General features: G+C 43.4%; 2 protein-coding genes across 2 annotated transcripts; one reads left to right on the forward strand and one right to left on the reverse strand.

Moving 5' to 3' along the window:
* Positions 1-17,857: 17,857 nt before the first annotated feature.
* Positions 17,858-39,073, forward strand: MRPS18A (mitochondrial ribosomal protein S18A). Its single transcript, XM_059468265.1, has 6 exons — positions 17,858-18,036; positions 18,209-18,240; positions 20,745-20,849; positions 28,730-28,853; positions 29,619-29,685; positions 38,322-39,073. Exons 1-6 carry the CDS (start codon positions 17,937-17,939, stop codon positions 38,464-38,466), a joined length of 573 nt encoding a protein of 190 aa, XP_059324248.1. The 5' UTR covers positions 17,858-17,936; the 3' UTR covers positions 38,467-39,073.
* A 1,322-nt stretch (positions 39,074-40,395) lies between these two features.
* On the reverse strand, positions 40,396-58,896 carry RSPH9 (radial spoke head component 9). The gene is made up of 5 exons (XM_059468264.1): positions 58,670-58,896; positions 58,337-58,499; positions 57,481-57,610; positions 56,791-56,937; positions 40,396-40,652 (listed from the first exon to the last, which is right to left on the reverse strand). Exons 1-5 carry the CDS (start codon positions 58,894-58,896, stop codon positions 40,492-40,494), a joined length of 828 nt encoding a protein of 275 aa, XP_059324247.1. The 3' UTR covers positions 40,396-40,491.
* Between the last annotated feature and the right edge of the window lie 2,052 nt (positions 58,897-60,948).

Genomic DNA, 60,948 nt, shown 5'->3' on the forward strand with positions numbered 1-60,948 from the left:
CAGCAGGGCCCATGTCCCTCTCCAGCCAAGCTGCCACTTGGCTGAACAGCTGAATACCGTGCTCAGGGAGCAGGCAGGGATGGAGGCACATGGTTATGGTTGACCAAAGCCACAAGTTATTTTTCAAGAAGAGGCCCAGGTTGAACTGTGGTGGCAGTTGCAGTTCCATATTCTGGAGGCAGACTGCAGTGAGAAGGAAGACAAAAAAGTTCTACACAAGCACTGACAAAATCTTCATTCCTCCTTCCATCAGATTGTCTCCTTAGCTAGCTGCTCAGCTCCTCACCTCCAAATCCTCACCAGCTCCTGGACCTGCGCAAATCTGCAAGTTATCAACCCTCACCTGCCTTTTTGCTCAGATCACCCCGCCCACCCATTGCCCTCACCACAGGTACTTGGAAAGGTTTCTCCTCTCCAAGGAGCCCACACACGGTGTGACTGCTGAATTCCACACGTGGCTGGCAAGTCATGAGGGGATGTTTGTGCTCCAAATCCAATTTGCAGAACCGACCAACATACCGTGAATTACAAGTGTCAGATATCACAGGCACATCTCCAGCTGGATTTTCCATTCACAGGGGAGGTATTGGTCCCAGAATTGGCAGCAAGTGCCTCCCAAGTGTAAGAAAGAAAGGTGACTGTCAGAGAAGGGCCACAGATTGATCCCCTGCCTCTTTGCCCATTTGAATATTCAGTCTGCGTCACATCTCTGAGCCTTTGACCCTATTTGCATACAAATCTCCTCTGAGATAAAGGGCAAAGGAGAGAGACCAGAGGCAGGGTAGTTTCTAGAGAGAATTGCATGCCCTCTGTTTTCCCAAGAAGAATCAGCAGCATCATGCATCCCTTCCAAGACACTGGCCTCCTTGTACTCCAGGGATGAGCTCCACCACCAAGCCTGGACACCAGGTCACAAAGAAGGAGCTTGCACATTAACCCTGTGAACTGCAGGGCAGGGTTTATTTAGGTGTGAGTTGTTCCTAATTGCTGTGTGCACTGCAGCAGAACAGAGGGGCTCCAGTGGAAATCATGGTTTGCAGGCAGAGACACATACACCAAAACTTATCCCTGCCTCAGAGCTTACAGACCAAGGAGGACCAGATACTAATGAAAAGGTCCCAGCAGGAAACATCAGAGGCTGTCTCAGTCCAACCTGAGCGCTCAGCTATAGGGTAACACAAGTAGGGAGAGAAAAACACTGAGGGGAAGCAGAGTCTGTAAAAGAAAGCAGGTAAAATACATGGCAGACTTGAGCAAAGAGATTCGCTGGCACAAATCCCCAGCATCATTTATTCTTGCAACCAGAAGGCATTCTGATGAAAGTATACAAAATACTCACAAGAGAAAGGCAATTGGCGTTGCTGCTGTCCCTGGACACACAAGGGCAAACAGATACTCAATTAGATAAGGAAGTGACCAGTCCAAACTTCATTAAAGTAACTGATTTCCTTCACTCATCTGGACTAACCAGCCATGCTGAACACAAGAAGATGCAGAAGACAAGAATTTAGCAAATTTTACAAAAAGATTGGACAATGATGTGAATGAGAAGAAACATAAAAGCATACTAATGATAGCTAACAACAGTTTTGTAAAATATGCTAAAATTTACCCTCCTGGTCCCAACGCCATCTCAACAGAGAGCAACCAGAAAGTGATGTTAAGTGTTGAACAGATTATGTTACATCTGCCTACTGCAATGTTCTTGCACTTTCCCCTGAAGCATCTGGCAAAGGCATCAGAGAAAGCATCAGATAATCAGTGACAGGATCTGGAAATAAATGGATTTTGGGGCTCACCCAGTTTGACCATTTCAAGGTTCCAGTGTTTCCAGGGTCAAGTTTGCAATCTCCATATTTGTGTGTACAAAATCCTTGCAGACACCAAGGAAGTGAAGCCATTTAAAGTAGCATTGCCAGTGTTTGTGATGGATTGTGGATCTCATTATACTGCTTCTATTTTTCCTTAAAACTCCAGAACCTGATGACAGATGATTAGGTGAGAAACCATTATCTGCATAAAACAAGTTTCTAGTCTGTTTGTGAGTGAAGAAAATTGAAAATTGTGATACTAATGCAACATGTTTTCTACACAAGAAAATTTCTCATAGTCTTCACTGTAAGTAAAAACTAAAAAATGCTGTTTAAAGGCAACTCTAGGGCTCAGAAACCAAGGCAAAGAGACAATATGTTGCATTTATTCTTTTATCAAAGCTCATGACTTTACACTTATCACAAATTTTTGTCATCCCAGCTTAAAACATCTGAGCCCTTGGGGCTTAGAATACTGAATTTAAGGCAATGCAACCTGCTGTAAGCTCCCTCATATCTCAGTTCTTTCTAGCTTTCAGTTTGCAGGGCAGCTCAGCAGCTTTTCAGAAGCCCTCCTCTGCAGTGTCTGCCTCCCCCCATGCTGCTGACTTCCTAGATTTCATCAGACATCTTGCTGAAGTCACTGTTTTTCTTAAAGCTCCAGCTCTCAGACTCACTCAATTATGTGAAAACTTACATCATATAAGGAAAAGTTCCTACTCCTTATAGCTGCCAGGAAAAGCTGGCAACAGGGCCCTACTGTAACACAAAAGCCCGATACTGAAGGTCTGAGGAAAACACCAGTATCTTCTTAGACTACTGAGACATTTATGATTTGAGAGATTCGGGTCTTGGATCATGTGAATCTGAACTCCTTCTGCTGGCAGCATTGCTCTGCCCAGCCCTCGATTTTGAATGGGTCTCTCTTGCCTCCAGCCTGATGCTATGCCATTTGCCTTTCTAAATTTACACTGCTGCTTCCTTAAAAGGCTAAACTGCTCCACAGAAGTATAGATTCTGGATAAAAGAAAGACATTGATGTTCCCTTGAACACCAAAACTCAGTCCAGCTCAGGCACTAGTAGTATGTCCTCAGTACAGCCCTGAGCTTTGTCCCAGCAAATGTCACTGCTGTGTCTGCCTCCAGCTGAACTCTGGTCTCTCTCCCTTGTCTCAGGGCACAGCATCCCCTGGCCAGGCAGCAAAAGCAGCTCTCCTCTTCCTCCTCCCCTCCATTCCTGGCTTTTGGAACCCCAAAGGCTTTCTGACTGGAGCTGGACCTGGGGTTAGGGCATTCATAATTTGCATGGGAAACAATTTAATGCTCAAGCTCAGGCTCTGACCCAGTGTGAACATGCCCACATACTACAGTCTTGTCCTGGGGCCAATATCTTACAGCAGCATCTTGAAGGTGAATATACACATCTCCTAAATTCGTGTAACCTGCTTAGCAAGGGGTTTCCAGTGCCTCCCTCACCCCAGTACCAGGTGTGTGAGATTTGCATCTGTGGTTGCTGCACACAGACACAGCTTTCCAGGAAAGGTGTGTTTTCCAGCTCTTTTCTGTGCCAGTATTGCCGCCACCTGGAGATGAGAGGAATGAAGGGCTCCCAGCCATTTCCTTACCTTCATCCCTCTCCCTTTTCTCAGCCACAAAGCATCCTCCTCTATTTCAGCTGGAGGAAGAGCTGGCAGCATCCCAGCTTCTGTGGTTACGATATCCCATGAGCAAGCCTAGCTCTGTGAAGGACGGGGCTGTACACTCTTGGTAAAAACACAGCTCCTGGGCATGGGGGAGGCTTTGGCAAAAGGAAGCAAACCCCACTCAGCTTACTTGCAGTCCTTCACCTTTTGGGAGGAGGCAACTTGCCCTGGGCTTTCCTGTCCTTGTTAGTTTAGAAGTCAAGTTGCAGAACTGCATGAATGAATGCAGGCTTGTGTGTTCGGCAGAGCTGTGCATATAAAGGAGAAGGGGCTTTGCCCATGTTTTTTATGGCACTGCCCAGTGCAGGGAGGTGGGAGGGAGGTTCTACAGTGCATGTGCACGTGCACATTTTCATGTTGTCTGCACGTGTGTGCATGTGTATGTGCATTTCCATATTATGTCTAATAGGCTCTTTGTTTCTCCAGAGAAGAAGGAAAAGGAAATCCGCATGTAATGAATCCATTTATTTTATGGAGCTCCCCTGGAGAGGGGCCGGGGAGCATGATTTATGCAAAAAAACAGGCAGCTGCTGTTGGGAGGGGGGCATCAATCTGGTTTTGATTTTATTTCCTAAGTGGAGGTGGCCACACAAGCCAAGACCTCATAAACTCCCCATAGAAGAGAGTGGCTCGTTGGTGTGAGGTTGTCAGAGCCTATTTGGCCATTAGTATCGAGCCGCTCTCCACTGCATCTGACTAATTCCTGCCCTGTTGTTCTGCTTTCTTAAGATGTGTTTCCCCGTGTTGAGGCCTCCCACTAAAAGAGAGAGGCAGAGCTGTACTGGGGCACAGACTGAAATCTTTGTATTGAAGGGCAAAAAAGCCCTTTACAGAACATTTGCAGTTTATGTCACAATTCAATGTACAACATATACTAACAGAAAAAGCAACAGAAAGTAACATGACTTGTATGCTACAGTCCAGTTCTTCTCTGTCATTTATAAAAACATAGGAAGTGAGGTGTGATGGAAAGACTTCTGGGTTGGGATAAATGGCCTGGAAACTACATATCACTCATCAGTCTTTTTTCCATCCCTGCCATTCTGCATAACTCAATGCATATTGTCAAGACTCTGAGTGTAAAGGGACAGTGAAGAGATGCTTTAACAGGGCAGAAGTCTTCCCAGATTCTGTTTTATTACATGATTCTTCATCAGAATAAGAATCCATGGACTTTAACCATCAATACTATAAGAGAGAACTGCCCATAGCATACTCACACTGTGATTGTCCCATATGACAAGAAAGTTGCATTTGGCTCCCTGATCTCCCCCAGCTTTCTGTGCATGGCATAGCTGATATGAAAAGAATCTAACTCAGAATCTAACTGAGGTCTGTATTCTTCACCATAATCTCATGCATGCCCAGTAGAGGTAGGCAGGGAAGTAGACAGACAGTTCCATTATATCAGTTCAGGAAACCAAGAATGAAAACTGGTCTTTCCTGAAATGCTGTCCTCAAATGCTACCAGCAATTAATTATTGAACCAAATTAATAATTTTTGTATTTCATTTACTCTGTGTAACTTGGGTGCCTATAAAGAACACAGATTTTCTTGTTCTCAATGCTGAATGATATTTTTAGATCACTCAGATACATGTTGTCCCTACAGAGAACAGACAACACTTGTCTGTTGACATTGAACTTTAAAAGACTTTTGCTTGGCAGAATTAAGGCCTAGTGGTGGGTCAGTGAGAAGAATTTGGAAGAAGAGGTGTGGTTCACTTACCACTCCCCAAAATGCCAAAACCACCTTGCAGAAGAAGGATTTGTTTTGAGAGCTACAAAAAAGAATGTGGATAATTTGCATGTTACACCTTTGTTGATTTTCCAGATAGTCTTTCCGTGGCTTTCTATGAACTTCATTTGGCAGCAGCTTATACATCAAGGGTGTTTATGCTGCCAGCCATACAGCCCCTGGCATCACCCTGCTCTTGCATCACCAAACATTCTGAACCTCCTGTTCCCAAGTATCTGGAAGGAGAAAAAAAAAAAAAACTTTGAAAATATAAAGGCCAAGTATGCACTGATGTGAAATGCTGAGTTTAGGAAGCAGCCACAAGGAATGGTGGATTTTTCTTGGAATCAGTGGGATCAGGGCCTTTCCCTGAAGACAAAAGTGGTAGGTCAATTGGGCAATCAGTTTTTAGCCTAATGAGAAAGAGCTGCTTTCACAGACCACGCTGGAAAAAGCTTCTATAACAGAGTCTGGTTTGTGGGGAAATGGATCAGGTCACAGAACTTCCTCCAGCAGTAGCTTTCAAGGATAAAGCTTGATCCATTTCACAATTTTATTTTGGAAGAAACCTAATTCCTTACTAAGGCTCAGAACTACTAGCCGTGTAGCAGAGACTAAAAAAGATTGGCTGAAAGGCCTCAAATTTGCAGTAAAGTAGCATTTTCCACACTTGCTCCTTGATAATCCCCAATTCAACGATTTTACTGGTTGAGAGACAAGACTGAGCACCAACAACCAAAGCAATGTTAAAGCCAGGTGAGTAGCTAGACGTAAACACATCACCTTCATGCTCTTCTGTTTTACATTTTCCTTCCTCATATACAAACACAAGTGACTTAGTAGCATTGCAAAGTATATTTATAATTAGGGAAATGTTTGAACTGATCTACCTTTACACCTTTTGCTTGTTTTTGCTTCCACTTATCAAGTGCACGTGTTTCAAGTCATCTTATGAATTGTACATTTTACGAAGTCTTGGTTAAATGATACTGCACCTATCCAAGTTTTTCAACGGTCCTTCCAGGCTACAGTTTGTGCAACTCTTAATTTTAATGTGCTCGTCTTCATACAGACCTACAGGAGAGAGAGGCACACTCATGTCCCAGTTATGGTCAAGTCCCTGACAAACTCAAAAGACTAAGGCTTGTCCCACACTGCAAAGGTCATTCAGCCAAAGAGGGCTGCTGATGTGTGTGCCAGCAAAATGTCTCATGTAGATATCTTCAAACTGATGCAACCCTATACTGTCCCCATTTTTGTCACTGGACAAACAAGGAAAAGGCCCAAGGCTGGGAAAAGAAGGCAATAAATAATGGCCAGTCCAGCTTCTAGACATGCAGACCATATTCCCCCTAGGTGGCTCAGCCAATGTTTTTATGCAGATCACAGAGTAATTAACTTATTATTCCTCCACTAAAGCCACACTTTTGTAGGTGCTCTCTTCTTCATGAATGCAAAAGTTTATTCTTGCTATTCTTTTGCAGTTTGACTTTGGCTTCTAAAATTGTGTCCCTTAATTGCTCACAAGAAAAACATGTTGGAAAAATCACCTCATGACTTTTCAAAGTCATCCAGAAAGTCTGTAGCAAGCAGAGAATTGAGGCCAGGTGGTCTGTGTCCCCATATTGTCACCTAAGAACATGGATCAGATAAGGCATGAGAAGCAGGACAACCTAGAAGAACCCCAGGAAAATTTGTGCCATCATCAGAATGTAACCCAGAAAACAGAACACAAAATAATCCTGGGAGAAAGGATCAGCTACCTCAACCAACAGACTCCAGGGCATGCTTACACATGGTGCTGCAAAGCTAGAGACATGGCTTGCTGAATATTCCACAGGATAACACTCCCTACATTGGTGTGTTATGCCAGGCTATGATACATCCTCTCCAAATGGACAGCTCTGAGGACAGTGAGAGCAAAGAGTTTCCTGCAGTATCCCTGAAGATCAAGAGAAGCCTCCACACAGCCAGAGTGAGGACCACACACTGGGGTTGAGACAGCAGCTGGGAGCAGAGAAGGTTCCAGCCTGGCCTCTGGGCACCCACAAAGGGCACAGTAATTTCTGATGCTCCTTACACAACAGTTGTAGGGCCATTGCTGCCTGTTTGGAAAGGGTCTTGGTATGCAATGAGGAAAGTTGAAAAAAAAATCCTGAAGAGACTAGTCTAGCTCAGCTGGTTGAGAACAAAGACCCTCCTAGCCGTAATAAATGGGCACGGCCCTGACTCCATCTAGGAGGTGATTTTCATCCAAGAGCTCCTCAGAAATTACACCTTTTCAGCCAGCTCTCTGCAGTTCCTACTGATTTGGTCTAATGAAAGTGACTCCTACCCAATACTGGTTTAGTAAAATTCCCACCAGATCAAAACTGACCTCAGTTGGCTCCTGTCATTTCCAAAAAGCTCCTGCTGATTTGGCTGACTGACTGAGCTCCAGGAAAATTGTGTGTAAGCCTTGCATTTGCAGAGGGTAAATTCTCCCTTTCTGGAACACAGAGGAGACAGTAACAAAGCCAACAGGAACAAACCGAGTCAATTTGTCTGGATGACAATGTTTGCAGGAACCCCTCCTCTAAAGCTACTGCATCTGAGCCGAACACCAAGACATCCTGGGCAGACCAGCATCCCATGCCACAGAGACACAAAACTTCCCAGCCCCTGGCCACTTTCCTTCTAGCTTTATTTGATTGCCCCAGGCCTGGACACTAGCACAACTGCATGCTGCAGCCACTTGCAGTGAGAGCTATCAGTTCTCACAAAGAGTTCCTTCATCTAGCAAGGGGCCAAAAAATTAGGCTCGAAACAGACACCCAAAAGCATGCTGTACTTTGGAGATGAGGCCAACAGGACTTTCAGGCACTTTCCTCACCCCTCTCAAACTCTTGGCAGAACTGTGATTCAAAATTATTGCTTTAATTAGAGGCTTACAGCTACTTAAGCATCTGACTTCCATGCATGGCCCACCTGGCAAAGCAGGCACACCTCCCCCAAGCCCACGTCGGGCCCATAACATTTGCAGGCTGTGTGGGCTGCTCTGTTTCAGGCTGTGGAGCCGTCGCGTTCCCCTCCAGCTGCAGCGTCGGCAGCCTCACGCTGACAGCTTCAAGCCATGCAGAGATGGTTGTTTTTGTAACCCACTCTCTTTTAACAAAACTTTCCCAAGCTTATTCCTCTATATTATAGTTTAGATCACCTGCTGCTCAAGGAGATTCCAATTATTAAAGGAAAATTGCAAAAAAACTCCAAAAACCTGGGAAACCTGACACATAATGGCATCCAAAGAAGAAGAAAGCACCTCAGGATTAACCAGTTAGTCCAAATACTGAGCTCGGCTAACATCTATAATTTTTGACTGGCACCTCCCCTCCTCTCCTCCTCTCTCTGTTGTTCCCTGATGTCACCACAAAATCTCTGCTGACCGGCAGCTCTCCCTACTGTTCCAGCCCTGGGACTACAATATTGTCCCCAGTAGTTGTCTTTGAGCCTTGATCAACAGCCAGTGTGACAGTGATATGCTGGTCTACTCAAAAATTAATCACAGCTCAGCTCTGGCATCCCTCAACCCATCTCTGCTGCACACCTGGGCCTTTGCTCATGATATCCCAACTGTTCTTCCCTCATGTCTCTCTTCCCTCTTCCCTCTCTTCCCTCAAATGTCATTCACAGCACAGCTCCCTCCATGCACTTCAGTCCCAATTCACCACCTTCTTTAGCCCATACAGACAGAAACCAGCAGATGTGGAACATGTGAGTCCCTCTGCTATATCAGTCTCAAGGTGCACATAGTTCAGTATTTTTCCTCCTGAAAAAGCTACCAGACTAGAGAGGGGAGGATTTAAAATCCACTTAGTAGCCTGTCTGCCATTTGAATTTGAACTGACCTTAGCTTAGAAGCCTGAATCGTCATCATGTTTATTCTGGCTTTCAATTATGTTGTTAATAACTACAGTGATTCTCCACATACTTGCCATTCACACACTGCCCAACCAAGTAAACAGTAATACTATAAGTGCTCTGAGTAGCACTACTCAGGTCTTTTCCTAAACTAATAGAATTAAATTAGAACAATTCAAGACGTCTGAAAAAATGAATTTTCTCTCAAACCATGCACTGTCTCCTGGCATTCTACAGGGAAATTCTTTGCCATGGAGCCTCCTCTTCAGTAAGTTTAGCCGGGTCTCTCTGAACTCCTCTCTAGTTTTGATCAACCTAAATTTGGCTAGTGCGTACATAGTAATATTTAAAGCTCATGCAGTGCAAATGAAAAAAACATGCTATAAAAGGATTCAAAACAATACTATTTGTTTTTTGGTTTAAAATTTTGGTATTGAATTTCATGCTATTGAATCCACAGCCCTGGAGACCAAAGTTCCCTTCTTAACTCAAAAGAAGCTGCACAGATTCTTCACAGTGTGGTGGAGAATCGACTTCTACGCTCCCTAGTGAGTTTAGACTCCGAGTAACATTTAGTCCACAACTTTTTTGATTAAACAGTCAATGACAAGGCCTTTTAGAGAAAGGGATATTCTCTCTCAATAAGAACTGGACTACAAAAAACACAACTTATTTCACACATGTACTGCCAAAAAGCTGTCAAATGGAAATAGCTTATTGTGAAATGTTTTTGTCATGAGAATGAATATTCAGTCAAGAACAAAACAAAACCTACCAACCTCTCCGACTTTAAAAACAAAAAGCCCTCTGGCCAAGAGTTTCAAAGCTATTCATCACCCTCCACTGGCGCGAGATCCAGGATCCAGCGAAGTTCAAGAGCTGCTGTCCAGTAGAACAGAGAATGAGATCCCAAACAGGTGTGGACCAGGTGTGAAAAAGTAGAAGGTTAACACACCCCATCCATCACTGGACAGCACATCTGTAAAAACGGAAATAAATATTAAACTCAAGTCACCATCTTGTCTGGAGATGAGCAGAATTCCCCCCAGTGGCAACTACAGAATATCATGTGGTAAGGACTGCAGCTGAACTGATTTACTGCTAAATTGTGCTTGTATGTTTGCTGGAGGCTCTCATTCCCTCGCTGCTGAATTGCTTCTTCTTAATACAAGAGACCAAGAGTCCTAGTGCTCTTCTGAATATCTCTCTAGCTCATTTTTTCAGTTGCAAAGCAAATGGTTTGAAGTTTGATTGTCTTGCCAGACTCATAAAAATAAACTATCAAGTGCTAGCCAAATTGTGAAGAACAGCATGTTTTATGAAAACCCAGTTAAACTATGGCCATCAGCGTCTCACTTTCATCTTTGCCGAGCACTGCCTCAGCTTTCTTGCTGCACACCAAACTCGTATTCTTCTCTGATGCACTCAGTGAGATTACAGTTAATCGTTTTGTTTTGTTGTTTGGAGAAAAACACACACAAACACATACACACACACACACAAACAAAATTCCTAGTTTATATACTAGATCTGCAGCGTACCAGAAACAAGTATCTTTGAGGCCAGGAAGGGATTTTATTTCCATGTATTGGATGTCAACATGGGAATTGTTTGTCATTATCACTCACACAAACAGGCACAGAATATCTTTCCCAAAAACAAACTGACAGACATTAAATGAAAAGCATAACACTGTAATACACTTTGGTAATCCTCAGTAGTGGAATAGCTTTTTGAGCTGCACAACATGACCCATGTAGATCCTACAGTCCAATGTACCAGGAGATTTGAAAAGTGTCATGAAAGTACTCTTTTGGAAATTCTCTTTTCCCTTATCTGTCTCTAAACAGGTCAGGCATCCAGCCATCCACCCTAGAAGACAAAGGGAAATGCAAGATCATATTGTGTTTTCACCTGATGGCAAGGAGGACATCAGTACAGTTTTCCAGCAGCCACCAGGTCTCTTCCAAGTTGATGACTAATAAAAGTACAGAATTGACTAAAAATGCAATGCACCAGATTGCCAAGCAGAAAGTACATACAGTTAGGGATGAAGTAAAACTTATTTTAATGGACCATTAATAATCACTTCAGCTCATATAACTTTTTTTCCAACATGCCAGTTCAGGAAGCAAGTTTGATGATGACTGAAACAAAACAAAACAGAGATGTCCTACTGTCTTGCACTGTTATCACTCTTCTATTGTTGTCTCTTTATACAACTGTCTAATAAGACTGTCCCCTATTGTTTACTACTCAGTGCAATTCTGATGCGAAGTGATAAAATTGCATTGAGAAGAGCATTCCCTGCTTTTATTTGTTGTGATATTTGAGACTTTTCATGCTGAACAATACTGGAAGATTTTAAAAAAATAAAATAATAATAATAAAAAAAAACAAACAAAAAAACTCCAAACAAACCCAAAAACCTAGAAAGCAAATGCATTCTTTCCAGATTTACAGAATGCAAAGATAAATCAAGATTCAGATAACAGTTCTCTGTGGATTAGACAAATCTGCTGAGACTCGGAGTGGTAGCACATATAGGTGTGTACAAGAACTGCCATGTTTTAAAATTTCTATCCAGCTGGAAAACAGCAGCATCACAAAGAAATACCACTCTGAGAACTACATCAACAGCACAGTTGGCTAAGTGACCACTCTTCTCAGAAATACTTGGAGGAGTTAGATGACTGAAAATCTCCAAAAGTAAAGGACTTTGAGGTGAATCCAGCTGATATATCTGCAGTATGGTGCCAGCATAATTTCCCCGAATGGCTAAAGAAAAAGGGAAGCATGAAAGGGGTCAGTTGGGAATATATGTGCATGTGGGGGAGGGGGACAAGGAAAAGGCAAAACTAGCTGAGAACAGGCTCCATTTAAATTGCATACAGACCTCACACAAAGCACAGAGAATTGGTCAGTAGATTGAAGCCATCTGGCTGGAGGAGCCATAAGAGTAAAACCCTGCTGGAGATCTCCCCATCACGTCCCATCATGGTCCAACATCAGAGCACAGCACGGGCTTCCCCCACTCCAATCTCATGGAGTGAAATATGGGAAGATGAGCAAAAAGAGGATTGAAAAGTTCATCCTTATGACATAGCCCCTACTCTTTTCACAAAGTATGTTGTCCCAAGGCCTCTCCAATAAATCTCAAGCTTTGGTGGCAACAAGAGAGAAACTGAGTCAAGGCTCTACGTGCTGCAGCCAACAGCAGAGAACACTGACACCAACAGCTGCCTTCAGGCTTCCATGACTCCCCAGTGAAAGACCACCCCAGGGCTCTCCTAATGTGAACGAACCAGAGGATTCCGGTCTCCTCCTGCTCACCCTGGCCATTTACAAGCATGTTTGTTGTAGAAGGCAGATGCAGCATTTGTTACAGTGCAGCCTGGAAACATCTGAAGAAGCAATATTTTTATTAGAAAAACATACAAATGTATTTTAAGACTTATAAAACATATCTTGATTTATGTCTCAGATAAAGCCTCTGATTTCATTTAATGCAAATTAAGACTGCTTGTGTTTCAGAACATTGGTATCTAAACACTCAGCAATAGAGTTGTCTTTATGCCAGCCAACCACTACAAATTGAATGTTTTTTTATTGCCTGTTTTTCTGAAGTCCCTCCTTTACCTGGGTTGGAAAATCAAGGCCCTTAACATCTGGAAAAATTAAAGCTTTTGGAAGTTTGCCGGTCTGATTGCCATGGTGTTGTTACAGAGTTTTTGTTCCTTATGATTCTTTCATGCAGCCCAAATATGAATTGCCAGAGATCAAATCCAGTGCAAGTGGTTCAGTTGTTTTCTATCATTTTAACTTGCCCATATGGAACATTCCCAAAGCATCAAAAGTCATCAATATTTTTAAGGACTGAGTGGCTCAGAACTTATCATTTTTATATCAGAAGTAATTTTGAGTGATTCTAAAGTCTTCTCACTCTAATAAATGCCATCACTGAGGTATTTTAGCTGGTGTCAGCAATGCCACAGATATTGGGTATAACAGTAGCAGCAAAAATATATAAGGAGTGTGGTGGGGGGAGAAACAGAACTGAAATGCTCTCGCAAAAGGAAGTTAGATTAATTTTCCCACTGGATTTTTCTTGTTTACACTTAGCTTGAAATCTTGGAAGGAAACGTAATGAAATTATTCCTTGGTTATTTTACTTTGAAAAATAGCCATATCCACTGGGAAAACAAGAAAACCTTAAAAATATAAACAAGTTGTATTCAAGTGAGTCACTCGTTCTTCTATCTCAGTGCCATCTCTCTCTACTCCCTTTGCAGCATTTCCTTCTTACCATCTCCAGCCACCTTTTCACTCCCTTCACACTTCCAACTATTAATTTTTCTCCCAATGACATTCTTCTCCACCATCTAAAGTCAGTTTGAGAAGCTAGCTGTCACTTCTTCATGGACACAGGCATTTGGGGTACACTACAGTGGTGTGCAATAGGCCAGCCTTTCCTGCTGATGATCTCTGGCCACTCTGGACCAGAGAGCTGATTCACATGTGATGAACCCTGCAGGAGCCTCCATGCCCTAAATGACACTGGACAACCTTCAAGGACATTACTGTATCTCAGTGCTTGAGTAGGACAACACAACCGTATTGTGGTGCAGGATGATTGTTATTCTCTTCCCTTATTTCGACTCATGAGAGTTTTTGTCACATTTGTCTTTTATGATCAGAATTTTGAATTATCCAGGCTTTTGTGTAACTATAAAATATTATAGTAATATGTGCTTTCTAAGTATGGACAACTCACCAGGATAAACCTGTGAATCTGTGTCCCTCTCATTTCAGCTGAGCATCCCCAGAACAGTTCTCAGGATCTGTATCATTTAATGTAAGTACATATCTAACAAGTAATTTTGAAGAGTTTACTAATTTCCCTCATTTAAAATCTTGGATTATCAGTTGTTGGATTTGAGCACATTTCTTTGGCTTTTGATAGCCCAACATCAAACTACAGACTTTAGCATAAATTCTAGATGTTCTGCAACCTACTTGTAAGCAGATTCAGGTTTCCTAATTTTTCAAGAAGGGGGAAGGGCTGTTGGATGCAAAGTGAGCACTGACCTGCACTGACCCCTTCTGGAAAACACCAAGAATGTACCATTGGAAACAAACCTGCACTGGTCCTGGGGGTGCGTGTGGGAACGATTTGACCTAACAGCTTTTTCCATCTTGATTCCTATGACTTTTAATCATGTTTGGTTGGAACAGCCTCAGCCTTCAGACGCTATTTGCATGGGTAAGGCTCTGGAGCAAATATACATGTCATCCATTAACATCCAGCGGACCAGAAAAGGCTCACAGGACCAGAAAAGTTTCTTTGTAGATGGAAGCAGATACACTAATACATTATAAGAAACAAGAAAAATAACAAAACATAGTCCATTTTCAGACAAGAACATAACACAGATTAGTATGAAAAGAAAAATGGAGCCTTACAGAACATCGACAATGTGTAATCCCAAAGCAGCTCAAACAAGAGAATACAATTTCTTTGAGAACAGTCCCATAAAATCTCTGGAGGCTGTAAGCAGTTAGGGCATAAGTTTCTCAAGTAAAATATGGTACTTCCTTGCTCCTGACCAGATCCACATTTTGGAGCATAGGTTCAATTTTTATTCAAAAGGAAAATGACTAATTCTTCAAGTGCCAGTGACATTGCATTCTGCTCCTTGGAAACATCCAGTTCTATCTAAACTGGATGACCCACCACAGTGCTGACAAATCACAGACTACAGCTAAGCCAGCTTACAGCAAGAAAATCACTTTATTTTCTCTCATGTACAGGGACATCGTATTCAGGGCTATATTTCTTCTTCCCTGAACACAAGGGCTTGATGAAATAAACACATTCAAAAATTATCTGCAAGAAATCAGAAATATGTCAAATTTCCAAATTTGGAAAGAGATTATGGGCTTCAACTCAAATTGGCACATGCTTTGTTTTTCTCCTTGGGACTCGATGGTCTGCACTGCTAAAAGTTGTAGAAATATGCACAAGACAAAAAAAATTCTCAGGAGAAGAGACAAATAGCTCAACCCAAGCATGCAGGTTTTTAAGAATGCAACAATCTTCCTTCTTTGCATTAAATTATTTGTCACTTAAACTCCTTTAGAGACAGCATTTGTTTGAAGGTGAGGCAAGCAAGTACAGTACTTACTGCATTTGAACTACCACCATGTTGCTGGTCTCCTTCTGTCTGACCAAAAGCCACACCACTGCTTAAGTATCTACTTCAAAAGTCCCATGACATGGAGAAATTTTTGAACAGCCACTAATCCTCTGTCTACATAACTTTACAATGGTGAGACAGCACTGTGCTTATCAACTGTTGATTTCCATCCCATAAATTAAGTTTTCCCACTCACAAGAGGCAACAAAGCCAGCAGAAGAAACTGCATTTATTTTAAGCCATTGAATAAACTCTTCTGTTAGGGTGTTTCTTCCCCTAGGACAAAACTCACTTTATAAAGAAAAGAAAACAACAACCAACCCATAAAATTGTGACTTCACTACACCACTGTGCCCAGCGATGTTCCTTCTCCTCATAAGGAAATAATTCCCAGACTGGATGGCAGTAAATATTTTGTTTGGCTCTTATATTTAAGCTTTTGGACAAGTTGAAAATCACCCTGATTCTAGAAATCATTATATAGCATAAAGCGGTGAGAGAGGAAGAGTTCTCTTCCGGCAAGAATTCTTACTCAATTTGTTCTCTGAATTAATGGGATGGCCCTGCTTTCACTGCTTGGCATAAAGCACAAGAATCTGGACAGAAGCCCTGCCTTCATTCCCACTTCTTTGGAAAGTCCCAGAGTTGAGAGCTTAGACCTGTAACTGAAAGAGATTTGCAAAGTAGACTATAACAAGAAACAAGTGCAACACACAAGAGGAAGGAGATGGAAGGACCTCCTGCCACAGAAAGATTAAATTATATTTTACAAGAAATTTTACGTGTATGTTGCAGTTTACATTTTGCACCATATTTTAGATACAAACTCAGAACAACATACAGAACATCTTGGATAAACACTGTTGACCACTTATGAAACAGAATGGCATGAATGTCCATCAGCGTGCATGAGTCACAAGTGATTTTAATTTACTCTGTTAGTTTTCACTTTCTGGATTTTTTTAAAGAGTTGAAATGACAGAAAACAAGCACTTGGAGAAACTCCATGAATGACCTTTGCTCTCAAGTACAGTTCAACTCAAGTACGCTCTTCACGAAGATGCAGCATTACCATCTAAGACAAATTGTTTGTTGGTATCTGAAATGCCAGTGGACTATGTGGGTCTGAGCAGCACCTCTAGGCTACCTTGCACCAAAGGCAGGTGTGAGAAGTCAAGCGATGAGGTATGCTAAGAAAGATGATGGGAAAAGTGATCTCTCAGCAGCCTTCAAACTGTCAAAGACAAGTGATATTCAAACAAAAATGGAAAAGTGTTTAAACTAGACTGACTGTTTACAAGACTTACAGCCGGGCAACACGCTGCTTCAAATTGTCACCTGCAGAAATGCACAAATCACTGCAGGAAGAGGCAAGAACCTCAGGATCCCTGGAACATACAGATGTGATAATGGTAATTCGAAACAAATCCCCTCCCCAAATCCCACAGCTGGCTTGAAACCCTCCTTGATGCAGGAGGCACTCCAGAGCCCATCCAAACAGAGGAGCCATATAGTTGAAGTAAAACCACCTCTCAGCCTTCCCTCACTGGAGAGCTAGGAGATTCAGGAGCTGTGGCAGGAGTGTAGCTCAGCCTTCCACAACACAAAGGCATCACTACCACTGGATTTACCTCCATCCTCCTAAACATGAGCCAGCTGTGCCCAGGGGACCAAGGAGGCTGGTGGCATCCTGGTCTGTATCAGCAATGGTGTGGCCAGCAGGACCAGGGCAGGGATTGTCCCCCTGTACTGGTGAGGCTACACCTCGAGTCCTGTGTCCAGTTCTGGGCCCTCCCTGCAAGAAGGACATTGAGGTGCTGGAAAGGGTCCAGAGAAGGGGCAGTGGAGCTGGTGAAGGGTCTGGAGCACAAGTCCTGTAAGGAATGGCTGAGGGGGCTGAGGGTGTCTAGGCTGGAGAAGCGGAGGCTCAGGGATGACTTTATCGCTCTCTGTAACTCCGAGAAGGTCACAGCCAAGTGCGGATCGGCCTCTTCCCCCCGGCCACCAGTGCCAGGACAAGAGGACACAATCTCAGGCTGCCCAGGGGAGGTTCAGGTTGGACAGCTGGAGGAATTCCTCTACAGAAAGGGTGATTCGACATTGGAATGCATTACCCAGGGAGGTGGTGGAGTCACCATCCCTGGAGGTACTCAAGGAAAGACTGGATGTGGCACTCAGTGCCATTGTCTAGTTCCCATGGTGGTGCTCAGTCATGGGTTGGACTCGATGACCTCAGAGGTCTTTTCCAACCTAGCTGAATCTGTGGTGCTGTGATCCCGAGCTGATACAACCGCCAGAAAATCCAAGCCCCCAACCAACCAACCAACCAACCAACCAACTGAAAAAAAACCCAGGAAAACCCAAGCCCAGCACCAACCACAATACACTTAAAAGAAACAAAAGAAAACAGTGAGAAGGACCACCCCGCGGAGAAGATGCTGGGCAGGAGAACAGACTCCTCCCCTCCTGTCCCCACGGCTCTGCCCCTCGAGCGCCGGGGCGGGCGGGACGTGCCCCGAAATGGCGGCAGCGGCAGCGCCGCCCCCCCAGCCGGCGGAAGCGGCGTGACGGCAGCGCCGGCCGCGGCAAGATGGCGGCGCCCAGCCTGCTGCGCGGGGGGCTGCGGCGGATCTTCTCCGGGCTCCTGGGGAGCGGCTGGGCCGCGCCGCCGGCCCGCGCCCTCCGCCAGGGTGAGTCTGCAGGGGGCTCTGCACGGCCCCGCGCCCCGTTGCCTCGCCGCTGTCCTTGAGAGATGGTTGCGGTCACTGTAATTTGCCCTCTCCTCCCGCCCCCTCCCAAATGCTACTTCGTTCAGGCTGCATGGGTCTCATTGTGGCTTCCCGTCTCTTTTTTCTTTTGCAGTCGTGGAGGTGACTGAAGGCAACACGACAACAGTAAGTCCCTGCACCCCTTTTCCTTGGTAGCTGCCTCTGCCGTGGCTTCTCCCTCCTTCAGCCATGTGTGTGTCCGTGCCCTACCCAGCAAATAAAGGAGAAACGGGGACGTTTTTCTGCTTGAAAGAGCTCTCAGGGTGTGAATGCAGAGCCAGGGTAGGAATTTGCTGCGAGTGCAAGTTAGCAGTGGAGGGTTTGGCTGCTAAAGGACAGGATTGTCACCTGTTGCTGGTGACAGGTACCTCCAGTCAGAGCCCTCATGAGCGTCAAACCCCTCGCTGCTGCCCGGGTAAAGTCGGAATCCCTGACCAGAGGCATTCAGGGTCTAAAACACTGGAGGCCATTCTTCAGACGGTTCTGTTCCTAAACTGGTGCCATGTGGCATCGTCTTGAGTGTGGACAGGCACTAGGGAAGATTGCCGTTGGCTTTGTCACTTCATCCTGTGCTGGCAGTGGGATGAGGCATTGCAGGATGTGTCTGTACCCCTACATGCCACACGCATCTCATGCCTTTGATCTGTGTTGTGTTTGTTAACCTCAGTGTGTGCCATACTGGCTTCAGGTGATACATCTCATAACACACTTGTAAAAAAAAAAAATAGTGTGAAAGGGGTGTTTTCAAAGGAAGACCTTAAATACTGAAGGAAAACTGCTCCTGAAAATGAAACAGAAGTTCTGAAGTAACTGATAAACAAGAGCATCTTCTTAGCTACAGTTTAAGGAAGGAAGGAAAAGATTAAAGCAGTAGAATTAGAACTTTGCGTAGTTAGCACCATCTAATGTGTTATACTTTTATCAAGAGAACTGTCATTTTTTAGAAGCACAGAAATTACTGAAGGGGAAAGGAGATTGCATTATTCTGCTCACATTGCATATGGCAGTAGCACTATATGCCTTGGCTGGAGAGAGATAACACAGGGGTTTTTTTTTATATTTTATATACATATATACATGCGCATATATAAATATATATATTTATATAAGATGAGAGTGAAGAAGGAATCTGGAAATAGCTAGAAGAGAGTGCACTTAAATGTTAATCTGTATATATATAAATAATAGGAGGGGGATGGACTCCCCTAAACCTGCTTGTTCATGCCTTTGAAACTCTTAAATATTTTTGTCAAAAATATATTTTGTTGAAAGTTTTGTTGTATTTGTGCTAGCAGACATTGTCACGTCTGAAACCTGCATGGAGCAGAAAACTTGCTCTATTTGATACTACATATCTAAAATATATGGCAGTTAGCAAGATGTCCTAAGACTGTCGACAAAAAATAAGTTTAAGGGGTAGCAGTAGGTACGATGGAAGGCATCTATTTCTTGCCTTCAAGTGCAAAATTACTAATCTTTGCCCAGAAACCTGAAGAGAAGAGCTTGCAAGTGTGACCTGAGGTTGTTTTAACCAAAACAACAGGGGAGTATGCACAACAACAAAACACACTTAGTGGATTGCTGTATTTTGCACTCAATCAGTTTCAAAGGGGATGTAAAATATATTTTCAAAAGTCCAAAACATTAACTGAGGCTTGAAGTAGGAAAAAGTAAGCATTACATTAGCAGAGCCCTTTGTGAAAATAACTCTTCCTGGAGATCTGGATATATTTGCTGTGTAATATCCTAGCATCAGTCTGAAATCCATCCATATTTTCTCTTCATTTGGGTGCAATTTGAGATAGCTCTTGTTTCCATTTGTAAGTCCTCAAAAAAGAAAAAAAAAAGACAAGTGCACATGCAGATAGACTTTGCATTTGTAACACATCTATAAATAGGAAACAAATTTGTCAAGTTCTTCCTTTACACACCTTGTACATCTCTTTGCATGTTACTTGTGAGAAAATTTCAGTATTAGATGCCAGCACTTTATAGTGATGTACAAAATATAATTTTATAATCTTGTAAAAGAATTGTTCAGAGAATTAAACTGGATAAAATATTGGTATTATAAAATAAATCTACCAGCCCCACAGACATTTCCTAACTATCCTTTCTTAAATTTAAATTTTGCTCAGAGTTTTCCCTGCTGGTGATTTATAGTCCAGCAAGCTCCTATATGTTTTCAGCTATAATATGCATCTGCTATTCTGTGACATTCTCATATTCCCAGAAGAAAAGTTCTTTTAAAGCTTTTGGCTAAAGGGCCTCTACACTTTCAAGGCATGGTGGTTCAAGAGTACTGCAATAAGTGGAATTCAGGTGAATATGAGACCTCACACTGACTGTGAACTAGTTTACATTTAGAAAAACATACACAAGAATTTGCCGAAGGGTTTTTTATGCCCTTTGAATTTGTCCTTCTCCCCATAGTCTGTGGCATAAGCATTCCAAAGGACTTGTTGTATCTCTATAAAAGTGAGTTAAATGATGCAGGTGCTGTTCCCCTTACATCCTCACAGGGACTGGTCAGTGTACTGTGGACTCAATGAACAGTATTCCTTGAGACACAGGTACAGGTGGAGCTGTAAGCTGTGCCTGATCATTGCATGCTTTGAATTGTTTCCTAGATTGAAGGGAGAATTATAGAGGATGCTGAAGCACCACCTCCTCCAAACCCCTCTGGCCAGTGTCCCATCTGTCGCTGGAACCTGAAGCATAAGTATGATTATGTGGTAAGTTTAATGAAGGAATTCCTCCAACCCTCATTGCTGGACAAGTATTGCTCTCAGATCTACACACCTGCCCCTCTCGAGTTTTCCTGGGTGTAGTAAAGATACTTGACTGCAGCTCTGCTTCTTGGCTGCCCCAAGAGCCTCCTACACAGTAATTGCATGCCTTGGCTGATGGTGTTCCTGGGGAAAAGGATGAGCTTGTATCAAATAGGAGATTTGGAATTACTCACATGGCCATCTGATCTGACATGCCATCGCTCTTCTGTGCCCAGCTGTCTTTCACCATTGCACTTCCCAGAGAATCAAACTGGAATGTAGCATTTAGTCAGTGGATACAGGCCAAGCTCCAGAGAGGCCAGAAGATTTGACTAGGTCATTTGTATGACTTCAAGCACTACGATTTCTCATTTGTCATTGTTCACTAAGTTAGTAACTGTTTCATACAGCTTCTAAAACTCTTTTTGAGTGTGAAGGAGCATACATTTTTACTTACATTGCAAGAAAAAAACCCAGGTTTTATTCAAGCATTTTGCAGGAAATGCTAATGAGAAGTTTATTAACTAAGGAGGGGATAATAACACTAAACCTAGAATATGGGAAGGAAATCCTGTAGTGCTATAAATCAAAAGCACAACAGTCACGAATGCTTCAGAATAAGAAGCATGATATAGCAGATGCAGAATGTAACTTTACAAGAGGTCACTCAGACACAAGTTTACAAAAGGACTAAATTACCTCCTTGCATGCTCAAAACCCAACACTGGAATTAGAAAAGAGGAAAAACAGACAGGAACATGCTGTTACTAAGATAAGGCAACAGAAAACTCAGAATAAGCTAATGTCAATAGGATTAGAGAGGGGGATACAAATACATTGGAGAAAAAGAAATGTTTGTGAGAAAGTCCATTATTGAGAGGAGAAGGGGACTGAAAGCCACTTTGGTTGCAAAATGACTGTGCTGCTTGTGTGTAGTCCTAGTGCACACATGCAAAGGAAAAATTATGTTTTACTATCTGTATATTGATGGAAATTTGCAAATGTAAAACAACAGGGAAAAACAAATATAGAAATAACTTAAGCTTTGAATTAGGTACAGACCAGCAGGCCTGGATTGCATGTTGCTTCACGATCTTGAAGGAATTAGCTAACAAATACATTACTTCACTCACAGGATTTTTTTAAAGCATAAAAAATAATTCTGGGGAATCACCAAATGGTTTGAAAACTGCAAGTGACATCCTAAGCAGATAAGAGTGGAGGGAGAATGATGCTGATGATTGCTGATTGGTAAATAAAACATTGCAAATTCTAAATAAAAGGTGTCAACTAGGAGTAAAAGCAAATAACCTGTTGGATAGGACTAATTAAGACTCATGAATTATGAAGAATATGAATACAGCAATAGTACCAGACAAAATTGCAATTTTGCAATTACTCCAGTCAGGTGAAACAACAGATGTGAGGTGTAAATGAAATACGTTTAGTATCTTTCAAAGCCTGTGTTGCAGAAATGGAGACATTTAGAATCTGATGTTGTCAGTGATTCTTACTCAGGCTGGGTACAATATTAAACAGTGAAATAAGTTGGGGGCAGGGGAGTATTTAGTGTTTCCTGGCTTGGTTTCTCAACAACATGGGAAACCTGGATATACAGTGAATTTGAAGATCGTAATAAATGAGGTGAAATGACAAATACCATTTTGTAAAGTACTACAAAACCGGATCATGTCTGTTTTGTGTGGCCCGTGTTCGAATGCGGAGATTCCTTGCAATTCTCTTTCATGGTTACTGAATTGTGTAGTGATCAAAACCAACTTGTTACTTACTCTGGAAAATACTTTTTTAAGGTTCATATCATTTTATGTGACTTATAAATGCAAGACATAAACAGCATCATTAAACTCAGTAATTCTAGAGATTTACAGAAAGCTTTCCGTGAGTCACACATTTACAACCATTGAGAAACTATAAACTGATGCTCAGGGATGAAATAAGTTATGGCAGCGGATTACATCTTGGAAACACATATGTAGACTTACATAGATTCAGTTCCTGCTGCCATGTGTGGTAGAAGACTCCAATGAGTATCTGGAGAGATAATGCCATCAAGAACCAAAGATGTTTTAGACAATGTGATTCTGTAGAGTCTGAGTTCCAGGATTAGAAATTGGTCACAACAGACAGTGTGAAACATGAGTTTTACATGTGTTTGTAGGGTGAACTAAATTATGAGTTTTCTTCCACACTTCACTTTGATTCTTAGATCCTGATTTCTACTGTGTATTAAGGAGGCAAGAGAAAACGAAATGTGAAGAGAGATTCTGCAGCCAATCTTGAGCATCATTACTAAAATAATTTCTTATCTAAGAAATTGTGGTGCTGCGAGGCAATCTATGAATGTAGACTTGTCTCAGCTGTCATATAGATTTTGAATGCATGTGCATCTAGTGTGTATATATCCAGTGCTCTTTCTGGACAAAGAGCTAAAGAGAGCACTGTGAAGTGGTATTTTGAAATTGCAGACATTTCTTACCTCATATTTAGAAGCATCCCTCTGTGGGGCTGATTAGAACTAGGAGAAATTTGAGTTCTGGGGTAGACCACTTCTCACTTGTCCCTTATGTTTTTGAATGCTTTTTACTAGTTGCATATTTTCAGGATTTTCAAATGTTAAAATCTCCCTTTTCTGCACTAAAGTACTCTCTGCTATTTTATTCTCTGCTGCAGCTGTGGTGAGCAGCAGAATCTTGAGATGCTTTAGTGAAGTGCAGGCATTTAACTCTGTGGGCAATTAAACAGTGGGACATTTTTCTCAATGATGGTTAATTGTCCTAAATATCTGTAAATTGAGAGCAGCTATTTTTGTTAAAGATATAACCTAATTCATACAGCATAACCTATAAGATGAGCTTGGTGAGAGATTGGAATAGATGGTGGTTCCTTTGAGATTGATAAGCTGAGATCAGTCTGTTGCACAGAAAGGAAAGTGTGAGCTTTTTTGCTTGGGACGCTTGTAATTGGACTGAATGAGGCACTATGAAAAGGGAAGTGTTGAATTAGCCCCTGAGGGAGTTGAGTAATATGACCTCACAGGACTTTCCTTTTGTCCTGTGCAGCTAGCACAGTCTAAAGTAGTGGCATAATGAGTTACTCTGGCTGTCAGAGAACTGGGGGACCAGTGTCTCCAGAGTCATTAATCAATTGAACAGGCATTGTGAGCCCTAGCAGGTCGTGATTCCAACCTGCCTCAGCTGGGGTGTAGAGGGCTGCAGTTGTCTTTCCTAGTTCAATCCTGATCCTCTGGTGTGGCTCAGGATAACAGAGCTTAATATATAAATTCCCACAGTTTGTGGTCTGCATGTGTCTGTCTGTCCAGTGAAACTGAGATCTCAGTTGATTTTTTTTTCATATCCATCAGAGATAAAAAAATTATTTTGGTCATTGTATACAAATGCAACTGGATTGAAACCTGCAATTTTACAAAATGTGTGGAGAATGGTGTACAGCTCCCAGGAGTAAGGGAGAGAGGAAAAACTAGATTCTTGTATAACTGGAAATAATGACTGATGGACTTGTCTGATACAGCCCAGTAGTAATTTGGTTGCACAGATAGAACTGTTCTTGCAGTAAATAAAAGTTTTAATGAATCACGTGTCAGTCAAGGATCCTGCTTTTCCAAGTGTCTCCAGACATTAAAATGCAGGTGCCTCTGCATTTTGGTTACCATCTATTCACAAGAATATGTGGTATATAGTGCTCCATCTAGCAAGTTTGTCAGCCCTTTTAGAAGTGGAGGCTAAACTTGTTTTTTATTTTCCCCCCTTATCCACTTCAAACATCATTAGTTTGAGTAGGCAGTAAATATGTCATCTTGCTTTGGCAACATTTAGGGGAAATCGAACTGCAGGCTTTGCCTATTGGCCCTAGATTAATTCAGTCCAAGTTGTTTTCATCAAATGCTGCAGATTACAGGGGTGGGAATCTGGATCCAGCCTCATGGGAGCTGTCCAGTGATTAAAGCAAATCAGTGGTTACAGGCTTGGCTGTCCACTAGCACAAAATGTGAATTTCATGGAACATGACGGCACCATGAGAACTTGCCAGACATATTTTTTAATTTGACCGCTCCATGTACTTGTTCACTTCCCTCCACAGCTGCCCCATGAAGTTGGCTGTACCTGTCTGCTTTGTCCCAGTGGTAAGATACATCTGTGTGAATATTCTGGGAGAGACACCTGGCCTGTTAACTGTGGGGAATCTTCAGAAATGGACAAACCTTTGGTCAAGAGTGCAGCATTTTGAGCCAAGCAGCGTGACTGTGATTTGGAGCTGTAGCAGCTGGGACATGACTGATGATTTCAGTCGAGAAATGACTGCCACACCAGGGTGTTGGTCAGTTGGTGACACTGTTGGTCAGAGATGATAACAGAGAACAGATTCTCTTGATTTTTTTTTTCCCCATAGGGAGAAAAAAAATATCTCCATTTGCTTCCCACCACCCCCTTTGCATGGAAACACTTGATAACAAGCCTGTGACTCCATGAGGTGTGGTGGTAATATGAGAAATCACTTGGACCACACACACACCCTTCAAAAGAGTGTGTGGCCTACTTAGGCTTTCATGGCTGCAAAGACGGCAACTGCCTCAAATTTGCCATCAGCTTTCTTCCTCCTCTTCTCCACAGAGTACTGCAGCAGGCTAGTAGCATGGTCTTGCAAGTTTTTCTCTTTCTAGGTACTTAGACCTGAACAGTCCTTTTTCACTTAGGGAAGTGTTATGTGCTAAATGGTGGATTGAGCTGTTGGTGATTTGAAGATCCAGACAGCTAAAAAAGAGGAAAAAGGGGGATAGAGTCCTGCTCTGGTTTCCTGAATCCAATCCAGTGTATTTCAGGAGTGGTCAGAAGTCAATGTTCTTGGACATTTTGGTTGGCCTCCATCCAGTTTCTACTAGTGCAGCTGGCACCATCTGGTGCCCTGGTTACTGTTCTCCCTGGCAGGGCCATGTTTAGCTGGGCTGAGGGATACTCTGCTTCCCTTTAACCATGGATGGCCTCCCAGGAGCCCACTGCTAGTTGCTCAGCTGGCTTTTCTCCTTTGGATGCAGCATAGTTCTGTAGGGTGCCTGGTCAGTAATTTTGTGTCAGTGAGGTATTAAAGTCAGTGTCTAAATGTCAGTGGGCCCACATGACATGGCATGTTTTCAAAGGAGCTGGATCTGAGAATCAGTCTGAATGTGTTCACTGTAGACAAGTGGATGCAGAAAGCAGGAACCATGGTAAGAGGGAAGCTGCATGTCATGATATTAGTGAGGATGGTATTGATTGGGGGTGGGAAGGACAAAAACAAACCACAGAACCCCCAGACAAATAAAAACCCTCAACATTTTGTCTATAACACTTGTAACCAGCATTTTATCCCAGGTGACTTGAATGCATTTTTAAAAACAGTAGGAAGGAGGAGCCTGAGAACTACTGATCTATCAGCCTCATCTCTGTGCCTAGGAAGATCACAGAACATCCCCCTAGAAGCTGTGCTAAGGCACATGGATGACAGAGAGAAGATTTGATACAGCCAACAAGGCTTCACCAAGGGCAGGTCCTGCCTGACCAACCCAGTGGCCTTCAGCAATGGAGTGACTCTATCAGTGGCAAGGGAAAGGCTTTAGATATCATTTATCTGGACTTCTGTAAAGACTTTGATGTGGTCCCCAATATTTTTCTTTCTAAATGGAGGGGAGATAGACTCAATGGCTGAACTGTTAGATGCATAAGGCATTGGTTGGATAGTCACATCCAGAGAGTAGTGGTCAACTGCTCAGGTCTGATAGACATCAGTGACAAGTGGTGTGACTCAGGGGTCCTTACTGGGACCAGTTCTATTTAGTACCTTCATTAATGACATAGACAAAGGGATTGAGTGCACCTTTGTGAGGTTTGCAGATGTCACAACTGAGGGATGGGATGCCATCTAGAGGAACCTGGACAAGTTCAAGTGGGCCTGTGGGAATTTCATGCGGTTTAACAAGAGCATGTGCAAAATGCTGCACCTGAGTCAGTGCAGCCCTCACTATGACGACAGGCAGGGAATGAACAGATGGAGAGCAGCCCTGGGAAGGACTTGAGGGTGCTGATGGAGGAGAGGCTGAACATGACCCAGCAATGTGCACTCACAGGCTAGAAACACACTTCTGTCCTGAGCTGCATCAAACAAATAGTGCCCATCAGGGCAAGGGAGGGGATTAACTCAATGATTGTTAAGGTCTCTTGCAACCCAAACCATTCTATGATTCTATGACAGCATCTGTCAGAATCCATCATTACCAGAAGGGCGTCCTAAATTCCAGCAGCCCCCTTGACAGCTGAGCTGGTCTTGTGCAGTGGGCTGGGTGAATAATTCCTGGTTACCTAGATTTCTGAATACTCACTTTATATTCACTCGTGATTATTTGCTTTTGCAAGGCCAGTAAAAGAAGGTTAGAATGCTCCAGGGAGCTCTTTGTAGAACAGCAAGGGTGGGGGGGTTAGGAGCAGGTCTGTGAATCTGTGAACTGGCAGTCAGGATCACCCAACATGAAAAGCAACAAGTACTCTTTGTTCTTGCCTGTTGCCCTGGCTGAGGGGTGCAAAGTTCTGCCATGCCCCGTTTGAACTCACTCTGTCAGGATGCTCGTTTGCTGGCTGCTCCCCTCAGCCTGCAGGCAGCCTCTGCATGGTCCTGCGGCCTCCACTAGGAACATACTTACAACAGCCGTGGAGAAGTAAACTCTCTACAAGTCTGTTGAAGGGGAAATAACAAGTGGGAAGTCTCTGGAGTCCATTTATGCCAACTTATGCTGATGTCAGGATGTCAAGAATGCCTGCTTATATTGGCCTGAGGGGTATCTTTGAATACCCCCTTGAGGGGTATCTAGCTCTGGTGTGGAAATGGAGAGCATGGATCTGAATCCTGGGCTGTTGTACTGTGTACAGTTAATGGGATACTTGTGCAACAGCTGTTGCTGCTGTGTTTAAAAATTCGTCATTCCAGCCCTGTGATACTATCTGATCCTAGAGATCCCTTTAAATTGTTTTTATTAAAAGGGCTGCTTTACATTTCTAGGGTTTTTAATTGTAAAGGTCAACAGCAGTGTAGTCTAAATTGTTCTTGAATCACAGACGAGCCCTCAGCATGCTTCAAGTGCTCCTTTCATGCACCATGACTGTCACAGCCCCACCTAGTGCACGCACAGTTGAAGGACTGACTGCAGCAATTTATCCTATTAGTCCTTTCTCATCAGCACATATTCTTTTCTTACATAAAGCTTCCTCATACAACATCTTGGACTATTTCCCTGATCTCCACCCCTCTGGAGAGACCTGAGGGAAGCTCCACTATGGGAAACTAGATAAAAGTTTGAAGAGGAGATAGCAGAGAACAATCCTGCTCTGAGGGAACAAGGAGGGAGTCAGAGGTGATCTAACATATCTGTGAACTTTAGGACAGCAGCTGTGATGGCATTTCAAGTTGTATAACAATATGCATCTGTAGGTCTTGTGTAACTCTTAGTACCTAGGACACATTATCTTAGCAAGAATCTTGGAGCAAGTAGAGAAACAGTGAAGGAGCAAGGATTGCAGCTGACATCATGTGTTTACACTAGTGAAGTCAGGGGAAGACTCAAACCATCTGAGTGACCTTACTAAGCTAAACTGGCAGGCAGTGACAGCAAGCAAAAGCCACTTGTTGCCAAGCTGCAGACAAAATGCGTAGGGAGGAATCATTGTTTGTTTTACATTGTTTTGAGTTCTGTACACAACACAAGGCTCAGCACAACACCTGCAGTCACAGCAGTGAAGGTAGCTGGAGAACTGATGGTTTTGCCCTTCTCTCTCCCTCAGGATGTCTTGCTGCTGAGTCAGTTTATCCGTTCAGATGGAGGGATGCTGCCACGAAGGGTCACAGGCCTCTGCTTGGAGGAGCACAAGAAGGTTGCTGTGTGTGTGCAGATGGCTCACCGTGCAGGTACACAACCCCTGACTGTAGGGTACCTACTGAACCCTTTGAGAGGGGTCTCCTGCCCAATTGGTATAGCTCAGTGAGATGTCATTGTCCAGTCACCCAGCAAACTTGTTATGGTCCAAGTGCTGGGACAGGGTGATGGAACAGAGACTACTTGTTCTGCTTTCTCTGTGTCCTGACTCTTGCCTTGACAGAAGACATTTATCCCTGTAGATGAGACAAATGTTGCAGAAAGATCTAGGAAATGGCTCAGTCTCCAGTAACTAATGATTAAACACCTGCTTCTGAAATTACTTGATTTACCTAAGCTTGACCTACCCCATTAGTAACATGCAACTCTGCCATCTGCCATGTGATGACTTTTTTACTTTTCCCAGGTTGACACAGTCAAGAGTATTGTGCTGATCTTTGTGCCTGGTACCTGAGTTGTATCCAAGTTAAATGGACTGAGAATTTTAATAGTCAGATTTTCCATCCTGGAGATGGAAATCTGACGGGACACCAGTGGCCCGTGTCCTCTGTAAAAGCCTCTGTGATAAGCCCAAGTGACAGTGTCTTTAGTGTATATTTCCTCCCTATACCCAGCACAACTTCTTGGCTTCTCTGGCTGGGGTGCAGGGTGAGCAGTGACTGAAGATAAACTACCCTTTCTAATGTACTTAAGCTTTTGTTGTGCTATTGCCTGGCTTATGAGGTGTAATGTGACTTCTGAATGCAGTAGAAGCAAAGAGACACTGCAAAATATTCTCACATCTTTTTCTGTTTCAGGTTTGTTGCCAAACCATAGGCCTCCACTTCCTGAAGGGCATGTTCCCAAGAAACCCAAGCTGAACAGGTGAATAGTCTTGTCTTTCCACATTTCTCTTATTCAGGAATAAATTGGAAAGGGAAAAGCAGCTCCTTACAACTGGGTGAGAAATGCCTCAGGCAGCAGGGTTCATCAAGTGTACTCAGGATTTTGGAGAAGATCTGTCACAATATTTTCTTGGCAGTCTTTTAAGGACAAGTCGTATCTCATATAAACCATTTATTCACACAAGATTAAAACTGCCACACATGTTAGAGTCTGCCTGCCCTTCCTCAGCTGTGCTCACCTCCTCATCACTAACAGTCAGTAAGGCAGTCACAGGAGGATGCCACAGATGGAGTCACAGCAGTGCAGAGTAGCTGAGGTTGGAAGAGGGAGGCCTCTGAAGATTGTCTAGTCCAAGCTCCCTGCTTAAGCCAAGTCACCTAGACCAGCTTACTCAGAATTATGTCCAGCCAGGTTTTGAGTACATCCAAGGATAGACCTTCCCCAGATTCTTCTGAGGGCAGCTTGTTCCAGAGAACCAGCCTCATACAAGGTAGTGTTTCTTACATTCAGACAGAATTTATTTTTTAATTTGTGCCCAATGCCTCTTGTCCTGTCACTGAGCACCAGTGACGAGGGAGAGCCCTCCCCTCTCTTCTTTACACCGTCCCTTCAGGTACTTGGGAACATTGGTAAGACCTCACTGAACCTTCTTCTCTGCAGGCTGAGCAGTCCCTTCTCTCCTAGCCTGTGTAGCCCCCAACAGCAGGAGGGTGCCCAGGCAGTGATAGCAGCAGTGAGGAGGGCAGGCTGAGCAGCCAGCAGGGACCCATCACAGGCCTGTTCCCTTCTGCCCCATTCTGGTTTCCTCCAGTCAGCGATTTGCCCTGTGCCCGCTCTTCCCCCTCCCCAGCCTGAATGGCCCCTGGCCTTTGGTGGGCAAAGGGAAAGCCTGCAGCCGCCTCCTGCTCCGTGCTGGGCGCTTGGAGGTGCTAATCCCCTGTTTATAACCTCACACTTTGTTTCCATGGGGATGTCAGAGCTGTGTACGAACCTCGCATTAGCAAACCGTGGGGTTACCAGAGGCCATGGGGCTGTCGCTGGGAGAGCTTACACTGCAAGGCTGGAGACTCCTGCATTTCAGGTCTGACTCTACAGTGGAGATTTGAGAGAGGCTCCTGGAAATGCTGGCAGGCTGCATAATGTGTATCAGTGAGGGTCAAATTAGAGGACTCTACATTTGATGCAGCCCTGTAGCCATCAGATACTTCAACTGTAATAACTTCTTCCTTGTGTCTTACAAGTCTTGAGTATTCTTTAGTAGCTCTGTCTTATCTGGCAGCTGTGGGGTGGAGCATATTATCTTGTTAGCATTCACATTGCAACCCTGAGTAGCAGGTTGAGACTGGAAATGGTAAATGCAGTATCTTGCTGAAATCACACCAGGACTCCACATCTGATGCCCTGACTCTTACAAATTGTTCTATAGACCTTTAGTAAGAACAAAGAATTAATACCTTCGGATACATTCTGCATGCAAGTAGGTGTGCTACACCTCTAAATTAATTCAATTAGAGATTACTGCATTGCTAGCCCCTCCCTACACTACCCTTGTTTTACTCTTCCCAAAGAGGCAATGTAGCAGGCCCAGTGGAAGCAGTTTAGAAAAAGAGAGCAGAGCTGTTTGCTGACAATATGGAGTAGCATTGAAGTAGGCAGACCTTGGGGTCTGAGTGGAGATAAGAGAATAAGATCAAGAAATGGGATTGAAAGTTTTGATGGTGGGGCTGACACTATACAAATGCGTCCCAAGAATAAGGATAAAGTGCATGAGTACTTCAGGAGTTCTGTTCTCCTGGTCCCTCATGATACTGTCTTATCAGCCTGTTGGAAGGGGAAAGCTCTGTGTTTTGGAGCCTTGCAAAATCTTGGCCATTCTGTAAGGATTTTGACCATGTGAACCCCCACCTGTACTTCCCTCATTGCTCTCTAGAGCAGGAGCTGGCATGGCATAAGGCAGGAGTTACAAATTGCTTCCTTCCTCTAGCCTGAAGTGCACCCACATGCTGAATGACTGAAGTCATTTAGCTGGTACTTATTTTGGGAATGAAGCCAGAGCTCTTATCAGAAGTTTCCCACATAAATGACTTGTCCAAGCTTACCTTGTCTTTGCCTCTGTACTTGTTTCCAAAGCTTCCTGTGAGTCTGCAGTAACTTGGGAAGCACTCAATCTGTGGTGCTGCTAAATGCAAGTGAACTGACAGGGGAGAAAGGGGGCAGAAGTGGGCTTCAACTCTGGAGTCAAACAAGCTGCCTTGTTCAATGCCATCAGAACATGTCTGCATCATCCTTTAACCATGTAATATCAGGGCTATTCACCTGGCTTAGCTTGTTCCTTCATTGTGTTTATGTCCACTGGATTTTTAAGTGCCAAGAAGACATCAAGAGGATCTAAAGAGAGCCCATTATAGCAGGCAGTGCATTACACAGTTAAGTGATGTGTTTTCCAAATCTTTGAGCTTCATCTCTTTTTGAGATCACTGTATTGGCTGTTCTAGCCATCTTTACCACTCTGCTTAGATGAGAGGTAGCAATGCCTTTCTGCACTGCTGCTATGGCCCTGGGAATGTCAACAGGGAGAAACTGAGATGCCTCATAATATGTTTGTTATTAGTTTGTTAAAGCTTTTCCAAGACAAGCACAGGTAATGTAAGTAATCTGTTGTCTGTCTCTTTACTCTGAATAGAGAAAGTTTTCACTTTTGTAAAGGAAGGGCTTCTGAGAAGTCCTGTCTACTCCAGATGTTACCTCACACACTTCTGTGGGAATTTGTGTCTGGGACCTGCCTGCCATCTTACACTGAGGTGAAGAATGTTTTGCTTGTGGTAGAGCTCTTGACATACTACACCATCAATGGCTAGAATGACAGAACTAAAGCCTAAGATAGCCTGAGGAACTGATTCCACTCACACCACCTGAGATTGAAGGAGATTCATCACTTCAGTGTCAGTTGGGACTCAGAGCCCAGTGCCTCTGCCATGATACAGAGCATTGAACTACTGCATGTAGACTAGGAGCAGCAACTCTGGCCTGGCTGAAGTCTGGCAGATTACTTCATTTGGATGAACCATCTCTTGGATTTTTTTCTTGTTTGGCAAAGTTCTGGTTGGTGCTCCCTGTGGCCAGGCTTCTTCCAAGGCTGTGTCATTATTTTTGAGAGCAGCTTCATTTGTTGCCAAAAGAGGGACAAATGAGCCTGATGAAAAACTGATGTGTCCCTTAGACAATGTGTGCATTGTCTAAGGCCAGCTACACAGGAGGAACTCTATGGCTCCTGGGCAAATGTACTAAGGAAGTATATAAAGAATTGAGGAGCTGCATTAATGTATACTTTTGAAAGCACTAAAAAAAAAGTTGTTCCTCAGTTATATTTTTACCGCAGTTGTGGCTGTCTTGGCCAGAATGTGTGGCCCATGTCACAGTCACCCTGATTAAAATGAGCCTACTTCAAATCCAAAGAGTCTGGCATGCACTGGCTAGCACCTAGCTGGGATTAAAAGGTATCATGCCTCCATATGGAGCTATCAGCAAACTGCCTTGTTTTAACAAGGGTCAGGGGTGCTGACATGCCATTGATTTAAGTGTTGTGAAGTGTGGATTTGTCATGCAGAACCCCTCTGCCTCTCAAGAAGGTGCTCTTCTGGTGCTTATTCAGTGATGTTTTCCAAAAAGCAGAATTCCTGCTCTGTTTTCTGAACTGGTTGTACTATCTCAATTGTACGAACTTTGGACATTCCCTTCTACATGCCCCAGATTTCTCTGCAAAGCGATAAGGATTTCCCTGCTTTGCACTGGGTCATTTGGCAGCTGGCCTTCCTCTACCCACTCCATCTCCTTATCCTGTTTCCACTACTGGAATTCAAGAGGAGCAGAATGCTTTGAGAATATCTGACCTGCAAATCCTGCCTTGTACTTGGTTATATAGCTGTCTAGCATAGTATGGAACATTCATCCTTGATGTAATGTAACACAAAGGAGGAGATTGGGAACTGCAGAAGAAGGCAGAAGATGAAAGTGAAATGCTAAGCTTTGTGGTCAGCTAAGCTGAGGGTGGTAGGAGATATATAAGAGCATCTTGTGGTCAGAATTCAACTGGGGAGCATTCCAAATCTCCCTCTTCTAGCCTCTGCAGTTGGAACACTGTCCAGGTGAGACTTGCCATGATATTTCTCATTTCTTGGACTTCAGTTCTTTGCCTTTTTGCTTTCTGCCTGATTCATTTTTGACAGTGGTAGCTCATGAATGTTACCACTTAACTGTTTTACTAGCTATGCTGCTTTTGAAGAATTGGCCGTGGGAGTAACTCACATCATCCATGGACTCTTGAGTCTCATGTCCTCACCTTCTCTTATGTATCATTTGTCTGCAGAAGTTGGACATTGAAAACAAATGAAGTTTACCCTGTCAATGCAGAATTATTCCCTACAGTTAATTTTCCTCATGTTTGGCCCATTCTGGGGCTTTCGCTCTTTCCAGGGGATCATTTCACAAGCAAATTTGTCATGCAGCCAAGGATTGTTCCCTCATCCTCAGCCTGTATTCTCCCTTTCAAAACTTCCTGCTGTTATTTCTGCATTTGTTCATGCTCCAGCCTGGCATGTTCCAGTTAAGTGCTGCAGCAACAAAATATTTTCACTAGCCTGTGAGGCTGAGGAAGTTCTAAGCGATTTCACCAGCATTGTGTGGGGTGACAGACTGTTCCCATACTCCAGAGTAATGTATGTGCAGGCCACCACACACCAGAACCATTTGGGAAACAGTCAAGCTCAGCTGTAGGTCAAACGTCTTCCTTTCAGTAATGGAAACCTGAATAGCTCAGCAGTTTTCTTTTCAGCATGGAAGTTTTTGCATGGAAAATGTGGACTAACAGTCTATCCAGAACAGTCCCTGAATTCAAGCCAGCATCTAGATGCTCTTTTAATATGAATGTAGCACTCATGTTCTTCTGGCAAGTCCAGAGTATTGGTTAAAACACAACACTGTGTTGTGAAGTTGTTCCCTATCCAAAAGGACGAAGGGATATCACAGGTTCCCTGACTCTGGGGTCTGTCAGCAAGAGGTGCTGTTAGATTGTGGAATACTTGATTTTGACTGCTCAGCTGCCTCTCCATTTCCAGCTTCCTACTGGAAGAGCATAACTTGGCACAGATAGTATCTTAGTCAATCCCGCCTGCATCACCTGAACTGGAGGAGTTGTTCTGTGTTAACCAAGAGGCAGGCTCCCTCCAAATTCCTCATGAATTACAAATTTCTCAGGCTCTGTGGAAACCTCTTGTCCCTGGGAGCAGAATCTGGTTTCCCTGCTATCAGCATTTCACTCCAGCAGCATGTGGTTCCTCTCATCTGCATGGGAACTGTGTTGTGCATAGCATGTGTACTCAAAAGCAAAGAGCCAGAGGGGCTGCAGGTGAGCAAAGCCAAGAGGTGTCATGGGAAGGGATGTGGCAGGGAGGAGGCAGTCTCGCCAGCACTTTGATCGAGTGCTTCCTGCAGTCTGTAGCCCTCTGCCTTCTGCTCTTAATCCAAACAAAAGCCATATTGAAAAAATTCAGTGAGGGTTCAGAAGTTCAGGCTTGAATTGTACCAACATGGCCTTTGCTTGAGATGTGTATGTGGTTTTCCCATTTCCCTTACCCTGCACATGAAAGCCTTGTGCCTACTCCTATGTCTGAAGTGGCAGCTTCCTAGTGGGAAGGCCTGTCCACTGAATAGAATCCATGAAAACAGACTTCCACATGCTACAGAGATTTTAGGCTATTACAAAGACTGCAGGTGAATTAACCACAGTTGTTTCCATCCTGATTATATCTTGCCATTTCCCATCAGGGAAATCCCACCAGAGTTCCTATCACAGTTTTTTTGCATAAATTTGTGCACTTGGAGTCCAGGAATTCTTGTTCTTGCTCAGAACCCTGCCTTAGTCAAGGGGGCAAGCAGACCCCTGAGGTGAGTCACAATTCCCAAGACTGGTAGTTATGTCCCCTTTGCCTAGAGTGGGAGCTGTGCACGCTGAAGTGACAGGTGAGGACACTGTAGACCAGCCTCATTTGGCATCCACCTGAAGAGTCTTTCCTGACAACCTTCAGCTACTTGAGAAAATTCAAACACTCTGCCAGTGTGTGTTTGCAGGTGATCATAAAAACTCCCCAAGACAAACCTTATTAGATACAAAGAAAAGTTGGGGCACTTGGTGAGTAAAGGGTGTGCCCTACCTTACATGGATGGCACAGTTTGCAGGGAAGTCGTGTGTGCTGAGCTTTGAAGCTCTCCTCTGTGAGTTTTGTGGATTGTTTTTACTCACAGAAAAAAAACCCCAAATCTGTGAAATAGTAGGAAACGGAATTAGTCAAAGAGGAGAAGGAAGTTTGTAGGCTGACTGCTCCCAGGCATCAGGCTTTTGCATTGCTGAATCAAGGTAAAAAAAAAAAAAAAAAAAAAAAAAAAAAAGAAAAAGAGGCAGCAAACAAAATAGGACAAGTTTGAGTTTGGGACAAAGCAAGTATTAAAAGCCCTAAAAGCAAATGTGCTCCAGGAAGGGAAAGCGTCCAAATGTCTGTTTCAGCTAACAATGAAAAGCCCCAGCCTGCAGTCCCCAAAGGAAGCCAAAAGCCTGGACCAGAGGGCTGGATTAGACCTGCTCAAAAGAGAAATAACAAAAGCTTTAAAATCAGGCCATTACTAAATCCTCCTTCCTATGCAGAATTGGGGTGTGCACTTCCAGCCCCCACACAGAAACAGAGGGATTTCTTAAAAAGCCACTGTCTGTCTAAACCTGCATGCAGCATTGATGTGTATCTCACATTCACACATTCACTACTCTCCCAGTGAGATCATTTATTATCACAGGAGCACTTTCCCGTAATCGTGTGGACACGTGACCAGAATTGCACTTGGCACACTGATGCATTAAAACAATTTGGGATTTTTTCCCTCATTTTCTGTAAGTGTAGTCTTGCAATAGCAAAATTTGTGCTACAGCACCCCCCTTGCAGCAAGGGGAATATGAAAAGGAAGATCTAGCCCATGTGCTCATCTAATAGCTCTACGGCTTCTCCCAAAGAAGCTGTCTTGCCATGGTCCTTTGCCACATTCCAAACTAGGGACTGTGTTTGGTCTCTCTGAACTCCCCTTGCATGTGAAATTAGAGACAGGAAAGTCTCTCCCACTTCCTGTCCCAATGCTGTTATGTAAGGGATTCCACTAATGCACTAGCATAGCATTACAGGTCAGAAGGGACGAGTTTAATGCACACATAGGAAAACAAGTGGCTGGATCTTGCTATGTGTCGTCACCCAGACCCCTCCTGCTGGTGCTTCTAGGTGTTTTAACTGTCATAAAGTCCTCAAAGCAAAGCATTTTGAAAGTGCCTTGATTTCAGAGGCAGAAAGCTCCACATGTGATTAATTTTCCAGTTTGTGCTATTAGGGAGAACTGAGGAAGAAAAGTGCTAAATGGGCTGCTGTTCTGCAGTCTGTGGCTGCCTGGCATAGCAGGCTTTCTTTGTAGCTCTCAGGAATGTGCCAAATGCCTTCAAACAAATGTCTCTGTCCAAAGTTCTTAATATCTCAAATTTGCACGATGCAAATAAAAGGTAACAAAGCTTTTTGTGGAGAGGACGAGTGATTGAGGTTACATTAAGATCATGGGATTACTCAACAGAGGCGTGCAAACATCGCTGGACAAAGTTTATCAGTCTGTTCCAAATTCTAATTTGTTGGAGCATTGTTTGTGCAGATTATGCTAAGGTTTTACTTTGTATCTTCATTGTCTGAAAAGACTCCTCTTTCTCTAAGGACCTCTATTCCCCTCTCTACTGGTAGCAAAAGATTTAAAGCCTAACAAAACTCCAGGCCACCCAGCCACAGGGTAAGATTTCCAGTAACTGATTCTGGATCTGAAATCCCCTGCCTGTTTGCAAAGCCAAGTCTAAAACTTCAAATGGTAAAAAGCAGAGGATATTTGCCAGACTCTGCTCTTCACAGAGATTTGTAGTTGTGATGATAATTCCATTTTAATGCCTCTTACACTGTGGGTGCTGACTTCCTGCACTAGCAAGCTCTTATAGCATTGTACAGAGAACACTAGAGCAAATATGGAGATATAAAAATACAAGACTAGGCCAGAAACCCATTGCATGCAGAAGTAATAGCTAATTATCCCCCCAAAGTAAATGTATTCGTTTTTAGAAGCTTTCTCACAGAATTTAGCCTTTGTAATTAGTTTACCTTATTGAGACCAGCTGTTGAAATAACACTTCCCCTAGAGGCTGGACGCATTCAGTCTTGGACTTAGTTGCAATGAAGGGATTTGGCACTCCTGTTTAGCTGCAGGTGGACAACTTGCCAGCAGCCTGGAGACTACACCTGATTTGTTTTGTGAAAATGGAAGCAAGCAGGTGCCAGTGGGTTCAGTGGAGAGATGAGCTTAGAAATTCCAAAACAAACAAAAATTCCTTTCCCATGGCCCCTTCTGAATTGAAGGAGCTCTGCTCATGGTTATTCCTTTTATAAAGATGCATGTTAGGGAGGCAAAGGCTATAGTGGCTTGCTTCTGCTTCAGCTGGAACATTTTCTCAGTGATCAGTCTCAAACTGAAATGTGTTTGTGTTGTTTTGACAGGTACCTGACCCGCTGGCCCGTCAGATCTGCAAAGCCCATTTGGAAGAGGGGCCCTAAGTGGTGCAAAAAGCCCTATCCAGTTGGACACCCTTTGCTGAAGGATAATATCAAATATACACAAAAGCCTCTCTGTTTAAACCACTAGTGGCCAGAACTAGCATAGTCAGTAAGCACATGTTGTCCACTGTTCTGCTGGGGTTTTTTTAAAGTTTGTTAATATATCCAATTTTCTTATTCCAAAATTGTCTTTAGTACTCTATATTGTGTCCAGCTGTAATCTTTTCCTCTGGGAGAATACAAGAGCCATCAAAGCAAAGTTCAGTGTGCAGGATGATTTGATAAAAGCAAGGGTCAAAGACTTTTACCTCAAAGCCAGAAAGCATCTGTAGGCTTTTGTTTCTTTATGTTCCACAAATAGGTTTGGAAAAGGATGTTCCCTTCTCTTCCCAGCAGTGACTGGTGTTTCCCCATTAAGATGTGTTTCAAGTCAGATTTGCCTCATTTGGGCTTTTGTACCTGTGACACAGATGGAAGAAAAATTTCTCTGCAGCACTGTATTTTCTCAGCAGTAACAGAAATTGTTACTGACTACTGAAATTAATTTTTTTTAATTATCATCTGTTCTATCCATAATTTTCAGCAGAACACCTGTGGCAGTGGCAAAGAGGTGTACATTTTACTTGTCCTCTTAAGAATTCCTGGCTTGTTCTTCACTCCTGAATCCGGCAAATACACAGTGTTGAGATCCTTGATGACTGCCTGTTTTTTTCTCCCCGGCAAATAAATTTTTCATAAATCTTCCATATCACTGATATGGTTGCTTCCTGGGATAGTTTGGAACTGATTATCCATCTTGTAACTAAAAGGTGGCACCATTTCTCTCCCTTTGTAGTACACATACAGATCTTCCACCTATTCACCATTGCTAATTATGGGCCTGGTATGAAAGGCTCATGAAATTTATCATGGTCATTATTGCTTTGGCTCCATTTCTTTGGTATTTATCTGGGGGCTACAAATCAATACAAAATTTTTATGTACTACTATGCCAATTAACCTTGTATTGCTTTTATTGGAATCATCTGCTAATACCATCAGCATGGACAGGAACAAAAGGTAAGGATAAACCTGTATTATCCAGGAAATCAAATTAGATTTAAATGGTTCTTTTTAGCCTTATTTTGTGAAATAAAAGCCCTAGATTCAGCCCCCTTGAGCTGGCCAAGACCTTTTGCTTTGGGAGACAGAGCCAAGACTTCATTAACCATACTGAGATAAAATCTCTGGCTGACTGAATCTGTTTTATAAAGTTTTGAAAGCTACAGCCCTTCAGAAAGGAAAATATTTTTCTTTATTCTTATACACACAGAAGTTACTCTGTCTTCTAGCCCAGGTAGCTCTACTCAGTGAGCTTTGCTAAAAGAAAAGTCACTGGATTAAACCACTGTCTTGAGATGAACCTGAAAAAGCACATTTTTCAAGACTAGGTGATGCCTACAGCTGTTTTTTTTCTACAGTTTAGTGACATGAGCTGGAAAGACCCCTCTAATTGTGGTGAAATCTTAACATCTGAAAAGCAAAATACTGTCTTCAGTATGCCTTTCTAGAGTTCAGGGTTTAATACAGATCTCTTACAGTATACATCAGCATTCTGCCCTGACTCCCTCTGCTTTTGTCATTCATAGATGACAGCAGCTATTCATTCATGTTTCCAAATTAGTTCTTGTGTAAGCAAGGTGCTTTTGTAATCAGACAGATGGCCTAGGTTTGATTTCTGACCTAGAGCTTGCCTGTCAGGGAAGAAAATGCCACTTGTCACTATCTATAAGATCTGCAGTGACACATTACAGGGAGAGCTTGAGGCTAATAATGCCGAGGTTGTGTTCAGTCCCCATATGGGCCATTCACTTAAGAACTGGACTTGACAAGCCTTGTGGGTCCCTTCCAACTCAGAGTATTCTGTGATTCTCTGAATTCCATCTGGAATTCAGGGAGGATTGCATACAGTGAAGTCCTAGGAAAAGAATCAGGGCCAGCATCCAGGCACAGAAGAATCCTGCTCAAAGTGCAGAGGTTTCACATTTTTATTAGAACAAGCAGTAAACAAAATTTCCTAAGTATAAAATGTAGATATTTTCTAGTTCTTGAGTCCTTCTCCCAGACAGAAGAGTCACAGCATGAAGGGCAGATCGAGATTCTTCTCACCAGTGCCAAAGTAGACGTAGCCGAACTGCTTGGTCATTGGGACGTGGTAGAATGTGAGTCCCAGCCACAGAAGGCTCCGCAGCACCACCACACTGCCCCCCTTCTCCAGCTGGATACTCCAGGAGCCTGTGTGAGAAGATGTGCAAGTGAATCACTGGAAAAGAGAAAGAGGCAGCACTCCTGCAGCAAGTTAACCTAAGCTGAGAGAAGGGCTGCCATGGGTTCTGCCTGACCTGTTAACAGTGCACAAGGCTGCACTGGGGTTTGTGACACCTGAAAGGAGGGAACTCGGGGAGAACTTAAACCTCGATGCTCTGTTTTCCTTTTGTCAGTTCAGCCCTGCAGGCTGCCCTCGTTTCCAGATGTCTGTCTGGGTTCACATCGTAGCATATTCCCATGGCTATGGTGGTGATGTCTGTGTCACAGGAAGGGACCCTCAAGCTCCAGACTGGTACAGCTGATCCCCAGGAGAGGCTGCAGCTATTCTTGGCTCTATCTGAGTGGGCAGCAGTTACTCCAACAAGCTCTGCCACCTACTTGGTGTAGCTAATAGCTGTAGAGAGCCAAGATGAGCTATAGCAATCCTGCATAGGAATTAAATTTGTCCTTAAAATAAACTTCTAGCATTAGTAGTGGGAAGAGAAAGAAGGTGCTTTCCTCCTTCAGGGAACACTGGTTTCTCTGATGCAGCAACTGGAAAAAAATGAGAGAATGAAAAGTAGGGTATTTCCTATCTGAGAAATATATGGAAAAGGTTAATTCTCTTCAGTCTTTCTTGGCTCCACCGTTGAAGAGGATGTGCGTGGTAGGGGCAAAGGGATTGGTTTCCACATTAATTTTGTTTTGGCTCCACAGAAGAGGTTCAGAGCCAGTGTGAAAATGCAGTTTCTTCTGGATACAAGGAGCTCAGAGCCTCTGAGTATTTATTTTGCATCTGACATGACAGCTTGGGAATTGTGCCAGAGGGAGGGGGCTGAAGAATCAGGTTGGATTCAGTGCTGGAGGGCAAGGAGCTGCCAGGAGAAGAAAATACCAACTTCAGCACCAAATCAGTAATACCTAGAGGCTACAAAGTAGGGAAGAAAGGTGCTTCTGAATCTCCATCTAAAAAAAACAGGAGCAGGCCCAAATTAAAAAAATGTAGTTGGAACTGTCAGGCTACCATTGGCCTAGAGTCAAGCAATCAGCCTATCTGTACCCAAAGCCAAAATCTGCCAATTCCAGAATAAGCAGAAAGCACATAATGTGTTGGGCTATTTAGGCAGTATTCATCTTTGTAGATAATTTTAGGCTCATTAATTTTAGGCTCATCAATTTATGCTATGATTCATGCTTACTCATGTCATGGTTAGCCTGGGGAAGGGCTTCTGTGATTGCTGTCAGCTGCGTGTCCTCCTGTTCCCACTCACTCGTGACTCTGGGCCAATTTTAGTCACATCCAGCAAAGGGCTGAAGGGCTTTAACACCCCAGGTTCCTACAGCAGGTCTCCCTGGGATGTGGCCCAAGGGCTGACTGCAGCTCCTGGAGCTTTGGTCTGCCAGCAGCTGCAAGGAAGCACAGGCTGTCAGGCCTGCCTGGCAGCCGCTAGCTGGGCAATCCGCGTTCGTGCAGCCTCGGGCTCTTGTGTGCTCCCTGGCAGTAGATGTTGTCTCACATGCAGTTCGTGGCAAACTACAGTAGCTGAGGAAAGGAGGGAAGTTGAGGGGAAATGTTAATGTGGTGGCTACAGAATCAGAAAGGAACAATACAGTTCAGAACCCTGTAAAACCAGGTGTTGAATTGTGCTGCTCACCTGTTACCTAACTCTTCACTTCCTATCTCTGTACTTCTCAAAAGTTTCTTGGACACCACTGTTTTCTCTGCCTCCTTCTTCAGTAAATTTCACATTTGTTAAACTATAATATGCAAGTCCTGTGTCATCTCTGATGTGCTGCCTTTCAAAGTACCCTCTTCAGTCATGTGCAAATGTGGAACTCAGTGAACAGCAAGAATGCCTACCTCCTTCCTGACAGACTGGACAGAAGTACAAAACAGACATTCGCAGTCAGGAGATTTCTGCTTTGGAGAACTTACTTCTAACTCACTCTCTTCCACATTTCCACTAAAGACAAACAACTAGGGTTGCAGTAAAACAGAGGACTACTTAATATCAGACAGTCAATACAGGTGTGTGCCATCTTTCCACCTTCCACTTGTGATATTCTTTACACAAGTCCTAGATACAACATGAGCTAGTATCTTCACAAGCAGTGGTTTCACATACAAGGCAACCTCAATCTCCGATTCAGTCTCTCCAGTGCCACTCTTATGGACACAAACTGGCCTGGATTTTTTTCACACCTGGAGTAAAAATGCCTGTTATGGTTCAGCCACTGGGATTACAAATCCTGACTGAGGGGATCAGTGTGTTCTTAAGAAATTCCATCACTTGGGTAGCATGGAAACCCAGATGAGGAACACTTCTGCTACAAGGCAGATCATCCAGTGACTGCAGCACTGCAGCCATTCGCTGTCAAAGGACAAGCTTTCAGTTTCTTCATCTTTGTCTCTAAAAGTTTCCAGCATTTGCTACTGACAGTAGCATGACCATGTGTAGGAGTGTTAATCAACAAGTAGCAGGCAACTAGGTCTGAATGTAATAGTGACAAGTAACTCTCAATTTCTCCTCTGAATGATTGCTCCCAGCACATGGTTCTTCAGCTTGAATTTGTATAAATGACCTACAAGTCTTTCTTCCAAATACTGCTGGTACTTGCTGCAGCTTTACACACTGGTTTTTGGGGAAGGGGATGATGACACACTGTAAACTTCTCATAAAGTTTCTCTGACAAAAAGATAAGTCAATAAGGAACTCTAAATGTCTGTGATTTAGGACCAGTCCTTTGAGAAGCAAGTCTGTCAAGAATAGGACTATGCCTTGCCTTGCTGGGTGGTGAAAACCTTTAGGGATTATCTAATTTGTTAATGCCTCTCAACATACTGGAAGCATCTAACAATCTGAGTACATGTGATAGCTTGCTTATATATGTTCACCTACACAGATGAACCCTCTGCCCCAAACCATTTTTACAGAACAAAAGGAAATGCCTGGAGCACGACAACTGGGAAAGGTAAGAGGGAAAACAGGGTTTTCAATGCTCTTAGGAACTGTATCTGGGTTTAGACATCTTTTTGTTGGATAAATTCACAGAGGAGGTAGAGTAAATCAAGTTCAACATAATTAAGTGCCCATATCTATGCTCTGAGGCAATAGAGTACATGGATCCATGATCTCCTCAGAACTTTTACCCAGTGACACACAGGCTTATCAATCTCAGCAGAGTATTCATCAGCAGTTAACTCTGCCGATCAAAGGAACTTCCCATGCACCTTCACACCTGGCAGAAATGTACAGATAAAATTGAAGATGGCTCCATTCACTTTCACCTACATCTCTGAAGGCTGTGATGTACAGTTTCTACATTTGCCTATCATCTGTCCAAGCTGCCAATTCTCAAAGAGCTTGAATATGTCATTTCATAAATGTGAGACCTTTGGGCAATATTAATTATTATTGTTATACTTTCCAGCTCTTCTCTGGCCCTTCATTCTGCATGTAGTTCTACACAAATATGAACAGTAAAGTTTTGCTGAAGCTGCATAAGCCTTCCTGTTTAGTGAGGGCCTGAACAAAAACAGGCAGGTTACGTAAGGGCAATCCCATCTGGACCAGCACAACATAGGTTGAGAACAGGAAAAATTTACAAAAAACTGTCTGGAACTGTAATGTCATTTTCACTGGCATCCTGTTTTCAGCCAGAATGATGATTAATCCTAGAGCTGCTCTTTATTCTGCAGAGCCAAAGGGTAGCAGCAGTGCCATCTTCCACCTTCTACTAACTGGATCACTAGAGACCTTTTTCTATTCTAATCATCAAAGGTGTTTTTTCAATATACTTTTCCAGACTGGACTTGTGTAATACACAAAACCCATTCAGAAATGGCATTTGATACACAATGCTGGTGTATCTTCTAAGAAGAGATTACATTAAAGTTCTGGAACCTCTTTGGGTTCTTTAGTCTTTTTCATAAAAGGAAAAAAATTAGAACCTGTTATCTCATTACTTTTTTTCCCCCCACACCTCACCACATCAGCTCTATTTGAGGAGCTGCTGCATAAAACAAAATTTGAACTCGTGAGACATGGAGAAAGTTGTTCTCTCAGAAAGATACAGGACACTTGTGTTGTCTTCTGTCACAGCTCAAACCTCACAATACTACAATACTCAAACAATATGCTGTTTGAGCATATTGGGAGGGCCTACCTTTTTTTGGGAGGGCCCACCTTTCTTGTTGGAGTTTGAAATATTGATGTTGTAAATCACTCTAGAAAGTAACTATTGAACAGTATGCAATAATAGCTTAAAATAAATATACTACCTTTTCTTCCTTAAGAGAAAGTCTTAGAAATGCATTTAATAATGCAATATAAAAAGGAATGAGAACTATGAAAATTAAATGCTACTTTCATTCTCTTTTTTTCTTTTTCTCTCTTTTGTTTTTTAAGCTTCTGTGCTATTACAGATGGTTGTTGGGGTAAAACCATCACATAGATACCTTCAGGTCTGTATTACTGTAAAAATGTAGAATTAGACTGCTGAGTCCAAATCCTTTCCATCACTGGCTGAGAATATTCCATGGCAGTCCCTGTGTCAGACAATATGTCTCCTACTGAGAGACTGGGAAGCTCAAACCATCAGCCTGTAAGGTACACCAAGATTCCTAGATAAAAGTTGTCAAGAAAAAAAAGATTTTAAAATATTATTATTTTCATTGGAGAAAATACAACTAAAACTAGGAGACAGCAAGTTAAGGTTGGATTTCCTAGACTTAAATACTGATTTTAACTTGCATCTCCATGTGTGCTGTCTCTAAATCAGGCAGCAGAGTTAACTGCACACATCATGTAAAGCTCACTGAGGTGCAGGGAACTGCTCATTGCTCTCACACAAGAGATTCCTACCAGTAACACTGCTCTGGTGAGGTTCCCAAAGTTCAAAATACGTTTCTTAAAAGAGCAAGTTAATATTTAGACTGCACCCAGCAAACTTAAGAAAGTCAAGCAGGCTTTCTGTGCTGAAAGTATTGCCTGTTGCTGCTCCAGAAGGGAAGGGAGGGAGCTGCTGTGTGGGAGGAAAGAGCATGGGAAAAGTATCCGCTGGATGAAGATCTGGAGCTTCCTATCCCACTTTGGATCAGGCTGCAGCCTCCACCCCTCCAAACACAGGCAGGAATTCTGAGGAGTTCCTTACATCTTTCCCAAACAAGAAAGTGCTTTGAAGATCCTGATGCTCACCCTGTGTTAAACCACTGCCTTTTTTATGGCCCTTCAACAGCTGCCAGAACACCAGGGCTGAATTTCAAAAGTCAACCTCCTTCTCAGCTTCTTCTTCCTTTCCAGTCGCCAATAGAAATCCCTGTCTCATCCCCCATGTCTGCCTCAGCTATGGGCTGAATCTTGTAATCCATAGAAGCAACAGGGTGCGTGAGACATGAGCTTTTAAACAAAATCCTTCCAAGAGGGCTGTTTGCAGAAGAACTTTCCTGCTGTAACTGGTCCACTTGCAGCATGACCTCTCATAACACTGCTGCTTTGGAGGTGATTCAGCAGTGCCTCATTTCAGTGCAAGCTTGAGAAGAAACAGCTTTAAGAGGTAGACAGCCTGATAGAGAGGCTCCACATTGCAAAAGCTCACAGAGGGTCATAAAAGTGACATTATCAATTCTTCTTCAAAGGAGCAAATGTCTCAAGGGAAAAGCAGCCACAGCATGGTTGCACTTACCATTAACACATTATGCTGCCACAAGAGCAGGTTACAACATCTATTGCTGCAGTTAGTCCTGAGTGAGAGTGAAGTATGGAGTCACAGGACTAATATTAACACCCGGAGAGGGACAACATAACCCTTTCCCTCTGCAAAAGCAGCTGCTGCTTGGCTGCATGACCCCAGGCACTTAGAGCTGACAAAGCCTCACTACACCCGTGGGATTTAGCTGCCATTTCCCTCCAACAGAAAATCCTACATGGGGAAGAGCTTCCTACTTCTAATTTGTTGTCTGTAGGGAACAAAGACAAATTGCAAACCGAGTAGCTGTAAGCAAAGGTCACCGTGCTTTGGCTCTCAATAAATTGTGCCACACCGACATTTCACGCACAGCCTACCAGCCATAAGGACACATCCAAACAGTCCTGTGTGGGGCCCAAACTCCTTCGTGCCACTTACTGGCTGCAAACTAAATCTCTTCCATTTGCTTGACACACCACCTGCACCCCATATGTTAACACTGCTGTCAATATTTCCAATTCCCCATATAACTATTTAATAATAATTAAATAAAAACACAGACTGGTTGTAGGTTCAGTACTATTTTTAAAAGCCTCCAGAGCCAAGAAAGCACAGCTTACAGTCAGATGCTGCCAAGTGGCTCTTGCATGGTCCTAATGCCTGCCATGTCCTTGACACACAAATACCACCATGCCCAAAACCTAAAGTAAAATGGTCATACTCTAGAGGCTTTTCCTCTCCATTATCCTCTTCCACTGGGGATTCCTGTGCAGTAGAAATTATTTGAACAGGCCCAGGCCTTCTATTTACACATGAAGAACCTGTTTCCTGCTGACAAGGAAGACCCAGGGATTGCAGTGCTGTCCCAGATACACGGTATTCAGGCACCTCCAAGTAAAAATGAAATTCAGGCCTAAATGATATTTAGACATCTGACAACAGTGCTGCTTAATCCAGCTGAAGCAACCTCTGCCCTTATCCCCACCCTCATCATTCTTCCATCATAGAGACCACAAAAGTGTTTATTTACTCCTTAGTGAGTCAGGTAGGGAAAATAATCTGGCTGAAAAATATACTAGAGAGAAATAACATTATTTTTCCAGCTGGAATCTGCACAACCAGCAATGCCAACACAAAAGAAGGGACAATACACAGAAATAAATGAGCACCAGAGGATGGGAAGGACTGGAAAAGCTAGCACTGAAGTAATACACATCAAATTAGAGCGTCCCTTATTGCCCTGTTAGTTTGCCCTTTAGTCCTAAATCCACCTGATAAAACAAAACAAAACCAAACAAAAAGATTCTAATTAAGAGAAAGACATAGACTGCACAGAAAGCATTAGAATAAAGACTTGGAATAGGGCTGTGCACTACAGGAAACAGCAAGACCATATGAAACCAAAACTTATAAAGAGTAGGAAAAACTGATTAAAATCCATGTTATTTGTATTCTGACAATTACAGTACAGATCACTGAATCTTAGGTTTTCTGTAGTAAATTTAGAAATCTTTCAGAGTGGCAAATCAGCTCCTTCCAAAGCACGAGTTATGCTGGGTCTCATCACACTCCATATTTCTTGTTCAGCTGGTCGCTGTGGAAACGTTTTTGGAGCGTGCCAGGAGTCACGTAGCATCTACCTGGGGAGCCCCTGCATTAATCCGTCACCTTCGTGGGTTTCTCTGAGCCCATTGGCTGGTGGCAAGAAAAAGGAGTCTCTTGCCCCTCCCTGCTCTGAATGAAAGACGCTTCCTCTAAATCTTGCTACAGGATTTCAGGCTCAATTCAGCTTCTTTGGGGCTTTTGTCACCAAACAAATGTGATGTCTTTGAAAGAAAGATTAACAGTTTGATGAAAGGATGCAATGGGCAGCTTTGTTCTAGCCTGCTTCCCCTAGAGCTTTTGGTCACTGTCACTTTCTTACCCACGGGAGAATATCTGTCTGACTCTCAGAGGAGATTATGGCCACCTTGTAAGATTTTTCCTCTCCTGGTAACAAAGCACTGGCCACTTTGAGGAGGTGATAATGATGAACAGGGGCTGGATTAGGAGCAAAGAACCTCACATTGATCTCTGAATTCTGAGAAAACACAAAGGAGTCGATGCTGGGATTCAAAACCCACCAAATGCTTAGAGCACATCCAGTTCGCTTTCCTGCAGGAGGGGCAAGTCCACAAGCCCTCTCAGTCCCCCAGTTGTAATTCTTACCTCATCATCAAATTAGCAAGGCTAGTTAAAAGAGCTTGGGATGAGGAACAGATGGCATGGATTATAAACTGTTGATGTTTTTGTACTAAACTAGATACTGGATTCTGGACCAAATTACCCAAAGAGTTTACCAGTTTCTGAGAATAATGTCACACTGAGCATTTCCACATAGCACAGTGCAGTGCTAATTCTGAACACTGAAGGCTAAGCATCTTTTAATGCCTGTGATAGCCTAGCTATTTCTGCTCAGCATAACTGCTCTACAAATATACCCTAAGATGAACTGTCACTTGTCCTTTTCCCTTTACACACTGCCACACATCCCTTCAGCATGCAGATTTTCAATCCATATGACATTTGTGTACAGTAAAACAAGATGATGCTATGTGGTTTCTTCCTTTCAAAAGCGCTGTGGCCAAATGGGCAGCACACAGCAAAGCAAAGCTGTACACAGGGCTGGCACCAATGCCAATGACTGCACAGGCAGGAGCTGCCACTCCTTGGAGCCCCTTCAGAGACAGATCCCTCCTAGCAAAAGCTGACCTCGTTCTGACTTCAGTGACACACAAACTGTCCTAGGATTTTCCCCACAAGTAATTTTTCATCATTCCCTAGAGAATAGGTTAGGCCAAGGCAGACTGATGTGGTGATAAACCTGCAGCTTCTGGTTCTATAAGGCTTTACCGGCATTTCCCATCATTTTAGCAAGAAGTTCATCTCCTTTTCACGTCCAAGGAACCAGCAGCTTAAATGGAGACAGGGTGGGTCATGATTTCTTTCACTGAGGAGAAAAAAAAACCTTTTCAACCCCGGAAAGTTACTATGAAAACTCTGCTTCTGTCCTCATTCTTTCCCTACAGCAGTCTGGAGGGTGAAGGACTCCACCACAGCTTTCAGTTGATGGGCAGCCCTGTTCCAGTATAAACTCATCCAAGGTCTGACTAAATGAGAGCCTGAGGTGATACAGACCCAGGACCCAAAAGCAGTGAATATGCTGCTTTATTATCCATAGTCACAAAGCCCAAGGAAAACAGCTCCTAATCAAAGCAGACCATGATCAGCCAGTCAGAAGCTCTAATACTAGCTGGCCCAGGAGTCCTCCTACCATGCTACCACATGAGAGGTTCCAGTCTGATCTTGAACTCCTGAACTGGCAGCACCCCAGCTGGTAGGAGGAATAGCATCTTGTCTTGCTCCCAGACAACTTTCTTGGGTCACTGCAGGAATCCCCCTAACAGCCTCTACATATCACTGGTAAAACTTAAGAGTGACCCTACAGTTGAAGAATGTAGGGGACATATATTGTGTATGTCCATTCACATGCATGTAATCTCTAAGGATGCTGAGAAAGCCATAGAAAAGCTTAGTGACCATTCCAGAAACTGGCTAAGCTTGAAAGGGAGAGAATATCTTCTCTATACCTTCAGTTCAGGAGGCCAGTATGCCCCACACAGTCTGGAAACTCAGGACATACCTCTTCCTTGATTTGATGCCGCTCTGGGTGATTTTCTTTCTCATTTTACTTTTTCGTGATTTCCTTTTCTGTGCTCAGCACCGACAATGCTGGCACCATAGTGCACCCTGCTGGAAGGCAGCAGCTAGAGTCATGCTGGAATTCTTTCCAGGGATGGCTGACTTCAGTTTGAACAGGGACATTCAGGTACCAATGCTTTTACTAACAATCCACTAGGCCAGCTACTGGGTTCGATTTTCAGATCAGAAATCCTACTGTTCTGATGCACAGTCATCTCGTTTTCTCATTCACTAACACTGTATTTTAAAGCTTGTTTGTCAAAACTACTTGTATTAATGTCAGGTAACTCCATGGGATTCTGTAGCTCAGTTTCACACATTCACCAAGCCTAAGGATCACATCTCCCAGCGAAGAATGAGGATAGCTGTGAGCCATGCTAGGTATTTCAGTCTACATTTTCGCAACCTCTTTTTGTCCTTGCAAACAACAAGTACTGCCCTCTCATTTATTATGAGTCTTTTAGTTTGGATTTCAGTGAGACAGCTTGAAAAGCCTTGTCCCCGTGTGGCTCTTGGCAGGCTAAGGAGTAAAGTGCTCTTGCTCTCGGCTTTCACAGAGCTGGGGAGGTGCTGCTTATTGTTAAGCAATGAAAGGGGAGGGCTCAGGTCACATCTGTGAAATGTTAGTGGAGAAGGGAGGCTGGGTGAAAGTAGGTGGCCAGCACAGCGTAGCACTTCGCTGGATTTTGCAAGGCCACTAGGGAGATAGGCAGCCATTTGTCTTAGAGCCCTGATAAAGGGCCCTTGCCTCTGGTGGCTGGCTGGGGGCTGTAAATACCTCTGCAGACACAGACTCTTCAAATGGCTGGAGACCGAGGCTGATAGGGGATTAATCGCCTTGAAGGGAGGAGGGAGGGGGATCGAAAGCAAGTTAATTAGCTGTGTTAATGTATGGAGATAAAGCAGGGTCGTGCCTCCTGGCCTTCTTCCTTCCTGCACCCTGACTTTTGGGACAGCCATGATGGGGCTACCAAAATGGCCCTTGAGAGCAGCCACAGAAACTCTCTCCCACTTAGAAAGGCAGCCTCTCCATCTTCAAGGACCCATTAGGCACCAGCTTTTCCTAAACTGATAAAGACTGTGCTAATGAACCTCAGATGACAGGAGGTTACTGTTCTAACCAAGGCCACTGCTCAGCAAGCTTACAGAAAAGCTCATGCTCAAAGTTTTCAGCCAAAGAAATGGCCACAAATCTCTTTGTCTGTAATGCTGTACAAGGAGTGCTCCAAAACCACTGCACTTTTGGGTGAAGAAAAAGCTACAATCCAAGTGGCTGTCACTTTCTCCACAGTCAAATGGTAAAGGAGCTGGAATGATCTTCTGTCTAGGCACTTCTTCTACCTTACCTTCATCTTGAAATGGCAAGTAGACAAGACTCACTGATTCATCCTGCCACTGTATACCCATTTAGACTGATGCTATAAAATCTATCCCAGCAATAAGTCAGGCAGTAAGTCAGGAATCTCCTCAGCCCTCTTTTGAGCCCTCACATATCATAGTTCAGAAAGCAATGCAGCTGAAATGAGCTGACTTGCACTTGGAACCCATTGTCACCTTTGTGTTACTGTCACTGACAATGAAGAAGTCCAAGCTGAACATCACCCTCCATGGCTGCCATCAAGTTTATGGCCAGGCATACCAGGAATCTGGACTCCTACAAACCACTGCCCATTAAACTGAAGTCAGTTATGCATATCTGGGACTATCAATGTGTATTTGCATTTGACTGAAACAATTTCCAGGAAGACATCCAGAGTGATGTTAAGATACCAAGAGACATAGGCTCATCCATTACCCTTGCTAACTGGTCATCTTTTCACTCTTAGAAATTGTATCTCATTGTTCATTTTAGTTCTGGATATGATTTTTAGCTGCTGATTCCTGCTATGCCTTTCTCTGCTATAATAAATAGATCTTCAGTACCTAATACTTAAACTCCACAGAGTATTTACACAGTGTAACACAGCCATTCTCACAGGCTTTTCCTCAAGATAAACAGACTGAACTGTTTATGTCTCTCACCAGCCCTTGAATCATTTTGTGACTCTTTCCAGTTTTTCAATGTGCAGTAATCCAGTTATGATTCCACTAACAGTATATGCAAAAGTAAAGTCACCCCCCTGTTCCTAGTTGCTACACCCTTGTTTATGTGTCTGCAGATCAAGTTACCCTTTTAAGTCTCAGGATCAGCCTGGGAGCTGATGTTCAGTGGCTTGTGCCTGGATTTCCTTTCAGAGCCACAGTTTCTAGAATACAATTCCCAGATTCTGACTTTCAGTCCTTACTTGCCTCATGTGGCTTTGCAGGTATGTACACCAAAATGTACTGTAGTTAAGTAAGCCCAGTTTTCCAGATGTCTGTATCCATCCTGCCTTGTCATTATTTGTCTCTCCACCAACCCTTTACTTTTAGATCATTTATAAATAAGTTGAAGGATATTAATATTGGCACTGGTCCCTTTCTGACCTCTCCCAGAAACACCCATTCACTGAATTCTGAATCACAGCTGCTAAGGAAGATTCAATTTAGGGGAATAAATCTGCAATGCCAGGATTTATTAAAGATTATTATGCCGTAAGTCTCCTGAGATAATGATTTCAGAAGTAACTGATCTGACTCTGCCATTTTAATGTTTTTGATCCACAGTAAATGTTGTTTAACTCTACCCTCCCTTAGCAAACAGTCTGAAAACTGTCTGAAACAGTATTTCATTGTCTTTGCTTGATACAAGTCCATATTCTTTCCAAAAAGAAAAGAGAAAAAAATCAAGCTCTTCTGCCCTTCCACATGCTTATCAGTCGTTTTACCATCACCATTTAGTGATAGTTACCAGTACCTTTACTATGCTTTCTTTTCTTCTCAATACAGTTTAAAAAAATATCTGCCTTACTATTGTCATGGACTACTCTAGTTATTCTGGCTCCCTTTGTCATTCTCTATTCATTATAAATTCCAATTTATATCAATCATTAATCATTCCAAACCTTCTGCATTTCCTTTTATATGTCTTTTTTATTCTAATTTCTACTCTTAATCTACAAGTGAACTGTGGTTACTTGTAGATTAAGAATAGCCAAAAGCAGCTATTCACTAACTGGGGGTCATGACTTTTGAAGAAAGTCTTCTCATAAAAAGCCTATTTCCACTCATATCTTTTCCTATCTAGACATACTTCCCCACCTAGATCAGTTTTTATCAGTGTTCTGTTGGTGTTCCTTATCTCCATATCAAAGTGATCTGATTCAGTAATCTGTAACAAACCCTCAGAGTCAAGTTATTGCTTTTCTGAATTGCAGTTTGAAAGTGCCAAAGACCTGAATTCTCCATCCCTTGTCTCACTTCCTTCCAAGCTTTCCATTCTACACTCCTACCTCAGGCTTTCACTCATCCCCTTTCTTTATCCTTGCAGAATGGGGCACAGTTTGATCTGATACCAGGGTCACACTGAGATTAACCTTCCCCCTCCATTTTCACTTCCCCCATTATTATCAATGCCTGAAATATGTCTACTATTTCATATCTTCACAACACTAAGTCATCAAGTGAAAATGCTGTAGGCATGCTAGGAATTATTGCTATTTGCTTTGCCATTCCATTATCTACAAGCAGATGTAAAACTGCCACAGCCCTAGTTCCTGAAATACTATGTCCAGGGTTCCAAACTCCATGCAGCAGAAAGGACAGCTCGGGCAATGTGCCAGCAGCTGAAAGGCCACATCTAATTGTGCATAAAGTTGAGCAGATTGTCTGCTTAGACTAGAGCAAACAAGCTTATCTTTAATGCAGACATATGGCCAGCAAAACCTACAGATCCCAGCATGCAACGTTCTGGCCAGCTGGCCATTTGGATGAGGATTAAGCATTACACGATCTGATACTGTGGTGACAGAAGATGTGTATCACAACCCCTCCATGTTCATGCTATTGAGACAAGGTTCTCATTTCCCACTTTTCTCTAGAATAATTTTTAAATATGCATTAAAAAAAAAAGCTAAGTCAGTCACTTGTCTGTGGGAGCTGAGACACCAAGAAAAAAAAAGACCGAATGATTAAAGGAGGAGCAGCAACATATTCTGAACTTTTAAAGTACACAGATAACCTGATAGACACACAGACAGAATCTGGAACCTGCAAACACTACAGATATCACTGGTAAAGATAAGAATGGCAGACAGTTTTGTTACAAAACTCCAGGTTTTCCAATTTTGCACTAAACTCTGCTTTAACATTGTTGCCTTTATTCAACCAATTTTAATTTCCTTTCTTCCCACCTCTCAGCTGTCATATAAAATGTTCTCTCTGCCTCCAACTTTCCATTCTGTAAGACACCTCTGCTCTCCTATAATGACACACCATATATCTTATGACAGTTACCCCCTTGACAGCCATCACAGATGCTGTCTCCAATTAATAGAGAAAACTATTCCAACAGAGTTGTTACTTTTAGACAAGTTAAAATCAGCCCTTAATCTCTCAGTTCTGTTCTTTAGGTCTTTTGAGATGCTAGGGGAATTTAGCCAATGCAGGCTGGGAGCGTCACTCCAATGTCGCTTACTCCCAAATCACTTCTTATGTATTTATTGAGAAAAGAGATGAATCTAGCTTCAGTCACAATTCTAGATGCAATAAATTTGAGAATTCCTACTTCTGCTCTGACAGTAATTGTTCAAGACAGGATCTAACCAGGAAAGGCAAGAAAAACTTCAGGTCAAAATGAGGGGATTTGCTAGACTATGAACATGTCAGTAAATAGAAAAAGCACTGTCTACTTTTTCATCTCTGTCAGGACCAACATGCACTGTCAGAGCTCAAGGAAAGTAATCTGAGAACCAGAGTTTGAGTATCTCACAACCAGGAGCGAATCTGGCAAAGCCATGCTGATAAAATCAGCAGAAAGCCTGTGTCTGTCCTGGTTCCCCCCACCCCATTTTCACAAGCAACCAGTACTTTTAGGCAAACTGAATGCTTGTTAAACGATGCTGGGTTGATCTTTCTTTAATGTCAGAGCTCCCATCTGCATGTGATAGAATGCAATTAGAGAGGCTACATGCCTTGATGATCCTGTAACCAATTCCTGTCTTAACTCTCTCACCTCCTTCATCTTATCCCCCAATTCAGGACAAAGCAAGCAGAGCTGCACGGGCACCATGAAGAATCTTCTCTTGCCTCAGCTGCACTTTAACTCAGGTAGTCTTTCAAAGGCAACTTTTTCAAGGATACTGAAATCTACACTAACAGCAACATCCACTCAGGAAGGGGCTAAAGGTTCACGCTTACACAGACATCAATCTGCCACAGAAACACCATCACAACAGTGGCACAGTTGAGCCCTACTTTCTATCTGCTACCAGGTAAAATACAAGACTAATTTGATTTGAAGACTTTAACAAAGCCACCATCTTCATGTCTAACACATGGTGTGTCTCCCTACCACGAGGGAGGGAGGGAAGGAGCAGTGGGAAGGCAAACAGTAGCAATACCTGAACTACCATACAAAACTGCAGCTAAAATTTTCTTAGGAGCTATCTAGGATCTAATCCCTCTTGCAATTCTGCTTTGAGTCAAAAGGGCCACCTCAATGAGCCAGTGTATGTAAAAATGTGCCGTCTGTCCAGACTACATCTCTGGAAAACGGCTGCATAAGGACACTCCCAGTAAGTTGAAGAGCGGTTTAGATTTTAGCAGTTTATGCTCTGTCAAAAATGTTCAGAATTCAGGCAGGAGCTCACATTCCCAGTTCTTTTTTTTTGCCAAAAGGACGATTGGGAGGAGAGGGTAAGAAGAGAGAGGAAGGGAGGGAGGGAGGGAGGGAGGGAGAATCTCAAAAGCTATTTACAACACTGGCAATTCACTGTCCATCCACTCAATTCCATCTGACACAGTCACCTACTATCCTATCCTACTACACCTCGACAGGAATAAAATAAAAAAATCTAAGTTTTAATTGTTTCCCTAGAATCTCCCTCAACAGAGGACATGAAAACACTCAGTCCAATCCAAAAAACTGCAGCAAATCAGCAAAGCCAGACAGAAACAAATAATAAGCCGCTCCCATTTCTTTAGAGAAATATCTTGCCAGAGGGATCCCTGGAAGAGACTTTAAATATATTTGCAGTTGTCCAGCAGAACAGCAGAGATGTAAATTGAAGATACAATCCAGTATGCCTGGTTTTTTTTCTCCTTTCACGGTGTATAATTCTGCCACAGTGCAGACTATTCCAACAAAGTTTATCCAAGGAACATTTGAATTCACCCTCTTTGAGATATCAGCTTGGTGTTAATGAGAGCCCATTTAGATAAAGAAGAGAAATACTGGGTGGAACAAGAGGTGTGAAATACTTCAAACCACATAAATTCTCTCTATCACTCGTGGAGTTATCTCTCCCAATAGGGTCACCAGTTGTCACAGGCTTTACAGAAGTCAGGAGGGAATATGGCAGAGGCAGAGTGTGGTCAGACCTGTTGAGAGGATGTGACAGCCCTGGTACACTTACATCTTTCCATTTTAAGCATTTAGAATTGCTTAAAATAGGAAGTAATGACAATATTTAGTAAAGGATAAAGTTCCTTTACAGAGTCACAGAAGCTTCTCATACCACCTCTACAGTAACCCACACCAGTCCCCTGTGTTCCCAAGGCTACTCAACATCCCTATTGCCCTCCCTCTCATTGCATCTGTTGATTTTACTACCTTTGCCTTGTGGGATATCATGCTCCAGAGAATTTAGAAAGTCGGTGGATGGGTCCAGGTCAGCCTTTTCCAGCAGGGTTTTATTCTTCAGGTTAGTCGGCTCAGTGAAATGGAAATAGGAACTTAACTTTTTTGCCTCCACCAAAGACAGACCTGTGAACAGCCATTGGTGAACATTACTATATACATGAATGAACCAGGATAACACACATTATACTATCAAGTATAACACTGTTTCTCTAATGCCCACAGCCCAGAACAGAATCACAATCTTTCTCTAATAGACTCCACAGAAGGCTTGTCAGAAACAGGGGTCAGCACTCCCTGATGCATTGGAGACCATACTGACTGCAGCTCCAGATAAACCAATGGGTACCGACTCGAGGACAACTTTCTGTGCCCATTTGGTCATATCCTGTATCTAAATGGACAATTCACTACTTCTGCAATTGCTAAACACTGCCACGAACTACAGCTTATACAGACAAATTACTCAGTTTAATGACTCAGAACTATTACTGACTCTTTTCCTACCTTCATACACCTGAACATTAGTGGCATTGGATTTTCTCCTCCCTGTTTGTCTTATCCAAGGGGGAAAAAAACCCAACTGAAATCAAAACATCAGTTAGAGAAAGTCATCTTAGTTTATGATCAAAGTACAGTTGATCCTGATAAAGACAATCAAGAATTTACCTTCAAAGTGTCTGTTTTCATGCACAGACCCAAGAGGAGTCTTCACAAATGCCCCCCGGGGAACGATACCAACTGCTCTGTCTATCTGTTCTATGGTAGCTATGAGGCGGGCCTCCTCCTTCATCACAGGCTTTAAAGAAAAATAGGGAAATTTTAAAGGCAGGGCTTTCCTTGTTTTTATTTCTGAAAATAAACTTGAGGTGACACAATAGACGTATCATCTTGGAGTCCCATGGCACTAAGAGGACCTCAAAAGATATTTCATCACATAGGACAGAAAACACAGTTAGGAGCAGAAAGTTTAGACTCACCAGACATCTAACTATCCATCCCTTCATCTGTTCTTTCCTCCCTCTCAATTCACCTACTTATGACTTATGTATTAATTTATAAAGAATGCTGCCTGCAGTTACTATTAAAACTTCAGAAACCGCAGTGACTATCTATACCAGTTGTGCATAATAAAGCATATTTAGTATTTCTGAGGCCTGTTGAACTCCAGCAAAAACCAAAGTAAGAGTTCAGTCAAGAAGCTGTTGCTACACAATGACAGCACGGAATTACAGACCAGAGTTAGAGAATGTTCTGAGTTGGAAGGGACCCATAAGGATCATCAAATTCAACTCTTAAGTGAACAGCCCATACAGTGATTGAAACTGCAACCTTGGTGTTATAAGCACTTGGTTATAAGCAACCTTGGTTATAAGCACTGTGCTCTAACCAAGCGGAAACTGGGTATCCTTTGCCTGACCACACGCTCATGCTGCTCATTACAAGCGAGGAGAAGCCACCACCTGCGCAGTGTGAAGGGCACAAATGTAGTGAACAGAGTTCGAAAACGTTTTGCTGTATTTACCTCCTTACCACTCTGAACCAGTCTTGCAGCAGCTTCTGGGTTTATCTCAGCCAAGCTGTACTCAAAGGAAGGATCCCCCTGAAAGCGGCCCTTCACCTCCTCAGCCAGTGCAAGCATCTCCTCGGTGGCTGGCGTCAGGAGGCTCCAGTCCAAGCAGTTCAAGCTGCCAACGACAAGCACGACTCAGGGCCGAGCCCGGTAAAGAACAGGGCTCGAGGCAACCTCGCCAGGCCGCTGAGGGGATTCCCTGAGACTCCCTCCCCGGATCCGGACAGCACCCCCCGACCCGCACGGCCCCAGGCCGGCCCCTCTCCCCGGTCCCGACCCCCGCACCTGTACAGGCGGCTGCGGGGCGCGGCGCGGTCGGGGCCCAGCCCCTGGGCGATGTAGTAGGCGCCGCGCACGCCCTGGATGCAGCCCCAGAACCAGACCCGCTCGAAGCGGTAGTCGCGCTGCAGCAGCGGCAGCGAGGCGCCCAGCGCCGCCCGCAGCTCCGGGCTGAGCCCCGCGCCGCCGCCCGCCACCAGCGACAGCGCCGCGGGCAGCGACAGCGCCTCCATGGGCTCCGCGTCCGCGTTGCCGGGAGACCGCGGCCCGGCCGGGGTCACCCCGCGCTTCCGCCGCCGCTGCCACGGACGAGGCGGGCAGCGCCGGAGCTGCCGGGCTCAGCCCGCCCCGCCCGGGACCCTGAGGCGCTGGCGGGCAGCGTCCCAACAGGGATGCGGCTATGGGTGTCTGCCTGCGCTGTGTTCCCAGTTTCAGGAGGCCTAAATCCAAATCCAAGTCCAAAATCAGGCGGGCGTACAATTGTATTGCACTTTCACCAGGATACATCAAAGGGGTCCATTTGCTTTATTTCTTACACGAACAACAGGGAAAAATAACCCCTTCTGAAGCTGACTGTTTACAATGTCACTCTTAGAGATTCTGAGGAGCGCCACGAAATTGATAAGAGTATTGAAGCACTTTCCCAAAGAAGACAGGCTGAGAAAGTTTGGACTCTTTAGCTTGGAGAAGGTTTTATAGCAACCTTCCACTACCAACAGGAAGCCAGAGAGGGACTCTTCATCTGGAACTGTAGTGATAGGATAAGGAGTGTCCGGTACAAACGGAAAGAAAGGAAATTTAGGTTAGGTATTAAGAAGAAATTCTTTACTGTGAGCATGGCGAGACACTGGAACAGGTTGCCCAGAGAGGCTGTGGATCCCTCACCCCTGGCAGTGTTGGATAGGGTTGAGTAAGGCCTTGAGCAGCCTGGTCTAGTGGGAGGTGCCCCTGCCCATAGCAGAGGGTGTTGGAACTAGATGAGCTGAAGGTCCATTCCCTTACCATCTGTGATCTAATCTAGCTCATGTACCTCTATAAATAAATGGCTTATTTATAAATTACAGCATTTGGATTGCTCTTTGGCAGCTCATTTTGCTGAATCACAGACATCCAGGAAACAGCTCCTGCCCTAAAAAATCTTGCCGTCTGGTTTAACACAAAATACAATAAATAAGTAATGAGATTGTGCAGCTGCTTAGACAAATAGAATTTCTGTTTGACGTCTTCAGGAAATTTAAGCTTTTATATATGTGTGTTATATAAATAAATATGTGCATGCACTTAGATTTAAATCCATTGTAAAGTCATAAATTCTTTCTTTTTCATCCGTTTCCTGTTCACTTCTAAGGAGAACACTGATCCTGGGACCGCTGCCTGTAACAGTTGTCACCTGATTTTTTGTCAAGTGAGATGTTTAATGGGCTGTACAGCACACAAGCTGACCCATTAGCTTTACTTACCCTGTACAAAAAGGCAACTCAGATTTCTGAAGATTAACCACCTTCTCTTTGATGGGAATCAGGCAGAACATACAGGAGTGACCGCAGCCACCTACCTGTGCCTGATTTGCTCAGTGGAATAGGAATTTTCAGGCTTTGTAGACTCATTTAATCACTGATTTCTCTAGGAGTGTGGGTTAGTATTTTATGTTAGGGCTATGATTGTCCAATGAACAGCAGAACTGCAAGCCAGGCTCATTTCACATGAGTCAGAGAGGCAACACAAGATCATAATGAATTTCTGCCACTGTCAACCACAGCTGGATTCAAACCAGATGCTAACAGCTGAGAGGCTCTTTAGCCTGTTATGGATCTTCCAAGCCACCTAGTCTCTAGTCTTTGCCTGCCCTGACTGAAGATTATCACAAATAATATCTATAGCTTAAGGAAATACTTCCTGGTTCAGTAAAGTCGGGTGGGTAACTCTGCTCCCCTTTGTCTTGACCCCAATTACTAAACACTGATAAGGATCGGGAAGTAAGTGGTTGCATTATTTAACAAATGAAAGGTCAAAAGCGCTGCTATTCAGTAAGGTCAAAGGTTACCATCACTGTTATTAAACAGTTCCAAAGCAATTTCTCCCATTCCTTGCCACCCCAGGCTAAAACAAGGAGCTGCTCAGCACTAGGCAGACAGGAGGGAAGAGAGGCACCAGGCATCATTCAGCTGGCAGGTGGCTAGGTGGCATTTCTGAGATACCTGCTTCAGCAAGGGAAGATCCACAGCCCAGCAGCTCCCATCAGAGAACTGAGTTCTCCTGCCTTTGCACAGAACGTGCACATACCT

This window comes from Ammospiza nelsoni, chromosome 3 (genome assembly GCF_027579445.1).
Source record: "Ammospiza nelsoni isolate bAmmNel1 chromosome 3, bAmmNel1.pri, whole genome shotgun sequence".
Taxonomy (NCBI): Eukaryota; Metazoa; Chordata; class Aves; order Passeriformes; family Passerellidae; genus Ammospiza; species Ammospiza nelsoni.

Coding starts and splice junctions, on each gene's coding strand:
- MRPS18A (XM_059468265.1), top strand. CDS start 17,937: ATGGCGGCGCCCAGCCTGCTGCGCGGGGGGCTGCGGCGGATCTTCTCC. Junction 28,854..29,618: donor GCAGATGGCTCACCGTGCAG/GTACACAACCCC, acceptor TTTCTGTTTCAG/GTTTGTTGCCAAACCATAGG. Junction 29,686..38,321: donor AAGAAACCCAAGCTGAACAG/GTGAATAGTCTT, acceptor TTGTTTTGACAG/GTACCTGACCCGCTGGCCCG.
- RSPH9 (XM_059468264.1), bottom strand. CDS start 58,896: ATGGAGGCGCTGTCGCTGCCCGCGGCGCTGTCGCTGGTGGCGGGCGGC. Junction 58,500..58,669: donor CCCCGCAGCCGCCTGTACAG/GTGCGGGGGTCG, acceptor TGTCGTTGGCAG/CTTGAACTGCTTGGACTGGA. Junction 57,611..58,336: donor TGGTTCAGAGTGGTAAGGAG/GTAAATACAGCA, acceptor TTTTCTTTAAAG/CCTGTGATGAAGGAGGAGGC.